At 46.0% G+C, this 71,667-nt stretch overlaps 3 protein-coding genes, 1 long non-coding RNA gene and 1 other non-coding gene across 6 annotated transcripts; 4 read left to right on the forward strand and 1 right to left on the reverse strand.

Annotated features, from left to right (window-relative positions):
* Positions 1–3,214: 3,214 nt before the first annotated feature.
* LOC116981639 (E3 ubiquitin-protein ligase TRIM17-like) lies at positions 3,215–37,461 on the forward strand. The gene is made up of 11 exons (XM_033034725.1): positions 3,215–3,234; positions 6,951–7,117; positions 7,257–7,318; positions 9,998–10,231; positions 31,347–31,769; positions 32,457–32,552; positions 33,377–33,604; positions 34,613–34,635; positions 34,722–34,836; positions 36,868–36,912; positions 37,054–37,461. The coding sequence occupies exons 1-11, from the start codon at positions 3,215–3,217 to the stop codon at positions 37,378–37,380; spliced, it is 1,740 nt and encodes a 579-aa protein (XP_032890616.1). The 3' UTR covers positions 37,381–37,461.
* On the forward strand, positions 10,117–21,609 carry LOC116980952. Its single transcript, XR_004414119.1, has 3 exons — positions 10,117–10,231; positions 20,939–20,961; positions 21,059–21,609. It is a non-coding gene; the product is annotated as an uncharacterized LOC116980952 (long non-coding RNA).
* On the forward strand, positions 31,343–33,605 carry LOC116980951 (zinc-binding protein A33-like). Its single transcript, XM_033033525.1, has 3 exons — positions 31,343–31,769; positions 32,457–32,552; positions 33,371–33,605. Exons 1-3 carry the CDS (start codon positions 31,359–31,361, stop codon positions 33,374–33,376), a joined length of 513 nt encoding a protein of 170 aa, XP_032889416.1. The 5' UTR covers positions 31,343–31,358; the 3' UTR covers positions 33,377–33,605.
* Positions 37,462–54,159: 16,698 nt separating the features above from the next.
* Positions 54,160–54,323, reverse strand: LOC116981676. Its single transcript, XR_004414279.1, has one exon. It is a non-coding gene; the product is annotated as a U1 spliceosomal RNA (small nuclear RNA).
* A 31-nt stretch (positions 54,324–54,354) lies between these two features.
* LOC116980953 (52 kDa repressor of the inhibitor of the protein kinase-like) lies at positions 54,355–55,783 on the forward strand. 2 transcript variants are annotated; one of them, XM_033033526.1, is made up of 2 exons: positions 54,355–54,645; positions 55,347–55,783. In XM_033033526.1, exons 1-2 carry the CDS (start codon positions 54,380–54,382, stop codon positions 55,621–55,623), a joined length of 543 nt encoding a protein of 180 aa, XP_032889417.1. In that variant the 5' UTR covers positions 54,355–54,379; the 3' UTR covers positions 55,624–55,783. The 2 variants fall into 2 exon arrangements, with proteins under 2 accessions (XP_032889417.1, XP_032889419.1); XM_033033528.1 differs by having other exon boundaries at positions 55,554–55,771.
* The last annotated feature ends 15,884 nt before the right edge of the window (positions 55,784–71,667 follow it).

A 71,667-nucleotide genomic window follows, 5' to 3' on the forward strand; every position in this document is an offset into this window, starting at 1 on the left:
CTCATCAGTCGGGGACTACGCACAAAACAAATGGACTCTGCTTCAGGTATTTTGATAGTACCCGACTGGCCTACGCAGCCATGGTTCCCAATACTCCATGACATGGTTGTTGAAACTCCGATAGTATTCCCCAGTGACCCAGAGTTATTAACACACAGTGTCGGGCACAAGCCACCCGTGCCATGAAAAAATCAAACTCCTGGGTTGCAGATTCTGCACAAACCACTTCTGGGACTGGGATTATCAGAACAAACCGTCGACACCATGTCAGCATCCCTCCGAACATCCACTAAAAAACAGCACTTGTCCAGCATCAAAAAATGGGAGAAGTACTGCTTGGATGCAGGGACCACCTACTCAACTGCTACAGTTACCAACGTACTGGAATTCCTGGCGAACCTTCACCACGATGAAGGACTCGGCTACAGAGCCATCAACACAGCTAGAAGTGCCCTGCCTGTCTATTTAAAGCCAGCTCCAGGACAACAGGCCATGGGGTCCCACCCGCTGGTGGTCAAATTAATGAAGGGTATTTACAACTCTAACCCCCTAGACCAAGACATATATGGGATGTCAGTGTGGTCCTGACATACCTCAGGGGATGGCCACCAGCCAGATCCCTCAACCTGGAACAATCTATGCTCAAAACACTCATGTTGATGGCACTTGTATCTGCACAGAGGGTCCAGTCACTACACCTATTGCGACTGGACAGCATGCTCACAGCTCCAGACCAGATCTCTGTCGTTATCCAGGGACTGATCAAACAGAGCAGACCAGGAACACCTAATTCAGTCGTGGGATTCCGGGCTTACCCGCCAGAACCACGGTTATGTGCCATGACCCACCTACTATCCTACATAGACACAACCAAAAATATTCGAGGGAGATGAAAAGCCTTGTGGGTCAGTCATAAAAAACCTTATGGTCGGGTGACAAGCCAAACCATTGCGAGATGGCTCAAGCAGGTGCTAAAAGCTGCTGGGATAAACACTAACATGTACAAATCTCATTCCACCAGAGCAGCATCCACATCGACGGCTAAAAGAATGGACGTGCCTATAGACCACATCCTGGCTACAGCAGGATGGTCGGGGGAAAGACCGTTCAGAAATTTTATAATAAGCCGTTGGCAAAACCTGTTTTATTTGCAGAAAAGATTTTACAGACTGCAAATATTTAATTTAAGCCCAGGGGAGCAATTTAATTTCTTTGTTGTTATTGTTAAAAAATACCATTGTGTTTTTCTACAAACAGATTCATTGGTTGATTACGATAACACACTTCCTCCCTCAAGGACTTTGGCAGTGCGTGAAGTAATACCTGTTACACGGTTTGAAATCACAGAGCTTTGAAGTCTTCACGTAGTCACTCACGTGACTCCAAAGTAAAATAGTAAGATTAAACGAGAACTTACCAGTTTGAAGTTTGATCTGTATTTTATGAGAAGTTACGATGAGGGATTACGTGCCCTCCGCTCCCACCCTCAATAATATGGGTCAAACTGATAAACTGATGTCTCTTTTTCTTTACTATGTTTACTTCAATAACTGTGTCTATCTGTGATTCCACACCGCTGCTTTGAAGTATGCCGCGCATGCGTGCTGAGCGGGTTCTTCACGTAATCCCTCATCGCAACTCCTCATAAAATACAGATCAAACTTCAAACTGGTAAGTTCTCATTTAATCTTACAATTTTGAAGCATTCATGCATGGTGGAGGTATAATGTAGTCATAGAGTGATACAGTGTGAAAACAGGCCCTTCGACGCAACTTGCCCACACCCACCAACATGTCCCAGCTATGCTACCTGCTTTTGGTCCATACCTCCAAACCTGTCCGATCCATGTATCAGTCTAACTTTTTCTTAAATGTTGGAATGGTCCCTGCCTCAACTACCTCCTCTGGCAGCTTGTTCCATATACCCATCACCCTTTGTGTGGATAAAGTTACCTCTTAAAAAGTTACCTCTTAAAAATACTTCATACAAAAAACATTGAAATCATACACAATACAATTTATTTGTCACTTGAACCTCATACTACTACAGTGCACTAAAACATGATTTTAATACAGCAAATTTCAAAACGTTCCTACCCTTCTTCCACACCCTCTCCCCACTCGGTTGCTCCACTCCCTCACCGGGTACCCCCAAGGCCAGTGATCAGTGATCGCACAGCCTCCCCCCTTTCAGAAACGCTCCAATCCAATTTAAAGCATATATATTGCATTCAAGTGTAAGTTATAAGACTCGCTACAGTATGCACCATATTGCACAATTTCAAGCTGAAAACTGCAAATGTTCCGTACCAATGGGAGGGGGGCACCCCGGTCGCGATGCTCCCTCGGGCTTGGTCTCTCGCATAATTCTCACTCCCAACTCTCACGCAATGTTGGCAGTCCTGCTTTCATACCTGTTAAAAACCGCCAAAATGTTGCATTTATGCGCTGAAAAAAAATGTGGAAGTCGGGGCAAGTGAGAGACACGTACCCAACTTTAGAATTCCAAAAGTGAAGCGAAATGAAGGTAAAGAGAAGCGAGAGCTGAAGGGTCAATAGCAGCTAAAGTGCATGGTAAACGGACGTCACCAGGAATACAGTATGCGGTAGATGAGGTGACCGTGAACCTCCGCCTCATTTGGAAGGACGGCTGTGATCCCTGATGGAGAAGGTACTATGTTCAGTTCAGTTATTCAGTTTAGTTTATTGTCACGTGTACCGATCTACAGTGAAAAGCTCGTGTTGCGTGCTATCCAGTCAGCAGAAAATCAAGCCATTTCCAGTGTACAGGTATATGATGAGGGAAGAATGTTCAGGGCAAGGCAAAGCCAGCAAAGTCCGATCAAACTGTCCGGTTGTGGAAGGAGAATTCAGATGCCTGATAACAGCTGGGAAGAAATTGTCCCTGAATCTGGAGGCGTGCTTCTTACTAATGGAATGTACAGTTGTATCAAATCCTGTATTTCATTCCCTCACGGACCCCAGCAAATGTGCCAACCGCATTCGTCACCACCCTGCCCATCCCTGGTGCAATTTTCATGGAGCTGTGTGTCTGCATTCCAATATCTCTCTAGTCTGCTAAAAACAACACAGGGCGTGACTTTTTAATATGTATAATGTGCCCTGGCCTGTCTTAACAACTTGCATCACTTTTATCAGAGTCTTTAAACCGCCCATGACCCAGTTCATGAAAATCTTGTTCCATCCCAGATGAATGTATTTACTCTCCGAAACGTCACCATAGAAACGTAGAAACATTTTAACATAGAAAATAGTTGCAGGAGTAGGTCATTCGGTCCTTCGAGCAAACATCGCCATTAATTTGATCATGGCTGACCATCGAAAATTAGCACCCTGTTCCTGCTTTACAGACTAGGCATGTGTGCTGGGATTGGAGGGATTCACATCGGGGAGACATTACTGGGAGGTGGAGATGGCGGGGAATCAATGGTGGAGTCTGGGAGTCGCCGCAGAGTCTGTGGGGAGGACGACCTGACCCCGGAGACTGGAGTCTGGAGCATCGGGCGGTGGGATGACGAGTTTGATGCATTCACCTCCCATCCATCCCGTCTCCCCGCCTGTCCCATCCCCGGGAGGGTGGGAGTTTATCTCAGTTACATGTCCGGGACAGTTTCATTTTACGAAGCGGACACCAAGTCCCATCTCTACACCTTCACTGGGAATAAATTCACAGAGAAACTATCTTTTCTTCGGGACTTGTGATAAAAACTGGCTGAGAATCCGCTCCGGGTGTGTAAAAGGGCCGGGTCCCGGGACCGGCGTCAGGAGCGGGGCTCAGTGGCTGTGGGGCAGAAACCCGGTGGACAACAGGTCGGCGCTGAACGGTTCCCATTTAATCCCCAAATTCCGCGTCGTGAAACCCCAGTGAGCGCAGAAATAAAACCAGGGGGAATGTAAACGTGGGAAGAGTGAAATAAACAGCAACTGAAATCAGAGCTGTCTGTCGATCCGTTCATGTTAACCGCGTCAGGCAACGGAACAGAAATTACTTTTGTGAAAATATAAAGATTGAAACAATCTCCCTTCCCGCGGGTTCAGCAGCAGCCGTGGGCAGCGGGTCCTGAGCTCCGGGCTCCCCTGGGTCCTAAAGTCCACTGTCTCGTTTTGAAGGGTGCAAGCGCCGTCTGGCAAAATAAAAACCCGGTAAAAGTGACCATGTGGTGATGCAGAAAAAGAAGGGCGGATGATTTGGAAATTACTAAAGGAGGGGTAAGCTGAATGCCGAGAATACGAGGCAGAATGTTTGTTAATTACGTGAAAATATTGAATCTATCGTTGAGTCTTGAAGCCGTGGGGAGCCGTGCGAAGATGTAAGAAGGCAGGCTCGTTTTTATCATTTAAAAATAAATTGGATAGTTATATGGACGGGAAAGGAATGGAGGGTTATGGTCTGAATGCAGGTATATGGGACTATTGGAGAATACGTGTTCGGCACGGACTAGAAGGGTCGAGATGGCCTGTTTCCGTGCTGTAATTGTTATATGGTTATATGGTAACAGATTTTTATGTTCGTGAACCTCACTGACCAGCAGCGCAATGCACAATATTGATCGAGTACCAAAGGAACTAAAGCAATCCTGAAACTGATTGAATTAGGTTTAAACTAGCATCTGCAGTTCCTTCCTACACATCTTCACTGTTCATTCACATAAAGCCCAGCGGTATGACTATTGATTTGTGTAATTCCAAGTTACCCTTGATTTCCCTCTCTCTCCATCCCTCCTCCACCATAGACGTCTTTCTAGCTTCACTGTTTGTATCCCTTCATTATCACTTCTTCCACGGCCAACAATGGACCATTGTGGGCTCCACCTTTCTTGACACATCGGTGCCGGCTGTGATTTGTTCTGTATGTCTAGTTTCCCACTCAACTGACTTTCATTCTGAAGAAGTCTCAGTCTAATTCCACTTGTGGGCCCAGTCCAGAACAAGGGAGACCTGATCATATGTTGGAGCCTTAAGCACAGTACCTGAGTACTTAGGTACATAGTTACAGCGTGTTACCGAGTACTAATAAAGTTTAATCTAATTTAATCTAATCTAAATAACATTGATTACAAGGGGTGAAGCCAGCGAGTTTTGTCAAACAAAAGAATGTGGAAATCAGAACCGCTTTCACTGGAAGGTGAAACCCTTTCCACCCTGTGTGTGAGGTGTACATTCTAGATCTGGTTTTCTGCCACCTCGCAACGCAATGCTCTGTCCAAATCCCCCAGTTTTATGACAGAAAATATTACATTGAGCCGTTCTCAATCCATTGTTTCAATTTGTTCCCGGCCTGACAGGGATTCGTTGGATACTCAATTCGTTTTAGGTTTAGTTTTAGAAATACAGTATGGAAACAGACCCCGAGTCCGCGCTGACCAGCGATCCCCGCACATTAACACTATCCTAAACACACACAAGGGACAATTTACACTTAAACCATGCCAAGGAACGTACAAAACTGTACGTCTTTGGAGTGTGGGAGAAAACAGAAGATCTCGGAGAAATCCCATGCAGGTCACGGGGAGAACGTTCAAACTCCGTACAGACAGCACTCATAGTCGGGATCGAACCCGTCTCTCCTGCGCTGTACGGCAGCAACTCTACCGCTGCGCCATGGTGCCGCCCAAATTATTTGTGTTACCGTCATAATCCGGCACGTTTAATATCTAATCAGATCCCCACCCTTGAGTAATTCGCTGGAAGTAACCTGATCTCCCGGTTGCTAAACACTTAAATTCCCATTCCCACACTGACGTTTCTCTCTTCGGCCTCCTCCATTGTCAGAGTGTGGGTAAATGCAAATTGGAGGAACGGCATCTCATATTTCACTAGAGTAGCTTGCAGCCCAGTGCTGTAAATATTGAAGAAGGGGCTCGACCTGAAATGTCACCCATTCCTTCTCTCCAGAGATGCTGCCTGGCCCGCTGAGTTCCTCCAGCATTTTGTGCCTGTCTTCGGTTTAAACCAGCATCTGCAGTTGCTTCCTACTCGGGGTATTTCATCCTCACGCTGAGCGTTCGTTTGCCGTGTGCTGCAGCGAGTCTAGTGCTGAACGGACGGAGGGGGCGCTGCACTGTATTTCAATCTTTTAAAAAAAAATTTAGTTAGTCTAAAGTTTGTGTTGGGGGAAACTTTAACTTTTCTATGTGGGGGAGGGGGACAGGGTAAGGGGGAAACTGTTTCCCAGTCTCTTCCTGGCGGGGACGCGACTATTTCTCCGAGTCGCGTCCTCGCCTACCAGCTGGATCGGAGCGGCCTTTCCTGCCGGGGGCCGGGAACCGGACCAGGGCTGCTACAGCGGCGGCGCAGCGCTGGAGCCACCGGGGAGCGGGCGATGCCTACCTGGGTCACTGTTTGGAGCACCGGAGCGTTGGGCCGTTGCTCCAACTTCGTGGAGCTCTGGTGCGGAGAGCTTCCAATGCGGGCGGCGCTGAACAACATCGTGGAGTCCTGGGGCTCCTTGCAGAGGGTCTGCAGCAGCAGTCTCCACCCGGCGTGGCCTGTGGACTTTGGAAGCCGCCGACTCCGGTAGGAGGGGGCCGACTCTGGTGTCCACGCCGCTGAGGACGTCCCGCAGCCCCGACGTCGGACGTATTACCCCGGCGAGCGGTCCTGGACATCGGGCCGACGTAGCTGCAACTGCGGAGGGCTTGGGGAGGCCCTGACCACGAGGAACAGTGGAGGAAGAGACTGACTTTGGTGCCTTCCCACACAGTGGGAAACATTTGATTCTGCTGTGTGGGGATGTTTTATGTCAAATTCTATAGTGTGTTTTCTTTATACCCTTTCTGGCTTAATCCCTCCCTTCACCACCTCCAGTTTAAATTCCAGTTGGAATATTTTGGGCGACCCAAGAACCAAGAACACCCGCGATACTGCAGGAGTTCAGCGGAAGTGAAACTGCCACGAATCAGCATAGCATGAAAACAACAGCTTGAGAGTTTGAGGGAAGATCTAATTTGTCCCATCTGTTCAGACTTATTCACCAATCCGGTGTCACCAGACTGTGGCCACAACTTTTGCCGCTCCTGTATCACGCAGTTATGGGAACATGAAGATAGAAACTCCTGTCCGGAATGTAGAGAGGAGTTTGTGGACCGCAGCCTTGGCGAATCTGGCTGAGAAAGCTCGAACACTGAACCTGAATCTCAAAGAGAAGGAAAGTAAACTTCACAGCGAGAAACATCAGGAGGAACTGAAGCTGTTTTGTGAAACGGACAAGAAACTGATGTGTGTGGTTTGTGCAGCTGGACGGGAACACAAGTCTCACAGCTTCATGCCGGTAGATGAAGCTGTTGAAATCTACAAGGTAAAAAAAATCGGATTGTGATCCCTTCCCAATTTCATGACATTGCGTGTATCTGATTCTATTTTATTTTCACAACTCCAATCTAAGGCTGAGATCAAATCTTCCTTAGGATCTCTCACTCAAAATAAATTGGCCTTGGGCCAAATGGAACAGCAACAGAAGCAGAAGATTTGTGGAGTTCTGGTAAGTTCTCCTCCTTCCAAAGCCGAAATCTTGAGCAGCCTTATTATCCGTGTTGCAATGTAATAATATATAACAAACCATATAACAATTACAGCACGGAAACAGGCCATCTCGGCCCTACAAGTCCGTGCCGAACATCTTTTTTCCCTTAGTCCCACCTGCCTGCACTCATACCATAACCCTCCATTCCCTTCTCATCCATATGCCTATCCAATTTACTTTTAAATGATACCAACGAACCTGCCTCCACCACTTCCACTGGAAGCTCATTCCACACCGCTACCACTCTGAGTAAAGAAGTTCCCCCTCATGTTACCCCTAAACTTCTGTCCCTTAATTCTGAAGTAATGTCCTCTTGTTTGAATCTTCCCTATTCTCAAAGGGAAAAGCTGATCCACATCACCTCTGTCTATCCCTCTCATCATTTTAAAGACCTCTATCAAGTCCCCCCTTAACCTTCTGCGCTCCAGAGAATAAAGACCTAACTTATTCAACCTTTCTCTGTAACTTAGTTGTTGAAACCCAGGCAACATTCTAGTAAATCTCCTCTGTACTCTCTCTATTTTGTTGACATCCTTCCTATAATTAGGCGACCAAAATTGTACACCATACTCCAGATTTGGTCTCACCAATGCCTTGTACAATTTTAACATTACATCCCAGCTTCTATACTCAATGCTCTGATTTATAAAGGCTAGCATACCAAAAGCTTTCTTTACCACCCTATCTATATGAGATTCCACCTTCAAGGAACTATGCACGGTTATTCCCAGATCCCTCTGTTCAACTACATTCTTTAATTCCCTACCATTTACCATGTACGTGCTATTTTGATTTGTTCTGCCAAGGTGCAGCTCCTCACATTTATCAGCATTAAACTCCATCTGCCATCTTTCAGCCCATTCTTCCAAATGGCCTAAATCACTCTGTAGACTTTGGAAATCCTCTTCATTATCCACAACACCCCCTATCTTGGTATCATCTGCATACTTACTAATCCAATTTACCACACCTTCATCCAGATCATTGATGTACATGACAAACAACAAAGGACCCAACACCGATCCCTGAGGCACCCCACTAGTCACCTGCCTCCAACCCGACAAAGAACCATCCACCATTACCCTCTGGCTTCTCCCATTCAGCCACTGTTGAATCCATCTTGCTACTCCTGCATTTATACCCAACAGTTGAACCTTCTTAACCAACTTTCCATGAGGAACCTTGTCAAAGGCCTTACTAAAGTCCATATAGACAACATCCACTGCTTTACCCTCGTCAATTTCCCTAGTAACCTCTTCAAAAATTTCAAGAAGATTAGTAAAACATGACCTTCCAGGCACAAATCCATGCTGACTGTTCCTAATCAGACCCTGTTTATCCAGATGCTTATATATATAATCTCTAAGTATCTTTTCCATTAATTTGCCCACCACTGAAGTCAAACTAACAGGCCTATATTTGCTAGATTTACTCTTTGAACCCTTTTTAAACAATGGAACAACATGCGCAGTACGCCAATCCTCGGGGACTATTCCCGTTTCTAATGACATTTGAAATATTTCTGTCATAGCCCCGGCTATTTCTACACTAACTTCCCTCAATGTCCTAGGGAATATCCTGTCAGGACCTGGAGACTTATCCCCTTTTATATTTTTCAAAAGTGTCAGTACTTCTTTTACTTTGAAACTCATAGTATCCATAGCTACTCTACTAGTTTCCCTTACCTCACATAATTCAATATCCTTCTCCTTGGTGAATACCGAAGAAAATAAATTGTTCAATATCTCCCCCATCTCTTTTGGCTCTGCAGATAGCTGTCCACTCTGTCTCTCCAATGGACCAATTTTATCCCTCGTTTTCCTTTTACTATTAATATAGCTGTAGAAACCCTTTGGATTTACTTTCACCTTACTTGCCAAAGCAACCTCATGTCTTCTTTTAGCTTTTCTAATTTCTTTCTTAAGATTCTTTTTACATTCCTTATACTGCTCAAGCACCTCATTTACTTCATGCTGCCTATAATTATTGTAGATCTCCCTCTTTTTCCGAACAAGATGTCCAATTTCCCTTGAAAACCAGGGCTCTTTCCAATTTTTACTTTCCTTTCAACCGAACAGGAACATAAAGATTCTGTACTCTTAAAATTTCCCCTTTAAATGTCCTCCATTTCTCTTCTACATCCTTCCCATAAAACAAAATGTCCCAGTTCACTCCTTTTAAATCATTTTGCATCTCATCAAAGTTAGCCTTTCTCCAATCAAAAATTTCAACCCTAGGTCCAGTTCTGACCCTCTCCATAATTATATTGAAACTAATGGTATTGTGATCACTGGACCCGAAGTGCTCCCCAACGCATACCTCCGCCACCTGTCCCGTCTCATTTCCTAACAGGAGGTCCAACACTGCCCCTCCTCTAGTAGGTACCTCTATGTATTGCTACAAAAAACTATCCTGCACACATTTTACAAACAATATCTGTCTTTCCTTTGCCAGGAACAGTCACAGTTTCTGCAGTCCCACATCACGTCCCTTTTTGCTGAACTGCACCAGACTCTCGTCGATAAAGAACAACGCCTACTTAAATATCTCAGCGACGAGAAGACGATGATTCTAAATACAATGGAGAAAAATCTTCAAGAGATTCAAATGCATTTGAATCTTATGCAGCAGGAACTCCCAATTTTACAGAAACAACTGGATCAAGTAAATGGTGTGACATTACTCCAGGTGAGAGGTTACATATCACTTTAGTTCAATGATAATGCACAGTCACAGCCCGTTTACTAAAACGTTCTGTGTTCTTTCCACTGAAGGTCCTCTAAGATAAATTAAGAACCATTGCATAATTATGGCTTTGAGTTTTGGTCTTGTCACAAACAGATATGATTTCCTGATAAGCGTCTTAAGAAATGTCTTGCCAATATAAGATTCACATTCAAATCATGCATTTCATTTAATACGGTAAATGTAGCAATGTTACAAAATTTTGAGATTTTAAAAATCAAGTCTGTAATTTATCCCATCAGATAAAGCATAAAAATAAGTTTAATTTGACACCTAATTCACTTTCATATCTCAAGTATTTAAAAAGTTATGGCCATTTTCATACTCGGAAATTAGCATCTTGTTCCCTATTGATTTTCTATGGACATAACAAAAAAGCTGTGATCGTGAACAGTCAAAAGCCCATAACTTTCTTAAAAATTAAGAGAACTGAATGAAATTTTCAGTTATCATAGATTGAAGCATTCTGAAACAAATATAAAATAATCTTACTTGGATGACCTGAAATTAAAGCATATAATTAGTTAGTTACCTAATTGTAGCTAATTTCAGACTTCAATTACTAGATCTAAACATCTATCCATTTCTTAATAAATGATTAACATTTTTAAATAGCCTAAATGTCCAAATAATATTCACAAATAATTCACAATAAAACATGATTTTTAAATCTCATTTACATTAATTTATAGACCAAATGGAAGGAATTTAGTGCTCAATTGCTGTAAATAAATGCCCATTTAAATCAGCTTTCCAGTGGGTCCCCGTGGAACGCGCTGGTTTGGAACGTTCACATTGCGGTAGATTTGTGCCCCAAATGCCGAGAAAAATCCTGCGGGATATAATGGGCCCAAAATGAGCTGCTCGCAATATTAAACTATGTATAAAGGGATCTTTAGAAGCCCTTTTTAATGTAAAGATATACAGCCTAACTTCAGTTGTTTGCTTTATGAGACCCTGCGGTTGCTGGCGGTCGCGGGTTTAGAGATTGATTTTTAAACTACTATAACTATTATACGTGGCCTTTAAAACTAATAATAGCTTTTGCGACGGGGTCTTCCAGCGATTTTTCGTTAATAATTAACTAGGCTGAACATCTTCGATTTGAACAGCCTAGAGAAAATCGCGTTTTAAACCCGCCTCCGTCTAAACGGCGCCAAAATCGCGCACACCCGCAGCGACAGATTTTCAACGACGCTTCAGGTAGGCTTTGCAACATACCTAGTAAATGAGTTCAGTATTTGCAGTATTCCCCTTTATTTGCATCCTTTCAGTTATACCACAGTGTTCTTCTATTTTGCACGTTCTCCAATGGTTCTACATATAACCATATAATAATTACAGCACGGAAACAAGCCATCTCGGCCCTTCTAGTCCGTGCCGAACACTTATTCTCCCCTAGTCCCATCTAACTTCACTCAGACCATAACCCTCCATTCCTTTCCCGTTCATATACCTATCCAATTTATTTTTAAATGATAAAATCGAACCTGCCTCCACCACTTCCACTGGAAGCTCATTCCACACAGCTGCCACTCTCTGAGTAAAGAAGTTCCCCATCATGTTGCCCCTAAATTTCTGTCCCTTAATTCTGAAGTCATGTCCTCTTGTTTGAATCTTCCCTACTCTCAATGGGAAAAGCTTATCCACGTCAACTCTGTCTATCCCTCTTATAATTTTAAAGACCTCTATCAAGTCCCCCTTTAACCTTCTGCACTCCAAAGAATAAAGACCTAATTTGTTCAACCTTTCTCTGTAACTTAGTTGCTGAAACCCAGGCAACATTCTAGTAAATCTCCACTATATAACCATATAACCATATAACAATTACAGCACGGAAACAGGCCATCTCGACCCTTCTAGTCCGTGCCGAACACGTATTCTCCCCTAGTCCCATATACCTGCGCTCAGACCATAACCCTCCATTCCTTTCCCGTCCATATAACCATCCAATCCACTTTTAAATGATAACTAGACCAAGTGCAGACCCGTTGGGTCTGTTTCCCCAACGGCGTTTGCAGGTTGGGGGGGGGAGGGGGGGCTGTGGCATCACACTAACCTTAACCACCCCCCAAACACACAGGTGGGGGGAGGGGGGTTGAGAAGAGGGGAGGGAGGGGAGAGGAGGAGGAGGAAATGGGACAGATTTGGGAGAGAAAGGATCGCGGGGTAGGGGGTGAGAGAGGGGGATGGGGAGAGAGATGTGGGGGATGGGGGGGGAGAGGGAGGGAGGGGGAGAGTGGTGGGGGTAGAGAGGGGAAAGAGTGGGGAGGGAAACGAGGGGGAAGGGGGGAGAGAAGTGGAAGAGTGGGGAGGGAGGAGGAGAGGGGTAGGGGGAGTGATGGAAGAGGGACAGAGGGATAGGGGGGAGGGGGCAGGGGGAGAGAGGGAAGGGGGTGGGGGAGAGAGGGAAGGGGGTGGGGGAGGGAGGGAGAGGGGTGAGGAGAGGGAGAGGGGTGAGGAGAGGGAGAGGGGTGAGGAGAGAATGGGAAGAGAAGTGGAAGAGTGGAGAGGGAGGGGTAGAGGGGTAGTGGGAGTGGTGGAAGAGGGACGGGGGAGTGGTGGAAGAGGAACAGAGGTGTAGGAGGAAGGGGTGGGGGAGAGAGGAGAAGAGAGAGGGGTGGGGGAGGGAGAGGGGTGGGGTAAGGGGAGAGAAGTGGAAGAGTGGGGAGGGAGGGGTAGGGGGAGTGGTGGAAGAGGGACAGAGGGGTAGGGGTATGGGGCGGGGGGAGAGAGGGAAGGGGGTGGGGTAGAGAGGGAAGGGGGTGGGGGGAGAGGGATGGGTGGGAGAGGGAGAGAGGTGAGGAGAGGGAAACATAGAAACATAGAAATTAAGTGCAGGAGTAGGCCATTCGGCCCTTCGAGCCTGCACCACCATTCAATATGATCATGGCTGATCATCGAACTCACTATCCTGTACCTGCCTTCTCTCCATACCCCCTGATCCCTTTAGCCACAAGGGCCACATCTAACTCCCTCTTAAATATAGCCAATGAACTGGCCTCAACTACCTTCTGTGCCAGTGAATTCCAGGGATTCACCACTCTCTGTGTGAAAAATGTTTTTCTCATCTCGGTCCTAAAAGATTTACCCCTTATCCTTAAACTGTGACCCCTTGTCCTGCACTTCCCCAACATCTGGAACAATCTTCCTGCATCTAGCCTGTCCAACCTCTTAAGAATTTTGTAAGTTTCTATAAGATCCCCCCTCAATCTTCTAAAATCTAGCAAGTACAAGCCGAGTCTATCCAGTTTTATTCATATGAAAGTCCTGACATCCCAGAAATCAGTCTGGTGAACCTTCTCTGTACTCCCTCTATGGCAAGAATGTCTTTGAGCATTGGGCATTGTGACATCACACGATGGAACGTTCACCAGGGGCTGGGGCTGGGGCTGCTGCTATCGGTGAGAAGGCAGCTTTTTTTTTAATATTGGGGGGGGAGGAGAAGGATTTGATTAAAAATGTGTACATAAACATGACGAAATGTAATCAGGTGCGGATACTTTGAAAGAAAAGTGAAATCTCTACCGAAATGAAAAAGATCTCGGCGATTCTGCGTCTGGATTCGGCGTGGCAGGGAATCAAAGGAAGAAAGGCAGCCGTCCATGTAAATGGATCCATTCCGATTGGACATCTGCAAGCATTGGGCATTTTGACATCACACAATGGAACGAATCAAAAGGCAGAAAGGCAGCCGGACGGACGGCGGCAGCCACACAGTTTTAATATATAACTAGACCAAATGCAGACCCGTTGGGTCTGTTTCCCCAACGGCGTTTGTGGGGGGGGGGGGGGCGGGCTGCGGTATCACACTCACATTAACCACCCCCCCAAACACACAGGTGGGGGAGGGGGGGTGGGAAGAGGGGAGGGAGGGGAGAGGAGGAGGAGGTAACGGAACAGATTTGGGAGGGAAAGGAGAGCGGGATAGGGTTTGAGAGAGGGTGATGGGGAGAGAGATGTGGGGGAGGGGGAGGGGGGTGGGGGAGAGAGGGGAAAGAGTGGGGAGGGAAAGGGGGAGAGATGGAAGAGTGGGGAGGGAGGAGGAGGGGTACGGGGAGTGATGGAAGAGGGACAGAGCGGTAGGAGGAAGGGGGCAGGTGGAGAGAGGGAAGGAGGTGGGGTAAGGGAAGGGGGGTGGGGGAGAGAGGGATGGGTGGGAGAGGGAGAGGGGTGACGAGAGGGAAATATAGAAACATAGAAATTAAGTGCAGGAGTAGGCCATTTGGCCCTTTCAGCCTGCACTACCATTCAATATGATCATGGCTGATCATCCAACTCAGTATCCTGTACCTGCCTTCTCTCCATACCCCCTGATCCATTTAGCCACAAGGGCCACATCTAACTCCCTCTTAAATATAGCCAATGAACTGGCCTCAACTACCTTCTGTGGCAGAGAATTCCAGAGATTCACCACTCTCTGTGTGAAAAATGTTTTTCTCATCTCTGCCCTAAAGGATTTCCCCCTTATCTTTAAACTGTGACCCCTTGTTCTGGACGTCCCCAACATCTGGAACAATCTTCCTGCATCTAGCCTGTCCAACCCCTTAAGAATTTTGTAAGTTTCTATAAGATCCCCCCTCAATCTTCTAAAATCTAGCGTGTACAAGCCGAGTCTATCCAGTCTTTCTTCATATGAAAGTCCTGACATCCCAGGAATCAGTCTGGTGAACCTTTTCTGTACTCCCTCTATGGCAAGAATGTCTTTGAGCATTGGGCATTGTGACATCACACGATGGAACATTCACCAGAGGCTGGGGTTGCTTCTATGGGCGAGCAGGCAGTTTATTTTTAAATATTGGGTGGGGGGGAAGAAGGATTTGATTAAAAATGTGTACATAAACATGACGAAATGTAATCAGGAGTGGATACTTTGAAAGAAAAGTGAAATCTCTACCGAAATGGAAAAGATCTCGGTGATTCTGCGTCTGGTTTCGGCGTGGCAAGGAATCAATGGAAGAAAGTCGGCCGGCAGCCGGACTCCGGACACCGGACGTCAGCAGGCACACAGTTTTAATATATAATAGATAGATAACGAACCTGCCTCCACCACCTTCAGTGGAAGCTCATTCCACACAGCCACCACTCTCTGAGTAAAGAAGTTCCCCCTCATGTTACCCCTAAACTTCAGTCCCTTAATTCTCAAGTCATGTCCCCTTGTTTGCATTTTCCCTACTCTCAGTGGGAAAAGCTTATCCACGTCAACTCTGTCTATCCCTCTCATCATTTTAAAGACCTCTATCATGTCCCCCCTTAACCTTCTGCGCTCCAAAGAATAAAGCCCTAACTTGTTCAACCTTTCTCTGTAACTTAGTTGCTGAAACCAAGGCAACATTCTAGTAAATCTCCTCTGTACTCTCTCTAATTTGTTGACATCCTTCCTATAATTAGGCGACCAAAATTGTACACCATACTCCAGAATTGGCCTCACCAATGCCTTGTACAATTTTAACATTCCATCCCAACTTCTATACTCAATGCACTGATTTATAAAGGCAAGCACACCAAAAGCTTTCTTTACCACCCTATCTACATGAGATTCCACTTTCAGCGAACTGTGCACAGTTATTCCCAGATCCCTCTGTTCACCTGCATTCTTCAATTCCCTACCATTTACCATGTACGTCCATGTATTACCATGTACGTTAAACTCCATCTGCCATCTTTCAGCCCACTCTTCCAACTGGCATATATCTCTCTGTAGACTTTGAAAATCTACTTCATTATCCACAACACCACCTATCTTGGTATCATCTGCATATTTGCTAATCCAATTTACCACACCATCATCCAGATCATTTATGTACATGACAAACAACAGTGGACCCAACACAGATCCTTGTGGCACCCCACTAGTCATCGGCCTCCAACCTGACAAACAGCCATCCACCATTACTCTCTGGCATCTCCCATTAAGCCACTGTTGAATCCATCTTGCTACTCCACCATTAATGCCCAACAATTGAACCTTCTTAACCAACCTAGACAACATCCACTGCTTTACCCTCATCAATTTCCCGAGTAACCTCTTCAAAACATTCAAGAAGATTAGTCAAACATGACCTTCCAGGCACAAATCCATGTTGACGGTTCCTAATCAGACCCTGTTTATCCAGATGCTTAAATATATTATCTCTAAGTATCCTTTCCATTAATTTGCCCACCACTGACGTCAAACTTACAGGTGTATAATTGCTAGGTTTACTCTTAGACCCCTTTTTAAACAATTGAACAACATGCGCAGTACGCCAATCCTCCGGCACTATTCCCATTTCTAATGACAATTGAAATATTTCTGTCATAGCCCCTGCTATTTCTACACTAACTTCCCTCAATGTCCTAGGGAATATCCTGTCAGGGCCTGGAGACTTATCCAAGTTTATATTTTTCAAAAGTGTCAGTACTTCTTCTTCTTTGAATCTCATAGTTTCCATAGCTACTCTACTTGTTTCCCTTACCTCACATAATTCAATATCCTTCTCCTTGGTGAATACCGAAGAAAATAAATTGTTCAATTGCCCCATCTCTTTTGGCTCTGCAGATAGCTGTCCACTCTGACTCTCTAATGGACCAATTTTATCCCTCGTTATCCTTTTGCTATTAATATAGCTGTAGAAACCCTTTGGATTTACTTTCACCTTACTTGCCAAAGCAACCTCATATCTTCTTTTAGCTTTTCTAATTTCATTCTTAAGTTTCTTTTTACATTCTTGATACTCCTCAAGCACCTCATTTACTCCATGCTGCCTATAATTATTGTAGATCTCTCTCTTTTTCCGAACCAAGTGTCCAATTTCCCTTGAAAACCAGGGCTCTTTCCAATTTTTACTATTTGCTTTCAACCGAACAGGGACATAAAGATTCTGTACTCTTAAAATGTCATCTTTAAATGTCCTCCATTTCCCCTCCACATCTTTCCCATAAAACAAAATGTCCCAATTCACTCCTTTTAAATTATTTCGCATCTCCTCAAAGTTAGCCTTTCTCCAATCAAAAATCTCAACCCTAGGTCCAGTTCTGACCCTCTCTATAATTATATTGAAACTAATGGTATTGTGATCACTGGATCCGAACTGTTCTCCAACACATACCTCCGCCACCTGACCTATCTCATTTCCTAACAGGAGGTCCAGTAGGCACCTCTATGTATTGCTGCAAAAAAACCTATCCTGCACACATTTTACAAACTCCAAACCATCCAACCCATTTACAGAATGTGTTTCCCAGTCTATGTGTGGAAAATTGAAATCTCCCACAATCACTACCTTGTGCTTACTACTAATATAACCATATAACATATAACCATATAACAATTACAGCACGGAAACAGGCCATCTCGGCCCTACAAGTCCGTGCCGAACAATTATTTTCCCTTAATCCCACCTGCCTGCACTCATAACATAACCCTCCATTCCCTTCTCATCCATATGCCAATCCAATTTATTTTTAAATGATACCTACGAACCTGCCTCCACCACTTCCACTGGAAGCTCATTCCACACCGCTACCACTCTCTGAGTAAAGAAGTTCCCCCTCATGTTACCCCTAAACGTCTGTCCCTTAATTCTGAAGTCATGTCCTCTTGTTTGAATCTTCACTATTCTCAAAGGGAAAAGCTTGTCCACATCAACTCTGCCTATCCCTCTCATCATTTTAAAGACCTCTATCAAGTCCCCCCTTAACCTTCTGCGCTCCAGAGAATAAAGACCTAACTTATTCAACCTTTCTCTGTAACTTAGTTGTTGAAACCCAGGCAACATTCTAATAAATCTCCTCTGTACTCTCTCTATTTTGTTGACATCCTTCCTATAATTGGGCGACCAAAATTGTACACCATACTCCAGATTTGGTCTCACCAATGCCTTGTACAATTTTACATTACATCCCAGCTTCTATACTCAATGCTCTGATTTATAAAGGCTAGCATACCAAAAGCTTTCTTTACCACCCTGTCTATATGAGATTCCACCTTCAAGGAACTATGCACGGTTATTCCCAGATCCCTCTGTTCAACTGCATTCTTCAATTCCCTACCATTTACCATGTACGTCCTATTTTGATTTGTCCTGCCAAGGTGTAGCACCTCACATTTATCAGCATTAAACTCCATCTGCCATCTTTCAGCCCATTCTTCCAAATGGCCTAAATCACTCTGTAGACTTTGGAAATCCTCTTCATTATCCACAACACCCCCTATCTTGGTATCATCTGCATACTTACTAATCCAATTTACAATATCTGCGATCTCCTTACATATTTGCTCTTCCAATTCTCGTTTCCCATTAGGCGGTCTATAATACACCCCTACGTGTTGCTACACCTTTCCCATTTCTCAGTTCCACCCAAATAGCCTCCCTAGACGAGCCCTTTAATCTATCCTGCCAAAGCACTCCTGTAATATCTTCCCTGACAAGCAATGAAACACCTCCACCTCTTTCCCCTCCAATTCTATCACACCTGAAGCAACGAAATCCTGGAATATTTAGTTTCCAATCACAGCCCTCCTGCAACCATGTTTCACTGATCGCCACAACATCATACTTCCAGGTGTCAATCCAGGCTCAAAGCTCATCCACCTTTCTTACAATGCTCCTAACATTAAAATATACACATTTAAGAAACCCACCCCCTCGTATTATCTGCGTATTATCTTTTTCTTCTTTCTCCCCTACATTTTGTGTCCGAGTGCTACCCTTCTCTGCCACCTGCCTCACACACTGACTACTTGCTTTCCATATTTGAGTCCCTCCCCCCAACCGTTCTAATTTAAAGTCTCCGCAGTGACCTTTGCAAATCTCCCCGCCAGGTTATTGGTCCCCCTCGGGTTCAAGTGCGACCCATCCTTTTTGTACAGGTCACACCTTCCACAAAAGGGGTCCCAATGATCCAGAAACTTGAATCCCTGCCCTCTGCACCAGTCTTTCAGCCACGCATTTATTCTCCACCTCGCTCCATTCCTACTCTCACTGTCGCGTGGCACAGGCAGTATTCCCGAGATTGTTACCTTTGCGGTCCTTCTCTTTAACTCTCCTCCTAACTCCCTAAATTCTCCTTTCAGGACCTCTTCTCTTTTTCTACCTATGTCATTGGTACCTATATGTAGCACAACCTCGGGCTCCTCTCCCTCCCATTTCAGGATATCTTGGACACGTTTAGACACATCCCAGACCCTGGCACCAGGGAATCAAACTACCATCCGGGTCTCCCGACTGCGTCCACAGAATCGTCTGTCTGACCCTCTAACTATAGAGTCCCCTATTACTAATGCCCTCCTCTTCTTTTCCTTACCTTTCTGAGCAACAGGACCAGTCACTGTACCGGAGGCCCAGCCGATGTTGCTACCCCCAGGTAGGCTGTCCCCCCCAACAGTACTCAAACAGGAGTACTTATTGTCAAAAGTCTGAAGATGGGTTTCGGCCCGAAACGTTGCCTATTTCCTTCGCTCCATAGATGCTGCTGCACCCGCTGAGTTTCTCCAGCTTTTTTGTGTACTTATTGTCAAGTTGTACAGCCACCGGGGTACTCTCTAGTCCCTGCCTGTGCCCCTTGTCCCTCCTAACCGTGACCCACTTGTCTGCCTCCTGTGGTCTTGGAGTGATCACCTCTCTGTAACTCCTCTCAATGACTTCCTCGCTCTCCCTGACCAGATGGAGGTCATCGAGCTGCTGCTCCAGGTTCCTAATATGGTCCCTTAGGAGCCCCATCTCGACGCACCTGGCGCAGATGTGGACATCTGGAAGGCTATCAGATTCCTTGACCTCTCACATCTGACATCCAGAACAGTAAACTGCCCTGGCACTCATACTCCCCTCTTACCTAGGATACAATACAATACAAAGTACAATACAATACAATACAATACAAACTGCTGGAAGAAATCAGCAGGGATCTGACTCCCAATCAGCTGCTCCCTCTTGTCTGCTTCCACCAATCAGCGGCTTCCTCAAGCCCACTTGTTTTGAAATGCGAATGGTACGTTGCAGATTTCGGTTCTGCTCCTCCCTCTGCAACCGCTCCAACGGCTCTCGGGCCTCTGTAAGAAGCAAGCCCCGCGCTCGAGTTTAAATCCTACCGCTCGGGTGTAGCTCCTCCCTCTGCGACCGCTCCGATGACTCTCGGGCCTCTGAACATCTCGGACATCTTTACTGAACTTTCTTCTTGCTATCAGTGTGTCCACCGCCCTAATAGTTGGGGATTTCCGGCAGACTGTCAAACGATTTGGAGAGGACAATTACGGTGGCGCAGCGGTAGAGTTCCTGCCTTACAACGAATGCAGCACAGGAGACCCGGGTTCGATCCCAACTATGGGTGCTGTCTTTACGGAGTTTGTACGTTCTCCCCATGACCTGCGTGCGTTTTCTCCGAGATATTCGGTTTCCTCCCACACTACAACGACGTACAGATTTGTAGGTTAATTGGCTTGATAAATGTAAACATTGTCTCTAGTCGGTGTATGATAGTGTTAAAGTGTGCGGGGCTCGCTGGTAGGCGCGGACTCGGTGGGCCGAAGGGCCTGTTTCCGCGCGGTATCTCTAAACTAAACCTAACTAAAAGGTGGGAGGATGGTGGGTTAAGTGGTGGGGAGGGGGGATTCTGCTGTTGGAATGTGGAAGGTTGTCTCAATCAACTGAGATGTTGTATTTATTTCAGGCAGAAGCTGGTCACAAGCGAAGGTAGGATGTATTCTTTATTGAAACCCTGCACGATTTTGTGGAATAATTCACAAAGGTGTTGACGTTAATATTAAAACTAACTATCTAATATTCGCAGGGTTGGATGTGGGGAACATACATTGTCGGTAGCAGAAGGAGCTCTGCCGGTTGAAAAATTCCATCACCCGTTTTTGTTGAACATACCTTTGAGAAAAATGTTTGGCATCATTAAGCGAGGTAACATTGACACAAATTCATCCATTGCTACATACATATTAGATTTCTGTGTGCACCAATGAAATGCAAAGAAGACAAAACATAATGGAGATACGTGGAATTAGTTTAGATTAGTTTATTATTTTCACGTGTGCAGGGAAAAGCTTTTTTTTGGTAGATTAAATTAAATATTTATCCTAGTCCCAAAACAAACCTGCATGGAAACTGACTGTCAAATCGTCAGCGGGCGACGTCAGGTCCATGAACACAAGAACACAACACAACCTAAACTCACTTCATGAGGGAACCACACATCCTGTACATATTCACACTTCATAAATATTCGGTCACATGAATTCAAATCCCTGGGCAGCAGTGAAGCAACTTCAACCCATTCAATTAATTCACTGGGTATCCAAAGTTCATAAGGTTGTAGTGGATAGGAGCAGAATTAGGCCATTTGGCCCATCAGGTCTACTCCACCATTCAATCATGGCTGATCTATCTCTCCCTCCTAACCCCATTCTTCTGCCTTTTCCCCATAACCCCTGACATCCGTCCTAATCAAGGAGATCTATCTCTGCCTTAAAAAATGTCCATTGACTTGGCCTCTAGTGCCTTCTGTGGTAAAAATGTCTACAGATTTAACACCCTCTAACCAAAGAAATTCCTCCTCATCTACTTCCTAAAGAAACGCCCTTTAATTCTGAGGCTTCTGAGACTCTCCCACAAATGGAAACATCCTTTCGACATCCACTCTATCCACGCCTTTCACTATTCGATAAGTTTCAATGATGTCCCCCCCTTATCCCCCTAAACTCCAGCGAGTACAGGCCCAGTGCCTTCAAATATTCATGCCATTGGGTTGACTGTTATAACCATAACAATGCACTGATGTTACCAGTAATGTAAATCTGCGCCCTACACCCACTCAATGATACTTTCTATGTCACATGTGCAACTGCAGAGTGAAATTATTTTTGCATATTTACACATGCAGCCCCCCGCCATGTTTTAGCGCCATTTCCAAAGTCTGGTCCGCAAGCAGGCACTTTCTACCGGAGCAGTTCCCAATCCAGGCAAATCCCAGGCTCCTGCAGTGCCTTCCTGTGTCACCTTCAACCAGTTTGGCCCGTGAACTGACATCCCTCTCCTTGCCCCGCCATCTTTTGGGTCCCAGGGCGCTTCCTGCAGCCAACCTTGAAGGCGTTGGATGCATTACTCCAAGTCTCCTTCCTGCCGGCCCTTGCTCCTCGCGTCCGAAGTCTCCACCGACTCAGTCCTCCCCCTCCTCTTTATCCTTTGCTCTCCCTCCCCGGGCCAGCATGGAGCATCAGGCCTATAGTCTCGTTGCTGGCTGACTGATCTGCCCTTTGTGACCCTCACAGTAATTGTGAAATGGCAACAGGGAGGCAGTGCATTAAGACTTGGTAGGCCATGATTAGTGTAGCAATGTTACAAAATTTTGAGATTTTAAAAATCAAGTCTGCAATTTATCCCATCAGATAAAGCATAAAAATAAGTTTAATTTGACACCTAATTCACTTTCATATCTCAAGTATTTAAAAAGTTATGGCCATTTTCATACTGGGAAATGAGCATCTTGTTCCCTATTGATTTTCTATGGACATAACAAAAAAGCTGTGATCGTGAACAGTCAAAAGCCCATAACTTTCTTAAAAATTAAGAGAACTGAATGAAATTTTCAGTTATCATAGATTGAAGCATTCTGAAACAAATATAAAATAATCTTACTTGGATGACCTGAAATTAAAGCATATAATTAGTTAGTTACCTAATTGTAGCTAATTTCAGACTTCAATTACTAGATCTAAACATCTATCCATTTCTTAATAAATGATTAACATTTTTAAATAGCCTAAATGTCCAAATAATATTCACAAATAATTCACAATAAAACATGATTTTAAAATCTCATTTACATTAATTTATAGGCCAAATGGAAGGAATTTAGTGTTTAATTGCTGTAAATAAATGCCCATTTAAATCAGCTTTCCAGTGGGTTCCTGTGGAACGCGCTGGTTTAGAACGTTCACATTGCGGTAGATTTGTGCCCCCAAATGCCGAGAAAAATACTGCGGGATATAATGGGCCCAAATTGAGCTACTCGCAATATTAAACTTTGTATAAAGGGATCTTTAGAAGCCCTTTTTAATGTAAAAATATACAGCATACCTTCTGCTATTTGCTTTATGAGACCCTGCGGTTGCTGGCGGTCGCGGGTTTAGAGATTGATTTTTAAACTACTATAACTATTATTCAAGGCCTTTAAACCTAATAATAGCTTTTGCGACGGGGTCTTCCAGCGATTTTTCGTTAATAATTAACTAGGCTGAACATTTTCGATTGGAACAGCTTAGAGAAAATCGCGTTTTAAACCCGCCCCCTCTAAACGGCGCCAAAATCGCGCACACCCGCAGCGACAGATTTTCAACGACGCTTCAGGTAGGCTTTGCAACATACCTAATTAGTGTGTAGAAAGGAACTGCTGATGCTGGTTTATAGCGAAGGTTTACACAAAGTGCTGGAGTAACTCAGCGGGAAGGGGCAGCACTGAGTCCGAAGAAGGGTCCCGACCTGAAATCTCACTCATCCTTTTGTTCCAGAGATGCTGCCTAATCCACTTTGTACTTATCATCATACACTAATTAATATTGACTACGCACCAAATTCAGTAAATATCAATATTCATAAAATGCCCAGCCCTGTCTGCCTTGCAAATTTCCCTCACAGATGTGGTCAAGGAGGATTTTGGGTAAAGCTGCCATGAGTATACTCTGGAGTTGAGAAGGATGAGAGGGTTCTTATTGAAACATATAAGATTATTAAGGGTTTGGGCACGCTAGCGGAAGGAAACATGTTCCAGATGTTGGGGCAGTCCAGAACCAGGGGCCACAGTTTAAGAATAAGTGGTAAGCCATTTAGAACGGAGATAAGGAAAAAAAATTTCACCCAGAGAGTTGTGAGTCTGTCGGTGGATGCCGGTTCTCTGGAAACTTTCAAGAAATAGCTAGATAGGACTCTTGAAGGTAGCGGAGTTAGGGGATATGGGGAGAAGGCAAGAACGGGGTACTGATTGTGGATGATCAGCTATGATCACATTGAATGGCGGTGCAGGCTCGAAGGGCCGAATGGCCTCCTCCTGCACCTATTATCTATTGTCTATTGTGATGGCCATCTGGCTATTTCCTCCACACACGCTGCCTGACACGCTGAGTTCCTCAAATACTATGTTTTATGCTGAAGATTACAACACTACCATGTCACGGATCCCCGGGACATAACACTTATACACCATTTATAGAAACTAAAAGCTGGAATAACTCAGCGGGAGAGGCAGTATCTCTGGAGAGAAGGATTGGGTGACGTTTTGGGTCGAAACCCTTCTTCAGTCTGAGAAATGCTGTCTGTCCCACTGAGTTACTCCAACTTTTTGTGTCTATCTTCGGTTTAAACCAGCATCTGCGGTTCCTTCCTACACATACCATTTATTATCTACACCCAGTTTCCAACAACCGTGTTTAACAAACATTGGTGTAATTTCTCATGTTTGCTTAGCAAATATTTGTTGGGCATAGAATTACATCTCGCTGCACTGTTAACCCACTAACCTGCTACTTACATTCCACTTATTGCACAGAGACGCAGAGCAACCCCACAAATCTCTACGTACATGTGATAATCATCTGCCCAGTTAGCATTACTCTAAGTTATAAAACACAAAGACAAATCCTTTAACCACCAAATGATTAATTGTAAAGCCACAAGAAACTTGGAAATAGAACTGGTTAAAAGAATGGCATGCAAATGTAATTGAATTTGGGGAAGTGAATGCAATAATGTTTAACTGTATCTCCACCACCTCGATCAACTCGGACTTGGAGTTAACTACTTCTTTTTTTCACAAATACTGCCTGGCCCGCAGAGGTTTTTGTACCATTGTTTGCTTTTCTTTCAGGTTTGTGACATCCGCAGTATTTCTTCGATTTTCATAGGCACGTACAATAAACAATTATCGCAAAAGCATTGAAGAGAATATGAAGTGTGGGCAGATTCAGATTGTGACGGGGACATTTTCCTGGAGTCTTCTTGGGATATTAATCGAAATGACCCCGAGAAATAAAACGGATGCAATTATATTCATATTGTTTTGCTAGTTTTCATCATACAATGATTCGGAAGCCACAATTGACAGTAGATTAAGGCATATAACGCACCGTATAGGATATTCATGGTCAGTATTTTTATGATGTATGTAATTCTGTTACGATTTATAATCGATACGAAAATATGACAGAACTTTCATGAAGCCCAATGTAGTTAACATTTTCATGCATATATGTACACAAACTATTGTCATAAATGATGGAGTTGCTTAAAATACTGTGTGAGTGGAAGCAAATAATAAATGATGCCACAATGCAACTAAACTGGTTACTCACGTGTGATTCAATAATATAAAAATAAGTAGGTTAGTTTAGATAGATAGATAGATGTTTATTGGCCAAGTATTCACATACAAGGAATTTGCCTTGGTGCTCCGCCCACAAGTAACAACATGACATACAGTGCCAGTTACGAATGACTCAGAAAACACTAAACATTAATAATAATAAAACATTAATGATAAAACACCATTGATCAAGCATGCGAACCAACAAAATACCAGATAAAAGGGAGGCTACAGATTTTTGGCTGTTGACTAGTGGATAAAAACTGTTTTTATGTCTGACTGGCAGCTTTGACAATCCGGAGTCGCCTTCCAAAGGAAAGTGATTCAAAGAGTTTGTGGCCAGGGTGAGAGGGGTCAGAGATGATCTTGCCCGCTCGCTTCCTGGCCGTTGCAGTGTACAGTTCATCAATGGAGGAAAGGTTGCAGCCAATAACCTTCTCTGCTGATCGGACGATTCGCTGCAGCCTCCAGGTATCGTGCTTGGTGGCTGAACCAAACCAGACCATGATGGAGAAGGCGAGAATAAGAAAACAAAGCAGGTCCCACAAGACATCTTCTCCGTTCAATACAGCCACCCAGGATTTAAAGTTACTCCCATATTATTTATGTTTAAGAAAGAACTGCAGATGCTGGAAAAATCAAAGGTAGACAAAAATGCTGGAGAAACTCAGCGGGTGAGGCAGCATCTCTGGAGCAAAGGAATAGGTGACGTTTCGGGCCGAGACGCATCTTCACCTAAACGTCACCAATTCCTTCGCTCCATAAATGCTGCCTCACCCGCTGAGTTTCTCCAGAATTTTTGTCTACCTTCGATTTTTCCAACATCTGCAGTTGACGAACTTGCGCCGCGTAACTGCGCATGTCTTTGGATTACTTACTGTCACCATCTCCGGGTTGAAAGCAGCGCAGCAATGAAGTGCAATGGAGATCTCCAAAACGCAGTGCTGGAGGAACTCAGTCGGCTGGACAGCATCTGTGGAAGGAAAAGAACAGGGAGAGCTGAGGGAGAACTTCGCACAAAAATAAAGTACAATTCGAGGATTAAATGGGAGCTCTTCAATCTGGTTCCCAAACGTCACTGATACGTCGGTCCTCGGAACATAAACTAGGGAGCAGAAGTGCAAGTAGACTAAAGCCTCTCGTCTCTCATCACAGATGCTGCCTGACCTGCTGAGCATTTGCTGCTACTTCAGATTTTCAGCAGGGTTTTTTCATCGAAACTCAAAAAAAAGGGGAGAGTTTCTCCGTGAATTTATTCCCGCTGAAAGTGTGGCGGTGAAAATTGGTGCCCGCGCCGTAAAAAGAAACCGTCCCGGGCTCGTAGCTGAGGTAGACTCCCACATTCCCGGGGATTGGAACGGCGGGAAGGGGGAATGGTTGGGAGGCGTTTACATTGAAACTGTCGCCAGCTCTTTGGATGGTCCAGAATCCATTCACTGGCGTCAGGTCGACCCGGCTCTTCCTCTCCATGGACTCTGCGGCGACTCCCGGACCCCAACCCCCACCTCCCAATAGTGTCTCCCCAACCTGAATCCCACCCATCCCAGTACACACGGCCAGACAGTAAAACTCTTCCAGGTGTCCGGGAGTTTCCTTTGTCTCCTGGTCCATCTTTTTGGACTCTGAAGATCTTTCCTGGTCCGAGAACACTAACGCAATTATCAAAAAAGCTCATCAGCGCCTCTACTTCCTGAGAAGATTACGGAGAGTCGGTTTGTCAAGGAAGACTCTCTCTAACTTCTACAGGTGCACAATAGAGAGCATTCTGACCGATTGCATCGTGGCTTGGTTCGGCAATTTGAACGCCCTGGAGAGGAAAAGACTACAAAAAGTAGTAAACATTGCGCAGTCCATCATCGACTCTGACCTTCCTTCCATCGAGGGGATTTATCGCAGTCGCTGGCAGTATCATCAAAGACCCACACCATCCTGGCCACACACTCATCTCCCTGCTACCTTCAGGTAGAAGGTACAGGAGCCTGAAGACTGCAACAACCAGGTTCAGGAATAGCTACTTCCCCACAGCCAACAGGCTATTAAACCTGGCTCGGACAAAACTCTAATTATTAATAACCACTTTCTGTTATTTGCACTTTATCAGTATATTTATTCATGTGTGTATATATTTATATCATGGTATGTGGACACATTTATCTGTTTTGTAGTAAATGCCTACTATTTTCTGTGTGCTTAAGCAAAGCAAGAATTTAATTGTCCTATACAGGGACACATGACAATAAACTCACTTGAACTTGAACTTGAACTTGTGTCTAACTACGTGTTCCCAATTCATTGTTATCCAGGCTTATTTATTGTTTAAGGTGACTCTCTTTCTGCCCCATGAGAAACAGGTTGATGTTACAAGGATAGCCACAAAAACCTGGAGTGACTCAGCGGGTCAGACAGCATCTCTGGAGAAAAGGAACATGTGACATTTTGGGTCAAGGCCCTTCTTCAGACTGTTACAAGGATGCTTGGCTAAGGGACACGTTGAAATTTAGTGAGGAGAATGCAAAGGCTTTGTTGAGAAGGGCTGCATTCGAGTTTCCGCCTCAATGCGTTCTATGTAACAGCTCAACAAACATATTAATGCAGAGAATTGTCGACGCAGCCAAGACCATCACACAAACCACTCTCCCTTCCATTGGCTCACTTACACCTCATGCTGCCTCGGCAAGGCCACCAACATAATCAAGGACGAGTATCACCCCGGTCACTCCATCTTCTCCCCTCTCATCAGTCAAGAGGTACAGAAATGTGAAAACGCACACATCCAGATTCAGCGACAGTTTCTTTCCGGTTGGTATCAGGCAACTGAACCATCATATCAACAACTAGAGAGCGGCCCTGACCTGCCATCTACCTCATTGGAGACACGCTGACTATATTCAATCGGACGTTACTGGAGTTTATCTTGAACTAAACATTACCCCCTTGATCATGGACGGTTCGATTGTGATCATGAACTGTGTTTCCCCTGACTGGTTATCATGCAGCTAAAGCCTTTCACTGTACCTCGGTTCACGGGGCAATAAACTAAACTGAATAAACTACATATGAAGGGTGTATTATCCAAAGATGCCCCTGAATGGAATTGGTGCTTTATATATAGAATGTACAGAATACCTGATGATAGAAGTGAGAGTGCAGGAGTGAGATCGGCCGACTGACCAAATGGTGCCAGCACAACAATCTGGCTCTAAACATCAGGAAGACCAAGGAACTGATTGTGGACTTTAGTAGGGGAAGGATGAGGACCCACAATCATGTTTATATCAACGGAACGATGGTGGAAAGGTTCAATAACTTCAAATTCCTGGGCGTGCATATATCAGAAGATCTTTCCTGGACCCAGCACACCGATGCAGTTGGAAAGAAGGCACATCAGCGACTCTACCTCTTGAGAAGTATACAGAGATTCGGCATGTCGAAGAAGATAAGCTTCTCCAGGTGTACGGTATAGAGCATTCTGACTGGTTGCATCGTGGCCTGGTTCGGCAACTTGAACCTTCAAGAACCAAAAAGACTACAAAAAGATGTGACCACTGCCCAGTCCATCACTGGCTTTGACCTCCCCACTGTCGAAGGGATCTATCATAGTCGCTGCCTGAAAAAGGCAGCCAACGTCATCAAGGACCCACACCATCCTGGCCACACACGCATCTCACCATTGCCTTCAGGAAGAAGCCTGAGCTTGAAAACTGTAACGTCCAGGTTCAGGAAGAGCTACTTCCCCACAGCCATCAGGCTATTAAACACAACAACGAATAAGCTCTGAACTCTGAACTGCAAAATACTATATTACTAATTGTCATTTGCACTATATTTGTTATTTATTGAACTTTTCCCCCCGTTATGTACAATGTTTACATATTCACATATTCTGTTGTGCTGCAGCAAGTAAGAATGTCATTGTCCCGTCCGGGACATATGACAACAAAACACTCTCGACTCTTGACTTGATATCACGAATGTGCTCAACTATAGTTTAGTGTAGACACAGTGTAGAAACAGACCCTTCGGACCAGGCCGAACAGCGATCACCCTATACTAGTTCTATCCTGCACACTCGGGATAATGTACACAAGACAATTAACCTACAAACCTTGACGTCTTTAGCACGTGGGAGGAAACAGGAGCACCCGATCGCAGGGAGAACGAACAAACTCGGTACAGACAGCGTTGGTGGTGAGGATTGAATCCGGGTCTCTGGCGCTAAAAGCAACAACTCTACCGCTGCGAGTTGATCGCAATGTGAATGAATAGACTGTGCGACCCATACGAATGTAAACAAAGCCGCGCACTCTTTTGTATTTCTTCTGTACATTTCAATAAACCAACTTTAAATGTATACATTTTTTAAACATTCAGTGCGTCAGGGATTATGCAAGGAGACTTGAAGGAGATTGGGGTCGAGAGGGCAAGATAGATCAGCCATGATTGAACTTGATGGGCCGAATGGCCAAATTGTGCTCCAGGAATTTATGAACGAGTATGAATTCGCTGAGCTCAGCGCTGTATCGCAGCGCACCCAGTGCGCGTAGCGTAGCTGCACCGTGAAGCAAAGATTATAGAACGGTATGTATGTATGTATGTATGTATGTATGTATGTATGTATGTATGCATGCATGCATGTATGTATGTATGTATGTATGTATGTATGTATATATATGTATGTGTGTATATATATATGTGTGTGTATGTATGTGTGTATATATGTATGTGTGTATATGTGTATGTATATGTGTATATATGTATGTGTGTATATATATATGTGTGTATATATGTATGTGTGCATATATATGTGTATGTATGTGTGTATATATGTATGTGTGTATATGTATGTGTGTATATATGTGTGTATATATGTATGTGTGTATATATATGTGCGTATGTATGTGTGTATATATGTATGTGTGTATATATATGTTTATGTATGTGTGTATATATGTATGTGTGTATATATATGTGTGTTTGTCTGTGTGTATCTCTGTATGTGTGTATATGTTGTTGTATCTTGTATGTGTGTCTCTAATCGCCTGTGATGTGTGTCTATAGCTATATCTGTGTGTTGTCTGTTCTGTATGTATGTCTGTCTGTGTGTTCTATATTTTTTTACTTTTTCTTTTTTCCCTCTCTCTATCTCTATATCTGTCTGTCTGTGTGTATATATATGTGTATATAATTATATATATAATTGCCTTTATGGTTTATGTACATCATCTGACATATAAGACAAAGAAAGTAATAGCGATGCTTTAAATCAAAGTTGCATTTGATCCATGAGAATGAACTTTGTTTATCTCTAACTTGCCTCTCACACACAAACACACATTGGTATATATATATATATAAGTTAAATGTAATTTTGTGCACAGTGTGTGTTAAAGCAATACAATGGAAGCTGCACAATACAATGCAAGGGAAACTACACAAATGTGGCGGCTGGGGAGGAAAGATGGGAGGGAAATGGGGGAACAGGGAGGAAACATTTACAATAAAATGAACTAAAATATGTGAGATGGTAGATGCGCTGTATCACTGTTCCCTACAACACTGATGACACCAAGGATGATGGAGCGGATTATACAGCGGGAGGATTACATACTGGAAGTCGCGTTTTGCATAAACAAATGGCGGCCGTGACGTTCCGTTACGTACTACACGTCAGCCCATTGGATTATCTTGCTCCTCTCGTATCTTTGCCGTGAACCAGAAAGTTGCCGAAATGGCTTCCAAGGCACAGAGTGAGAATTGGACAGAGGAGACAATTTGCTCCATCTGCCTTGAATTCTTCACCAATCCAGTTTCACTGGAATGCGGGCACAATTTCTGTCGCCACTGCATCACTCGGTGCTGCGAAACGAATAGTGTGAATTACTGCCCGGAGTGCAGGCGCGAATTTCCCGGTATCCCTTCCACCATCAACTGGGCCCTGGCGAGTCTGGCCGAGAAAGCACAAAAGTTAAAGCAGAGCCAGAAGGAGAAGAAAAGTAAACTCCTCTGCGAGGAACACGAGGAAGAGCTGAAGCTTTTTTGTGACACAGACAAGAAACTGATCTGCCTGATTTGTCGAGATGCGCGGGAACACAAGTCTCACAATTGTATACCGATTAAGGAAGCTGTCGAAATCTACAGGGTAAAGGCTTCAGGGCTCTGAGCGACAGGGAGAGGATGAGCAGGCTGGGACTCTATTCCCTGGAGCGCAGGAGCATGAGGGGTGATCTTCTGGAAGTGTACAAAACCATTAGATGAATAGATCGGGTAGACGCACAAATTATCTTCAAATTAGGGGGGTCGAGAACAGGACAGAGGATTGACGTGAAGGGGGAATCATTTTATAGGAATCTGAGGGATAGCTTTTTCACAAAAATTGGCGGTTGGTGCATGGAACGAGCTGTCAGAGGAGGCAGTTCAGGCAGGGAATATCGCGACGTTTAAGAAGTAATTGGACAGGTACATCGATAGATACATAGATACATATATACATAGACAACAGGTGCAGGAGTAGGCCATTCGACCCTTCGATCCAGCACAGCCATTCAATGTGATCATGGCAGATCACCCGCAATCAGTACCCCGTTCCTGCCTTCTCCCCATATCCCTTGATTCCGCTAGCCCTAAGAGACCTATCTAGCTCTCTTTTGAATGTTCTAACTCTGTTGAATGGTGGATAGGACAGACGTGGATGGATATGGGCCAAACGCACGTAGGTGGGACTAGTGTAGATGGAATATGTTGGTTGTTGTGGGCATGTTGGGCCAAAGGGCCGGTTTCCACACTGTATGACACTATGGCTCATGAGAACTTTTTCTCCCAATCCCAGGATCAGATGAAATCCTCCTTCATCTCTCTCTCCAAGAAGATATCAGAATTCCAGGAAATGGAACTGCAGCAGAAACAGACGATTAGTAAGATTAAGGTAAAACAAACCACTTTCTGTTGATTTCCTGGGCTCGCGATTAGCTTTGCTTCAATCGTCACACTGAATGAATTAAATAATTAATTAATAAGTTTATGAATGGGTTTATTGGCCAAGTATTCACATACAAGGAATTTGCCTTGGTGCTCCGCCCACAAGTGACAACATGACATACAGTGACAGTTAGGAATGACACAGAAAACATTAAACATTAATAATAAAACATTATGGATTAAACATATGAATTAAATAAAATAGCAGAGCAGAAGGAGGCTACAGATTTTGGGTTATTGAGTAGAGCTACTACTCGTGGAAAAAAAAAGCTGTTTTCATGTCTGGCTGCGGTGGCTTTGAAAGTCCGGAGTCGCCTTCCATAGGGAAATGATTCAAAGAGTTTGTGGCCAGGGTGAGAGGGGTCAAAGATGATCTTACCCACTCGCTTCCTGGCCCTTGCAGTGTACAGTTCGTCAATGGGGGGAAGGTTGCAGCCAATACCCTTCTCAGCTGAATATTAATATTTAAATATAGGAATCTGAAAACCATAACATCCAGGTTCAGGAGTAGCTTATTCCCCACAACCATCAGGCTATTTATTAAACGCTACAACTTTCAAATCGGACTAGGGACATTATTTTTGTCTCTGCACTATTATTTGTGTATATATATATATTTCACTTTTTGGTGTTTATTATAGTGTTATAGTGTTTACAGAGCATTATGTTTACATATCTGTTGTGGTGCTGCAAGTAGGAATTTGGTCGTTCAGTATCAGGATAGATGACAATAAAAATCTAGTCTCCTAATTCTTCATTTAAAAGAAATAGTCGCGCTACCTACAGACTCGCGTGGCTTCAGAATTCGCTGAGGTGCACAAGGTTCTTACTGAGAAAGAACACAGCTTAATCAAAGGCCTCAAGGAAGAAGAGGTGAAATTCGTGAGCATAATGGAAAGAAATCTTAAATACATTCAAGATAAGTTGATATCCATTCAAGGGAAGCTGGCAAATCTGGGAAAACAGATGAAACAGAAAGATGGAGCTATCTTCCTGAAGGTGAGTGTCCAAATGTATTTTAAATGTTGTCTCAACTCAACTAGCTCCTCTATCAACTCATTGGTACAGCAGGCAGTGTAGAAAGCGAATTGCATGTTGGCCTTCATAACAAGAGGAGTTTAGTATAGGAGCAAATAGGTCCTTCGGCAGTTGTACAGGGCCCTAGTGAGACCACACCTGGAGTATTGTGTGCAGTTTTGGTCTCCAAATTTGAGGAAGGACATTCTTGCTATTGAGGGAGTGCAGCGTAGGTTCACAAGGTTAATTCCCGGGATGGCGGGACTATCATATGCTGAGGGAATGGAGCGGCTGGGCTTGTATACTCTGGAATCTAGAAGGATGAGAGGGTATATGAACCAGACGTAGGGAGGTGGGACTAGCGAAGCATGGAACATGTTGGCTGGTGTGGGCAAGTTGGGCCGGAGGGCCTGTTTCCAAGATGTGGATCATATTGCAGTCCAGGTAGAGCTTCATGGTATGAGCGCCGTCTCTTATGGTGAGCAAAATAAGCGCTATCGCTCAAATCGAAATTACCTTTTTTTTTTAATTAAAGAGGCTCATAAAAAAATTAAGGTTTATTGTTCGAATTCAATCAGCTCTGATTTTTGTTTTTTGTTGTCGCTTCCTTCCAGGGATGCTGCCTGTCCCGCTGAGTTACATCAGCATTTTCTGTTTATCTTGAGTAACACTTGCTGTGAATTGGACGTCCCCTTTTACGTCACCAAGCACAGTCTCTGCCTCCTAAACATAGAATATAGAACAGTACACAAGATAGACACAAAAATCTGGAGTAACTCAGCGGGCCAGGCAGCATCTCCGGGGAGAAGGAGCAGGTGACGTTTTGGGTCGAGACCCTCCTTCAGACCCGAACCGTCACCCATTCCTTCTCTCCAGAGATGCTGCCTGTCCCACTGAGTTACTGCAGCTTTTTTTGTGTCTATCTTCTGTTCAAATCAGCTTCATCAATTGCTTCCTACTTAATGCATCTTTATGGTTTATTCATTTCAGGAGGAAACCTCTCGGAAGAGCAGGTAGGACAATTTCTTCTCTGAAACTTTGCACCAATTGGACACGTGTTTACGATGATCAATTTATAACAGACTTTACTTTTTTGCAGCCTTAACGAAATAGATCAGAAAGTGTCGGTGACTGGAGGCAGCCTCTCGATGGGACATTTCAACTGCACTTACCGTTTGCAGTGTGGAGAGAATATATTGACACTGTTAAATCTGGTAAGTATTTCGTCACAATTTGATTTCTAAAGGTCAAGGTGGTATTTTACTAACTTAGAGCGGCACTGGATAGATTTACTGCCTCAAAGTGCCAGAGACCATGGGTTCGATCCTATCCTCGTCTGGTCTGATACCTGTGTGTTCAGATCTGGGCACCGTTTTTGAGGGGAAATGTTGTCAAGCTGGAAAGGGCACATAGAAGATTTAGACAATAGACATTAGACGATAGGTGCAGGCATAGGCCATTCAGTCTTTCAAACCAGCACAGCCATTCAATATGATCGTGGCTGATCATCCACAATCTGCGGAGAATGGGGTAGAAAGGGAAAGATAGATAGAAACATAGAAAATGGGTGTAGGAGTAGGCAATTCGGCCCTTCGAGCCTGCTTGGCCATTCAATATGATCATGGCTGATCATCCAACTCAGTATCCTGTACCTGCCTTCTCTCCATACCCCCTGATCCCTTTAGCCACAAGGGCCACATCTAACTCCCTCTTAAATATAGCCAATGAACTGGCCTCAACTACCTTCTGTGGCAGACAATTCCTGAGATTCACCACTCTCTGGGTGAAAAATGTTTTTCTCATCTTGGTCCTAAAAGATTTCCCCCTTATCCTTAAACTGTAACCGCTTGTTCTGGACTTCCCCAACATCGGGAACAATCTTCCTGCATCTAGCCTGTCCAACCCCTTAAGAATTTTGTAAGTTTCTATAAGAATCCCCCTCAATCTTCTAAATTCTAGCGAGTACAAGCCGAGTCTATCCAGTCTTTCTTCATATGAAAGCCCTGACATCCCAGGAATCAGTCTGGTGAACCTTCTCTGTACTCCCTCTATGGCAAGAATGTCTTTCCTCAGATTAGGAGACCAAAACTGTACGCAATACTCCAGATGTGGTCTCACCAAGACCCTGTAAAACTGCAGTAGAACCTCAATGCTCTTATACTCAAATCCTTTTGCTATGAATGCTAACACACCATTTGCTTTCTTCACTGCCTGCTGCACCTACATGCCTACTTTCAATGACTGGTGTACTATGACACCCAGGTCTCGTTGCATCTCCCCTTTTCCTAATCGGCCACCATTCAGATAATAATCTACTTTCCTGTTCTTGCCACCAAAGTGGATAACCTCACATTTATCCACATTATACTGCATCAGCCATGCATTTTCCCACTCACTCAGCCTATCCAAGTCACCTTGCAGCCTCCTAGCATCCTCCTCACAGCTAACACTGCCCCCCAGCTTCGTGTCATCCGCAAACTTGGAGATGTTGCATTCAATTCCCTTGTCCAAATCATTAATATATATTGTAAATAGCTGGGGTCCCAGAATTAAGCCTTGCGGTACCCCACTAGTCACTGCCTGCCATTGTGAAAAGGACCCGTTTACTCCTACTCTTTGCTTCCTGTCTGCCAGCCAGTTCTCTATCCACATCAATACTGAACCCCCAATACCGTGTGCTTTAAGTTTGTAATCTAATCTCTTATGTAGGACCTTGTCGAAAGCCTTCTGAATGCCTTTAGCCATGAACGAATGGCGGAGTAGCCTTGATGGGCAGAATGGCCTATTCCTGCTCCTAGAACTTGTATGAACTGTTATGGAGTACCTTGGGGAGATCTTTAAGAAGGACCACCAGCCATTCTTGTGTAATTCTCTGGATGCTTTCAAGAGAGAGTTAGATAGAGCTCTTAAAGGTAGCCAGAGTCAGGGGACATGGTGAGAAGGCCACAGGGTACTGAATGTGGATGATCAGCCATGATCACATTGAATGGCGGTGCTGGCTCGAAGGGCCGAATACCCTATTCTGGCACCTATTGTCTATTGTCTATTATCATTTGCAGATCTATTCGTTAACAGCAGAAGGAGGTCCTTGGGACCAATGGTCAAGAATTCCAGCCCCAGTCCCTCACCGTAGTGACCCACCAGGATCTCTCCATTAGAGTGATCATATTAACCTACAAATCCTCACATACCACAGACCCTCTAATTATCTGCTTCTGCCCCCAGACTCTGTGACCCTGGATTAGGATAGCGCGCATCCGGAGCTCGAGGTGTCCGGCCGCCTGATGAATGTGAGATTGACCGGGGTCAGGAGAAGCCTACGCAACAACAGGAAGAGGTTTATGGAATGTCTCTGCACGCTGGGATCGGAGGAATTCACATCGGGGAGACGTTACTGGGAGGTGGAGGTGGCGGGGAGTCGGCGCTGAAGTCTGGGAGTCGCCGCAGAGTCTGTGGAGAGGAAGAGACGGGTCGACCTGAAACCAGAGGAAGGATTCTGGACCATCGAGAGATATCGTGAGGATGTTTCCGCAAGCAATTCTTCCCAGATCCCTCTCTCAGCCGGTCCCGTCCCCGGGAGGGTGGGCGTTTACCTCAGTTACGAATCGGGGACGGTCTCATTTTATGATGCGGACACCAAGTCCCACCTCCACACGTTCACCGGGAATAAATTCGTGGGGAAAATGTATCCCTTCTTTGGTGCTTGGGATGAAAATCAATGGCTGAAGATATGCTTCATTCCCTGCTCGAATCAGTAAAAGGGTTGGGTCCCGGGACCGGCGTCATGAGCGGGGCTGATGGGCTGTGGGGCAGAAACCGTGTGGAAAACAGGTTGGCGCTGAACCATATAACCATATAACCATAACAGCACGGAAACAGGCCATCTCGGCCCTACAAGTCCGTGCCGAACAACTTTTTTCCCTTAGTCCCACCTGCCTGCACTCATACCATAACCCTCCATTCCCTTCTCATCCATATGCCTATCCAATTTATTTTTAAATGATACCAACGAACCTGCCGCCACCACTTCCACTGGAAGCTCATTCCACACCGCTACCACTCTCTGAGTAAAGAAGTTCCCTCTCATGTTACCCCTAAACTTCTGTCCCTTAATTCTGAAGTCATGTCCTCTTGTTTGAATCTTCCCTATTCTCAAAGGGAAAAGCTTGATCACATCAACTCTGTCTATCCCTCTCATCATTTTAATGACCTCTATCAAGTCCCCCCTTAACCTTCTGCGCTCCAGAGAATAAAGACCTAACTTATTCAACCTATCTCTGTAACTTAGTTGTTGAAACCCAGGCAACATTCTAGTAAATCTCCTCTGTACTCTCTCTATTTTGTTGACCTCCTTCCTATAATTGGGCGACCAAAATTGTACACCATACTCCAGATTTGGTCTCACCAATGCCTTGTACAATTTTAACATTACATCCCAGCTTCTATACTCAATGCTCTGATTTATAAAGGCTAGCATACCAAAAGCTTTCTTTACCACCCTATCTATATGAGATTCCACCTTCAAGGAACTATGCACGGTTATTCCCAGATCCCTCTGTTCAACTGTATTCTTCAATTCCCTACCATTTATCATGTACGTCCTATTTTGATTTGTCCTGCCAAGGTGTAACACCTCACATTTATCAGCATTAAACTCCATCTGCCATCTTTCAGCCCATTTTTCCAAATGGCCTAAATCACTCTGTAGACTTTGGAAATCCTCTTCATTATCCACAACACCCCCTATCTTGGTATCATCTGCATACTTACTAATACAATTTACCACCCCTTCATCCAGATCATTGATGTACATGACAAACAACAAAGGACGCAACACAGATCCCTGAGGCACCCCACTAGTCACCTGCCTCCAACCCGACAAACAGCCATCCACCATTACCCTCTGGCTTCTCCCATTCAGCCACTGCTGAATCCATCTTGCTATTCCTGCATTTATACCCAACAGTTTAACCTTCTTAACCAACCTTCCATGAGGAACCTTGTCAAAGGCCTTACTAAAGTCCATATAGACAACATCCACTGCTTTACCCTCGTCGATTTCCCTAGTAACCTCTTCAAAACATTTAAGAAGATTAGTCAAACATGACCTTCCAGGCACAAATCCATGTTGACTGTTCCTAATCAGACCCTGTTTATCCAGTTGCTTATATATATTATCTCTAAGTATCTTTTCCATTAATTTGCCCACCACTGAAGTCAAACTAACAGGTCTATAATTGCTAGGTTTACTCTTAGAACCCTTTTTAAACATTGGAACAACATGCGCAGTACGCCAATCCTCGGGGACTATTCCCGTTTCTAATGACATTTGAAATATTTCTGTCATAGCCCCGGCTATTTCTACACTAACTTCCCTCAATGTCCTAGGGAATATCCTGTCAGGACCTGGAGACTTATCCACTTTTATATTTTTCAAAAGTGTCAGTACTTCTTTTACTTTGAAACTCATAGTATCCATAACTACTCTACTCGTTTCCCTTACCTCATATAATTCAATATCCTTCTCCTTGGTGAATACCGAAGAAAAGAAATTGTTCAATATCTCCCCCATCTCTTTTGGCTCTGCAGATAGCTGCCCACTCTGTTTCTCCAATGGACCAATTTTATCCCTCGTTATCCTTTTGCTATTAATATAGCTGTAGAAACCCTTTGGATTTACTTTCACCTTACTTGCCAAAGCAACCTCATATCTTCTTTTAGCTTTTCTAATTTCTTTCTTAAGATTCGTTTTACATTCCTTATACTCCACAAGCACCTCATTTACTTCATGCTGCCTATAATTATTGTAGATCTCCCTCTTTTTCTGAACAAGATGTCCAATTTCCCTTGAAAACCAGGGCTCTTTCCAATTTTTACTGTTTCCTTTCAACCGAACAGGAACATAAAGATTCTGTACTCTTAAAATTTCCCCTTTAAATGTCCACCATTTCTCTTCTACATCTTTCCCATAAAACAAAATGTCCCAGTCCACTCCTTTTAAATCATCTCGCACCTCATCAAAGTTAGCCTTTCTCCAATCAAAAATCTCCACCCTAGGTCCAGTTCTGACCTTCTCCATAATTATGTTGAAACTAATGGTATTGTGATCACTGGACCCGAAGTGCTCCCCAACGCATACCTCCGCCACCTGTCCCGTCTCATTTCCTAACAGGAGGTCCAGCACTGCCCCTCCTCTAGTAGGTACCTCTATGTATTGCTGCAAAAAACTATCCTGCACACATTTTACAAACTCCAAACCATCCAGCCCATTTACAGAATGTGTTTCCCAGTCTTTGTGTGGAAAGTTGAAATCTCCCACAATCACTACCTTGTGCTTACTACTAATATCCGCTATCTCCTTACATATTTGCTCTTCCAATTCTCGTTCCCCATTTGGCGGTCTATAATACACCCCTATAAGTGTTGCTACACCTTTCCCACTTCTCAGTTCCACCCAAATAGCCTCCCTAGATGAGCCCTCCAATCTATCCTGCCAAAGCACTGCTGTAATATCTTCCCTGACTAGCAATGCAACACCTCCACCTCTTGCCCCTCCAATTCTATCACACCTGAAGCAACGAAATCCTGGAATATTTAGTTTCCAATCACAGCCCTCCTGCAACCATGTTTCACTGATTGCCACAACATCATACTTCCATGTGTCTATCCAGACTCTAAGGTCATCCACCTTTCTTACAATGCTCCTAGCATTAAAATATACACATTTAAGAAATCCCCCGTCGCTTCTTCTCTGTTTATTTCCTTTTTTTTCTTTCTCCTCTTGTGTTCGAGTGCTTCCCTTTTCTGCTTCCTGCCTCCCATTCTGTCTACTAGCTTTCTCTATTTGAGTCCCTCGCCCCAACCATTCTAGTTTAAAGTCTCCCCAGTGACCTTTGCAAATTTCCCCGCCAGGATATTGGTCCCCCTCGGGTTCAAGTGCAACCCATCCTTTCTGTACAGGTCCCACCTTCCCCAAAAGAAGTCCCAATGATCCAGAAACTTGAATCCCTGCACTCTGCACCAGTCTTTCAGCCACTCATTTATCCTCCACCTCGCTCCATTCCTACTCTCACTGTCGCGTGGTACAGGCAGTAATCCTGAGATTGTTACCTTTTTGGTCCTTTTCCTTAACTCTCCTCCCAACTCTCTAAATCCTCCCTTCAGGACCTCTTCACTTTTTTTACCTATGTCATTTGTACCAATATGTACCACGACCTCAGGCTCCTCTCCCTCTGATTTCAGGATATCTTGGATGCGTTGAGACACGTCCGAGACCTTGGCACCATGACCTCCCACATCTGACATCCAGAACAGTACACTGCTCTGACTGTCATTCTCTCGCCTTACCCTGGATCCGATACCAGTATAATACAATAGAAACTGCTGGGAGAAATCAGGAGGTATCTGACACAAACAGCTGCTCCCTCTTGCCCTTTAAACTGCACCTTTATTATATAAACAAAAAGCACTGTACCTTTAGCCCACTGTACCTTTACTAATGCACTGTACCTTTAGCCCACTGTACCCTTGGCTCACTGTACCTTTACTAAAGCACTGTACCTTTAGCCCACTGTACCCTTGGCTCACTGTACCTTTACTAAAGCACTGTACCTTTAGCCCACTGTACCCTTGGCTCACTGTACCTTTACTAAAGCACTGTACCTTTAACCAGAAAGCATAAATGCTAACCTGAGGTTGCACCCAATCAGCTGCTTCCTCTAGTCTGCTTCCGCCAATCAGCGGCTTCCACCAGAAACCCTCCCTATGGAGTGTGGAACGTTACGGGTTTTGGTAAAAGCCCTGACCCTCCTCCACTGTCTCCAACGGTCCCGGGCCTCTGTGAAAACAAGCCCCGCGCCCGATTTAAGTACTCACTGCCCTGACCCTCCTCCACTGTCTCCAACGGTCCCGGGCCTCTGTCTTTTGCATTTAATCCCCAAATTTTGCGTCGGAATAGACTAGTATAAATATCAATGTGGGTTTGTGTCTTTGCGCATTTGTTCATTGGATCATCATTAGTAAAGGAATGGCGTGTGTGAGATTAGTCACAACATTCTGGAGTAACTCAGTGGGGACAGGCAGCATCTCTGGAGAGAATGAATGGGTGACATTTCGGGTCAAGACCCTTCTTCAGACTAGTGTCAGGGGAGAAGGAAACGGGAGGTAAGGTGTGAGATTAGTGATGGCCAATTGCACCGATGCTCAAACGGTCACCCACTCCCAGCCTATTCAGAGGTGCTTTGTCGTGGGGGGGGGGGGGGGGGGGGGGGTGAGAGAGAACGAGCAGGAGAGAAAGGGACACAACCCTCCAAAATAAACTTTATTCAGAATGGAAATATAGTCAAGAGTGTTTTATTGTCACATGTCCCAGGTAGAACAATGACATTCTTACTTGCAGCAGCACTACAGAATATGTAAAACACAGTACACTCTAAACAACATACTAAATGGGGAAAAAGTTCATTGTGGGCACACACATGTACACTGTAAAACAAATAAGCAATAATAGTGCAATAATAACAATAATTTTGCAGTTGAGTAACCCGCATTTGGGGATATCGCAGACGTCAGCACACCCGAAGTGCAATGGGATAGCCTCGTCCTGGGAGAACCTTTTTTATTGATAAATATATAGAATTCATGAACCGTGCGAAAAATTAATCCGACATTTTCGGAGGCTATACAAATTGTTCAATACAGTTTATACATATTTTAAATTTCACGAAAATGTCCCCCACCCATGCCACTCATGTGGCCCCCTAGCGTGAGATACCTTCCCTTAATTTGAGGGGCGTCTCCACCATACCGTGCCCCCCATGTCCAGCAGCGGATGGACCCTAGACTGTGGCCCTTCCCCACCGAGCCTTGGCGTTGGCTGCACCAAGCTTCAGTGCGTCCCTCAGCTCGTACTCCTGCAGTCTGCAGCGGGCCAGTCGGCAACATTCCCTGACGGACATCTCGCTCTGCTGGGTGGTGAACAACGCTCGGGCAGACCAAAGAGCGTCTTTCACCGAGTTGATGACCCACCAGCAGCACTCGATGTCAGCCTCTGAATGTGTCCCTGGGAACAGTCCGTAAATCACAGAGTCCTCTGTGACGGAGCTGTTCGGGATAAATCGTTCCAGGGACCCTTTCATACTTCTCCAGACTCTTTATGCAAATCCACACTCTGCAAAGAGGTGGGCAACCGTCTCCTCTCCATAGCAACCGTCCCGGGGGCAGCGTGCGCTGGTAGTGAGGTTCCGATGGTGCAGGAAAGATCTAACTGGGAGGGCTCCCCTCACCGCCAGCCAAGCCAGGTTTGGTGCTTGTTGGTCAGTTCTGGCGATGAGGCATTTTGCCAGACAAGCTGGGCAGTCTGCTCTGGGAACCACGCCACCGGATCCATCGAGTCCTTTCCCTGCAGTGCCTGCAGGACATTCCGTGCTGACCACTGCCTGATGGACTTGTGGTCAAAGGTGTTGGTCCGGAAGAACCTTTCCACAGACGACAGATGGGGCGGCAATGTCCAGCTGACTGGCACATTGCGTGGCATCTGCGCCAGGCCCAACCTTCGCAACACCGGGGACAGGTAGAACCTCAGCAGGTAGTGACACTTGGTGCCCACGTGCCTTGGCTCTACACTCCGCCTGATGCAGCCACACACTAACGTGGCCATCAGGATGAGGGCGACGTTGGGCACGCTTTTACCCCCGTTGTCTGCCGACTTGTACATTGTGGCCCGTCGCACCCGGTCAATCCTCGACCCCCAGATGAACTGGAAGACGCCCCGGGTGATCCCTGTGGCGTAGGAGGGAGGGACAGGCCACAATTGTGCCAAGTACAGCAGCCCCGAGAGCACCTCACACCTGAATTTTTTCCGTTATGGAGAGGGAGCGTTGCCTCCACAGCTCCACCTTCCTCCCCACCTTGACTATCCGCTCCAGCCAATTCTTGTTATTCGCCTCAGCCCCTCCGAACCAGATCCCCAGCACCTTCAAGAAGTCAGGCTTGATGGTGAAGGGGACGGAAGATCGGTCGGGCCAGTTGCCAAAGAGCATGGCCTCGCTCTTCCTGCGGTTCACCCTGGCTCCCGTGGCCGACTCAAACTGGTCGCAGATGCTGATCAATCTGCGGACCGACCATGGATCCGAGCAGAAGACGGCGACATTGTCCATGTACAGGGAAGTTTTTACTTGAATGCCCCCACTGCCTGGCAATGTCACTCCTCTTATGCTCGCATCCTTCCTGATGGACTCGGCAAAAGGTTCAATACAGCAGACAAACAAGACAGGAGAGAGAGGGCAACCCTGCCTGACTCCAGACCTTACAGGGAAACTGTCTGATTCCCACCCATTGATTTGGACTGCACTACGGATATTGGTGTAGAGCAGTTTGATCCAATTTCGGATTCCCTCCCCAAAACCCATTTTGGAGAGCACGTCCCTCATGTACGCGTGCGATATCCTGTCGAAGGCCTTCTCCTGGTCCAAGCTGACTAGGCAGGCATCCACCCGTCTGTCCTGCATGTAGGCGATGGTATCTCTCAGCAGCGCTAGGCTGTCTGAGATTTTCCTGCCAGGTACAGCACAGGTTTGGTCTGAGTGGATCACCTGTCCCAGAGCAGACTTGACCCGGTTGGCGATGGCCTTAGACAGGATCTTGTAATCTACATTCAACAATGTTATGGGTCTCCAATTCTTTATATCCTTCATCTCCCCCTTCTGCTTGTAGATTAGGGTGATGCTGCCCTTCCTCATGGAGTCTGATATGCTGCCAGCTAGAAGCATGTCGTTGTACACTTCCAGCAGGTCCGGGCCAACCCAGTCCTACAGAGCCGAATACAACTCGGCAGGTAAGCCATCGCTTCCGGGAGTTTCACTCGAATCAAAGGAGCGGATGGAGCCAGTCAGCTCCTCTAGGGTCAGTGGTTGGTCCAGACTCTCCCACTTGCTGTCCTCCAAGACCTCCGTGATAAGAGGACAGGAAGTTCTGGGAGGCGGTGCTGTCTGTGGCCTTTCTGTCATACAATTCCGTGTAAAAGGATTTGCAGACCCTCAGCATGTCTGTCTGCGAGGATGCTACCGAGCTGTCCTCCCTAAGGCTGTTGATCACAGAGCTCCCTCTGTGAACCTTATGGAAGAAGAAACGTGAGCACGTCTCATCCTGCTCCACATGGCGGACCCTGGATCGGAAGATGATCTTGGAGGATTCAGAGGTAAAGAGCCGAGCTTGCCAGTCCTTCACCTCTCTAAGTTCCTCCCTCACATCCACCCCCCCCCCCCCCCTCAACTGCAGAAGGAGCAGTTGTTGCAAATCTGTCTGGAGTTGGCACAATTCCCTCTTGCTCTCTGAACCCCTTTAACTATGAAGAACCTCTTAATGTTCTCCTTGGTTGCTTACCGGAAGTGGCGGCGCTGGGAACGGCTGCAGCTCGCCTGCAGTCCGTTTGTCTTTACTTTTTTGTGTTGTATTTTTCGTTGTGTGTAGTTACGTTTTTGGTTTTTAAGCTGTGTTTATGTGGGGGTGGGGGGTGGGGGGTTGAAACGGGGCTTGCTGTCTCTCCCTTCGGGGGAATACGACTTTTTGTCGTATCCCCCTTCTCTGCCTCCGTCTGCGCTGTGGCCTAATGGCGTAGCTGGCGGTCTCGAGACTCCGGAGGCAGAGCCTGTCAGGACTCGTCCTGGGCTCGCTCCCGTGAGGGCGGCCTGACGAGGGGCTGAGACTCTCTCATGAGGGGCTGTGACGCTCCCATCGGAGTGGTCCAGCCCGAGGTGGAACGGCACTCCCGTCGGAGTGGCCCAGTTCGAGGGAGGAGCGGCACTCACGTGAGGGCGATCCGGCTCGGGGCTGGAACGGTGCTCCGGCGGCTGGGACGGCGTTCTGGCGGCGGTGACCTGAGTCCTGGGTTGAGCCGCGGGCCAGCGGCTGCGTCCGCTGGACTGGAGGGCGGCAGCTTCGACCACCCCGGGCCGCGGTGTTTGTGCCGGCCCGTTCGCGGGGTTCGGTGAGACGCGGGACTGACTTACCATCGCCCGGTGGGGAATCGCCTCAGCGCAGAGGGAGAAGAGGAGGGAAGAGACAGTGACCCTAAGATTTTTGCCTCCACCACAGTGAGGAGGTACTTGGAGGATACACTGTGGTGGATGTTAATTTGTGTTTATTGTTGTTTTTTTATTGTATGTATGACTGCAGGCACGAAATTTCGTTCAGACCATAAGGTCTGAATGACAATAAAGGTATTCAATTCAATCAATTCAATTCCCGCCAGAGTGTCGGGGAGTCAAAGAGGGGCCTCACCGTTCTCCAACGTGCGTAGTCCCTCTTTAGCTCCTCAACGTTCTCTGGGGTCAACAGCTTCATATTTAACTTCCACATCCCTCTGCCTGCCTTCCGGTCCTCCTGTAGGTGACGGGAAGCCTGAAGGAGGCAGTGGTCAGAGAAGAACACCGGCGTGAGGTCGGTGTGTCTCACCATGACGGCCTTCGTGGTGAAGACGAAGTCTATCTGGGACCGGGCTGAACCGTCCGATCTCGACCAGGTGAACCGCGGCTGGGACCCGCCTGCAGGGTCGCTGAAGGCGTTGTGCAGCTTTGCGTCTTTTACCATTTCCATCAGGAACTTGGACGTGCTGTCCAGTCTGTTGTCGGCACTGCCGGATCGTCCAGCCGCATCAATGATGCAGTTGAAGTCACCGGCCAGAACGAGCTGCCGGGACGTGGCCAACAGCACTGGGAGCTGCTGGAGAATGGCCAGCCACTCGCTCCGCACGGGTGGGGCATACACATTAATCCGCCGGAGCGGAGAACCACGGTACATAACATCCACCACGAGGAGACGCCTCCCAACCACCTCCCGGACCTCAGTAATGTTGAAGTTCCCTCCCGACAGTCATTGCCCCCCGACCACACCGACAGTCCGTGGGGCCACCATCGCGACCACCTCCGATAGCAGCGGAGGTGTGGCAACCTGCACTCCTGGAGAAAAGTCACATCTGCCTTGACCTTGGCCAGGTAATAATAATAATAATAATAATACATTTTATTTATGGGCGCCTTTCAAGAGTCTCAAGGACACCTTACAAAAATTTAGCTGGTGGAGGAAAAACATGTAAGGGGAATGAAATAAATAGTAGAGACATGACTAGTACACAAAGTAAAGACAGAATATAATTCAAAACACAATATGAGACAATTAATGCACAGATGAAAAGGGACGGGGACGTGGGGCTAAGGATAGGCAGAGGTGAAGAGATGGGTCTTGAGGCGGGACTTGAAGATGGTGAGGGACACGGAATTGCGGATCAGTTGGGGGAGGGAGTTCCAGAGCCTGGGAGCTGCCCTGGAGAAGGCTCTGTCCCCAAAACTGCGGAGGTTGGACTTGTGGATGGAGAGGAGACCGGCTGATGTGGATCTGAGGGACCGTGAGGGTTGGTAGGGGGAGAGGAGGTCAGTGAGATATGGGGGGGCCAGATGGTGGAGGGCCTTGTAGGTGAGGATCAGGATTTTGTAGGTAATCCGGTGGGAGATGGGAAGCCAGTGAAGTTGTTTGAGGGCTGGAGTGATGTGATGCCAGGATTTGGTGTGGGTGATGAGTCGGGCGGCTGCGTTCTGGACCAGTTGGAGTCGGTTGATGTAGGTGGAGCTGATGCCAAGGAGAAGTGAGTTGCAATAGTCCAGTCGGGAGGAGATGAAGGCATGGATGAGTCTTTCAGCAGCGGGAGGTGTGAGAGAGGGTCTGAGTTTGGCGATGTTGCGGAGATGAAAGAAGGAGGTTTTAATGACATGGCGGATGTGAGGCTCAAGGGAGAGGGTGGAATCAAAGATCACGCCAAGGTTGCGGGCCTGGGGAGATGGGGAGACAGTGGTGCCGTCGATGGTGAGAGGGGTTATTGATTTTGCTGAGTGTGGCTTTGGAGCCTATGAGGAGGAATTCTGTCTTATCGCTTTTGAGGTACTGTAAGGTATTAACACATCGTGCAGTGCTCTTCACACTGCGCATGTTTATAGATGCCAGTTTGAGCTCCATTGTCTTTAGAGTCACTGACCATTTTCGTGTTCCCTCATGCCCACCGCTTCGGTGAATTGCCTCACCTTTCCTGGGCTCTGGTATCCTGCATCCTCAATGGGGTGGGTTTCCTGTGGCGTAACCCAAGGTGTCGTGGGGGGGGGGCTGCTCGTTCCACCCCCTTCTGGGTGCGCCGCTTCCCCCGTCTCTCGTGGCTGGGGTACGGCGACAGATTCACTGCTCCTGGAAACTCGGAGCTGAGGCCCATTGGCCGCTGCACTGCTCCCGGTTGCCCGGAGCTGGGGCCCAACGGCCACTGCACTGCTCCCGATCCCCTGGGGCTGGAGCCCCTCGGCTGCTGCACTGCTCCCGATGTCCTGGGGCTGGAGCACCTCGACCGTTGCATTGCTCCCGATGTCCTGGGGCTGGAGCCCCTTGGCTGCTGTACTGCTCCCGATGTCTGGGGCTGGAGCCCCTCGACCGCTGCATTGCTCCCGATGTCCTGGGGCTGGAGCCCCTCGGCTGCTGTACTGCTCCCGATGTCTGGGGCTGGAGCCCCTCGACCGCTGCATTGCTCCCGATGTCCTGGGGCTGGAGCCCCTTGGCTGCTGTACTGCTCCCGATGTCTGGGGCTGGAGCCCCTCAACCGCTGCTCTGCGCTCGGTCTCCTGGTGCTGGGGGACAATCGGCGTGGACCTTCTCCTTTCCTCCCCGGTTTTGTTCCTGTGCCTCCGTCGTTGGGACTTCCCGTTCGCCTCATCCTCTGATGAAGAGAGGTTGCTGCCTTCTGTCACGGAGAGAGATCTTTTTTGGGGGTTAATTTTGGACTTGCCAACCCCTTCTGGCCTTTGCTCCTTGTGCTGAACCCTCTGGTGTTTTCCTTACATACCGTCGTCCATCGACTCTCCCTCCTGGGTTTGGTGCTGGAGGTCTCCTGGCACTTGGGGGCTCGAGGTGGTCGAGGTGGTTGGGCTGTCCTCATCCCTGTTCCCTCTTTCTGCTGGGGACTTGGCAGTGGTAGGGGGTGTCTCACCCACCCTGGGGGTGCTGGAAGCCGCCCCTCTTGTCGCCCGTGCGTAAGTGCAGGGTCTTTTTGGGCAGGCTCTGTAACGGTGGCCTGCCTCCCCACACAGGTTGCAGTTCTTGCTGGCCTGACAGTCCTTTGTCTCGTGGCCCTCCGTCTTGCAGTTTTTGCAGACCACTGCGGTGCATTGGGCCACCACATGCCCAGGCTTGTTGCATCTTCTACACAGTCTGGGCTGCCCCACGTAACTCATGTATCCTCCAATCGCAAACACCGAGGGAGGGTGGAGGAATGCTCCGTCCTTGTCCACCCTCAGCTTTACCTTGACTTGCCATTTGCTCGTCCAAATCCCATGCAGGTCCTTCACGTCCACGCAGTTCCCTGCTCCTTCGACGTAGCGAGCAAGGAAGGTGAGGACATCCACTACGGGCACATGTGGGTTGCACATGTGCACCGTGATCATCCTTTCCTTCTGGTTGGGGAGGGTGAAGAGTGGCTGCACTTTCAGCAACGACAGCGGAGCTTCATTCCCCTTCTCCCGGAAGTCTTCCATAAACTTTTCCCATCCCGTCGGATGCTTGAAGGTAACATCAAAGCAAAGATTATAGAGGAGCAAGATAAACCACTCGACGAAGAAGCTGTAGTACGGTCATGGGCTCATGGGTAATTTGTGGCGTGCCATTTTGGGAATCATAGATATTAGGGTTTTTTTTTAATGGGCATCTGTCATGGCGCCCACATCTACACGTGTAGCGAGCCGTTCTGCTATAGTGCTCGAATCGCCAATGTAAGCGATTCAAGCACTTTATAGCAGTCTTTCTTCGGGTTCCCCACTAAAGACGAAAGGTAAGAAAAAATATAACTTTCTGTCTTGAGGCCGATCTCTTCCTGTAGCTCAGATCGCGGAGTCGGGGATCGCCAGAAGAATTGCTCTGATCGCTGGCCCCGCGGACTTTAACACTCTGAAGCCGCGGTGTGTGGAGCTTCTAGTCGCGGGGGCAGCGTGCACTTTCCCTCCCGGAGTCTGGGATTCCTCGCCGGAGAAAGGCTCTGACTGCCGGCCCGCAGCCTATAACATCATGAAGCCCCGGCCTCTGGTAGGAGGCGGCCATTTCAGGACCTCCAAGCAGCGGAGATCCCGAATCAGCTTGTGTTTAAGCCGGTTTGAAATAGTGTTTAAAATACAGGATAAATTGTGTTAAATATACACAATGTACACGGATTAATTGTGTTTAAGCCGGTTTGAAATAATGTCTAAAATACACGATAAATGCTATAAAATATACACAATGTTGGTATATCCCTTTTATCTTTGTTTTACTTTTAGTATATCTTCTGTTTTCTTTTTCTCTTTTTCTTTTTCTATGGCTTACTTCTTAATTCTTTTTCGAATTTTTCGTGTGTAAGGGTCTCTTTTGATCACTCTTTCACACACTATCCTATTTCACTCTCTTTACTTTTCTGCTTTTTAAAGTTTAAAATATGAAGTGGTACAGGAAATGTATTATGTTATTTTTGGCATATTATTGTAATATACACTACTAATAAATAAAATTATTTTAAAAATATATATATATACACAATGTACACGGATCAATGGTGTTTAAAATACATGATAAATACAGTTATAGGGAACAACGACATGCCATGAGGAGTTATTAGAAAGTCTTCTTTTATAGATCTAGACTTAGCACAATAATAAAGGTAGACAAAAATACTGGAGCATTTTTTTCTACCTTCGATATTCCAGCATCTGCAGTTTCTTCTTAAACAATAATAAAGGTATCAATTTTTACACTGCTGTACATTTTTGGTTTTGTTCTTGTCGTAAGGCATGCATGGTATTATTGTAAGCTCTTCTACATTTAAGATAAATCAAGTCAAGTCAAGAGAGTTTATTGTCATGTGTCCCAGATAGGACAATGAAATTCTTGCTTTGCTTCAGCACAACAGAATATAGTAGGCATGAATGCAGAATATATTCAGTAGGCATAAATTGACATACTAGAGGAAAAATGCATCTTCAATATACATGTCTCTCCCCACCCCTGAAAACAATTGCAATTAAGTGACATATCATCCATTCTGCAGTTATGTAGTTATAATCAGATTTGTTCTTATAAGTTAATTCAATATGATATTTTACTGTAATTTCAGATGTTGACAGTGGGTCCAGGATACTCGTTGATAAGATCTCCTATAGGGAATTACGGAGTACTTGTCAAAGAAATGCCGTCTTTGTTCTGAACACCCTGTATATCTCACACATAAAACAATAAATTATGTAAATCTTACCATAAATGACAGGAAATAAAAAGTGTTATCCTTGGGACGACAGATGGCACAATGGGCTAAGTGTTCGGCTGGCAACCGGAAGGTAGCTGGTTCGAATCCCGCTGGGAGTGCATACTGTCATTGTGTCCTTGGGCAAGACACTTCACCCACCTTTGCCTGTGTGTGTCCTTGGGCAAGACACTTCACCCATCTTTGCCTGTGTGTGTGAATGTAATTATGTGAAGCACTTTGGGGTCAATGCAAGTTGACTAAAAATGTGCTATATAAATAAAGAAATTTAATTTTTAATTTAAATTTAATTTTTATGAAATTTGTTGTAGAACGATTTAAAAATGAGTGGATTGATGCAATATACTGCTAACCCACAAATGTTTAGTTATGAGATATTCACATTTAATATCTCACTCAGAGCTCGGGTGGCTGCGAGCGGCTGCCTGGCCCGGACAGCGGAACTGCAGCTAGCCCCGGAGCTCGCAGGTGACCTGGGAACTGCAGCTAGTCCCGGAGGGTCCTGGCCCCTATGCAAAAAATGCTGCGGACCCCTGGACTAAACCAAACCCTCGATTCTGTCCCGCCATCCTTTTTTCAAAATTTAGCAACTCAAATGGTGGTGCGTCTTCATTGCCGGGAAATACGGTAACTCATTTCCCTCAAATATATGTAGATTTCCCTCAAATATACGTTAAATTAAAAACTAAACTATGGTAGCAATGCAGTTTTCATGTCTAATGCTCGCACTTCTCCATCAATGTAGTATACACTATATTTCTTTATACTAAAATAGAATGAACAAATATCTTGGCATGTGTTCATTTTTATTTATTCATAATATTAGGATTTCTGAGAGAGAGGTTGAATGAAAGAAAAAAAAGTTCAACAAAATTGGGAGATCACAAGAAATAAACTAGAGAAACATACATATGTGTGTGTTATATATTTATATACATATATATCACACATATATACGCATCATATATATATATATGTGTGTGTTTATATATATATATATATATATAAGAAACTAGAGAAATATGTATGTGTTATATAATTATATACATCAATATCACATTTATATATGTGTGTGTGTGTGTATCATATATAATATAAATATAGGCAAATATATTGGCTTATGTTCCTTATATCTTATAGCAAAATATAAAGGCAAATATAATTGCCTTTATGGCTTATGTACATCATGAGTTGCTTTAAATCAAAGTTGCTTCTAATGCATGAGGAACTTTGAAATCTATTATCTCTATCTTGCCACTTACACACAGAAACACACACATACCGTTCCCCCACAATACTGATTAAACAAAAGATCATAGAATTCATATGGTCCTTTCATTGCGCATTGTTGCTCATTTTATACGCAGTTTCCATTTTTAATAATTTTTTTAAAAAGGAGCACTTTATTTATTATAAACAAAGGTAATAGTCTAACAATGAAGGCTAAGAGAATAAGATAAACTGCAAAATCCAATGGACTGACGTGGATTAAACCAAAGATCTTAGAGCAGAGCAAGATAGGCCACTCCTGCGAAATACAATGGGCTGACGTGTAGTAACTACGGAGGGGATCCTGGGCATTTCCCCCCGCCCATTTTAGTGACCGGAGCCTACCTGACCCGACCCGACTCGCAGTGTAATCAATGTTGCGGGGCAACAGTTTGTGTGTGTGATGTAGGGTTAGATTCATAATTCTGTCAGTTCATACTTCTTGTCAAGAATAAAATTTGACTCTGGTAATTGTCTTTTTTAATGTTTTTTAAATCATTTCTTTTTAAATGGCTCACAAGCAGTGCTTGAGTTGATTTTGTAGTAACCGGAACCGACCGGACCCGACCCGACTCGCAGGGTAATTGACATTGCGGGGGAAGTTTTTGTGTGTGATATAGGGTTAGATTCATAATTCTGTTAATTCATAATTCTGTTAATTCTTGTTAAAGAATAAAATGTTTATAAACACACATACATGAATGTGATATAAATGTATATAATCATATAACACACACAATTATATTTCTTCTGATCCAATGATGAACTTTATTTCAGACTAGACAAGGGACATTAAATAAGAAACATTGTAAACCTCCCCGCAACTTCACACACACTAGGCCTTATCCCACCCCTCAACTCTCCCCCCCCCCCCCCCCTGCACTCCCTCGCCTGCCCCCACACTACAATGTCTCCCCCCCCTCCTATGCCCCTCTCCCCGGGCCCCACACTCCCTCTCCCCGGGCCACACACTCCCTCTCCCCGCTGCGGAAACAAAGATCCGATATTTGGCCGGAAGCAAGATGGCGGAACAAGATGGCGGGGACTGGTCGCTAAAATGGGTCCTATAATCACCCATGAATCTGCCCATGAGCATACTACACATTTGCGTGAGAGTAACCCATCTTGCTCCGCTCTAATATCTTTGGATTAAACTGTGGATTAAATGACGTTCCGTGCCGTTCCGATCCGTACTACACGTCAGCCCATTGGGTTTCGTAGGAGTGGTCTATCTTGCTCCTCGATAATCTTTGCATTAAAGTATCCGTTACCCGGGAAGTCCTGGAGGCAGTTGATGTCCTTGGCCTCAAACTTGCAGGTCTCCAGCAAGATCTTCATGAAAGGGGAGGTACACAAAAAAGCTGGAGAAACTCAGCGGGTGCAGCAGCATCTATGGAGCGAAGTAAATAGGCAACGTTTCGGGCCGAAACCCTTCTTCAGACTGATCGGGGTGGGGGGGGCGGGGACAAGAAAGGAAAAAGGAGGAGGAGCCCGAAGGCTGGGGGATGGGAGGAGACAGCAGGGGGACTGAGGAAGGGGAGGAGATAGCAAGGACTAACAACATCGAATTCTCCCAATTTTTGTTAGTCCTTGCTATCTGCTCCCCTTCCTCAGTCCCCCTGCTGTCTCCTCCCATCCTCCAGCCTTCGGGCTCCTCCTACTTTTTCCTTTCTTGTCCCCGCCCCCCCCACCCCCAATCAGTCTGAAGAAGGGGTTCGGCCCAAAACGTTGCCTATTTCCTTCGCTCCATAGATGCTGCTGCACCCGCTGAGTTTCTCCAGCTTTTTTGTGTACCTTCGATTTTCCAGCATCTGCAGTTCCTTCTTAAACACTTCATGAAAGGGGGTTCCCTTCCAGTGTGTGGCAATATAACACAGTAATCCCACCGCAACATCAGTGATCTTCCAGCGTATACAAGGTTTGCATGTATTAATTCTATTTTTAATTTTCAAATCAGGGGAGAGCCCGAACGCAGTCCCCCACTACCACAAATGTTGCAGTTGAGTATCCCACATTTGGGGACATCGCAGGCGTCGGCACAACCGAAGTGCAATGGGATAGCCTCGTCCTGGGAGAACCTCCTGGGTGATCAAGGTTTCTCCCCTGCCAGGTAAGTACAAAGATCCTATAGCAGAGCAAGATGGGTTACTCTCACGCAAACGTGTAGTACGCTCATGGGCGGATTCATGGGTGATTTTATGACTCATTTTAGCAACCTGCCCCCGCCATCTTGGTCCGCCATCTTATTCCGCTATCTGCTTCCGGCCAAAGATCTGATTTTTGCTTCCGCCTCCGCTCCCGTATCTTCACTTTGGTCTTTGAATTTGACCATGCCGTCCACATCTACGAGTGTTGCCTACTGCTCGGCGCTAAATTGTTTCAATCGCCAATGTAAGCGACCCGACTTATCTTTCTTCAGGTTCCCCGTTAAAGAGGAAAGGTAAGAGAACTTCTATTACTTATGTTGCATATAGAAAATCTTATTTTGCCTGTACAATCTCACTGTAGTTAGATCATAGAGCTCAGATAGTCGAGTCTTCATGGCAGCAAACTTGTAAAAATCTTTCTACCTCTCTGTTATTTAAACTCTGTTGTACAATGAGAATTTTATTCGGTCTGCACAAACTTTCAATATAGATCAGACCTTAAAGCTGGGTGCTCCCCTTTGTCCCAGATGCAGTCGAGGCCTCATGGCAGCAAACTTGTAAAAATCTTTCTACCTCTATGTTATTTAATGCAGAATAAGCACATATTGACTCTGTTGTACACTGAGAATTTTAGTGCCCCCTGATCCCTTTAGCCACAGGGGCCACATCTAACTACCTCTTAAATCTAGCTAATGAGCTGGCCTCAACTACCTTCTGTTGCAGAGAATTCCACAGAATCACTACTGTGTGTAAAAAAAAATGTTCTCATCTCGGTCCTAAAAGATTCCCCCTTATCCTTAAACTGTGACCCCTTGTTCTGGACTTCCCCATCATTGGGACTAACCTTCCTACATCTAGCCTGTCCAACACCGTACGAATTTTCTTCTCAGGGGCAATTCCCCAATAGCACCCCTCAAGAGCTTTTTCTTTCTACCTCTGTTATTTAATGTAGAATAAGAACATATTGACTGCATGATATTTTCTGTAATTTCAGATGTCAACAGTGGGTGCAGAATACCCGCCGACATGATCTCCTACATCGAACTGCGGCGTATTTGTCACAGAACTGCCGTCTTTGTTCTGAGCATTTCGAACCTAGCCAGTTTAACAACAACCAGACCAAGAACAGGCTAGTTTGGGATGCAGTTCCAACGCTCTTTGACATCCGTAACCCTCCGAAACAACTGTATACTCAACGCAGGATACTTGAGAGGAATAATGAGAACCTTCCATCTTCACCGAAGCCTTCAAAGCAGCAAAGGGGCAAGTAATTTTTAAATAAACATTTAATTTCTCTCTTTTGCTAAATCTATCACAATGTAATATCCTAACTGATACAATTGTCAGTGGCACAATATGAAATGTCATGTATGGCACTAACATTTTCATGTGTGAGATCTTTCAGAATATTCCAGAGCTAACGCCGGAACGCCGTTTGCCAACCGTGTGACTCGGTGGCATGCGAACACCAGCCGTGGTGAGAGTGGAGCGGTCAAAGAGGGACCCTGACAGGCACCGGAGCAGCAGACAGCAGCACTTACTATTTCTTTAACATGAATTGGGTATCTCACATTGATTTTAAATGAGAATTACCAGTGGATGCAAATTTATTTACATGTATATGCTAAATCCATTTCATTTGTATACCTCTTTTAAGCCCGTACTAATTTTTTTTCCCCTCGGCAGTGTCACACAACATACAGGCCGACCATTGTTACTGCTTAGCTGCGGACCGGGTTCGTGAGGAAGAACTTCAATTCACACCAGATGCAACTCCCAGAGTGTCACACAACATACAGGCCGACCATTCTTACTGCTTAGCTACGGACCAGATTTGTGAGAATGTTATTCAATTCACACCAGTTGTAAATCACAGAAGAGCTCTGAAGAAGGAAAGACAGCGTACTTTCTGCCTCAAGTAAAGGGTGCAACAGATGAAGAAATCAGCGAGAAGGAGAGCTACAGAAAGCTTGATCAGTTTAGACTTTTTACAAGAGCCATTAAAGTCTTTTTTTGAATCACAATTGCGGAATGCGCCAGGGCGTAGAAGCGCAAGAGGAAGACGATGGGATTATGCAGACAAGATACTTGCCTTGTTCCTCTACCACAAGAGTCCCAGCACATATCAGCTGTACCAGAGCATATTCACACTTACATCAATTTCATCGCTGCGTGGATGGTTGTGTAATGTCAAAGTAAGACCAGGATTTCCCACTAAGATCTTCGCGCTTTGGAAGGACAGGGTAGCAGGCATGTCAGAGAGTGATAGAGTCTGTATAGTCTCCTTTGATGAAATGAGTCTACGTACAGGCCTCTCGTACAATATTACAGAAGATTCAGTTGAAGGTTTTGAGGACTTTGGATCACTAGGGAAGACGTCACGGCCTGCCAACCATGCTCTTGTTTTCATGGTTAGAGGCCTGTTTGGGAAATGGAAACAACCTGTGGGTTACTTTCTGTCGCGAGACTGCAAAAGGGCGGACAAACTGCAAGCATTACTCAATGAATGCTTGCATAAGGTTAAGGCAATTGGACTACAGCCTAAGGCCGTGGTTTGCGACCAAGGCCCAAGCAATGTTCGGTTGTACAACAACTTGGGTGTGACAGAAAAACATCCTTTCTTCTTCCACGGGGGAGCCAAGATCTTTTGCCTGCATGACCCGCCACACCTGCTAAAACACACGAGAACAAATTTGGAGAAGTATGTTTTTGAGGTAACAGGAGAGGATGGCCGAAAGAAACATATCAAGTGGGCACATATTCGCGCATTTTATGAAATAGATTCACAGTTTCCGGTTAGGAAAGGCCATAAACTGACCAGAGCCCACTTTGCTCTGAACAGCTTCTCCAAAATGAGAGTCAACAAAGCAGCGCAGGTGCTCAGTCATTCAGTGTCAGCAGGCATGTTAACCTATTCATCTATGGGACGGTTGCCTGGGGGTGCTGCTTATACTGCGGATTTCATTGCAATGATAGATGGACTGTTTGATGCATTTAACGGCAGGTGTCTCAAGACAATTTAAAAAAATTGAGGAGGCCCATGTCTGCAAAATCGGCGCATTGGTCATTCTTTGAATCATGCCTGCCTGTACTGCAAAGCTTAAAAGTGCTTGGAGCAAAAAATGTATTGTTTGTCAAAGGATGGCGGCTTGCAATTTCTTGCATTACACAGCTGTGGCAGCACATAAAGGAAAATACATACGCTTGTTTCATGCTCACATCCAGGGTTAATCAGGATGTCGTTGAGAATTTATTCGCGACCATTCGGCGAAAGGGCGGATTCCGAGAAAACCCATCAGCAAAGGAATTTTGCTGTGCTTTAAGAATGGTCATGGTAGCTGAACTGATAAAGCCATCTCTAAGTGCAAACTGTAAACCTGACGATGCTAAGTTTCTCTTATCACTGCAAACACTGACAAAAGACAGAGTCAAGAAACCATCTCCATCTATTTCCCATCACAATAGGGCACAACAGAACACTGTAGTTTGCAGCACGTCACTTGATCTCCCGGAAGAGAACACACTGGCTTACATCGCAGGCCACATCTGCCGTAGATTCCTCACCCCACATGAACTGATCTCAAAATGTCACATATGCAGAGAGGTTCTGCTACGACCTGATACAACCTTAGTTGATCCTGCCCTCATATTCATCCACCATAAGGCATATGACACATCAACATCAGACTTCGGCTCCCTGATGGTGCCTTCAGAACAGTTTCTCGCATTCTGTCAGGTGTGCGAGAAAGTGTTCCGCACAGAATTCGACAATGCTAGCATGACCAGGAACAACATCTCCAATCTAATAAATACAGCGATACACAATACTAAGGAATACAAGGACATGAACTTATGCTGCCAGAGAGTCAAGGCGCGAATTGTAGCTATCTTTGTCAGTGTCTGCATACATTATGGACTCAAATTCAAGAATAGAGACCTACAGGACCTGACCATTAAAAGGAAGTGTAAGAAAGTTCTAAAAGTGACGCATAAGTAAAGTACATGATGTCAAATTATTTATTGATGAAATGTCAGAAATGAAGTGTTGACCATTGATTAGTATTATGAATTATTTAAAATTGAGTGGGTTGGTGCAATATACTACTAATGTACCGTTATGAGATATTCACATTAAAATCTCACCATGTATGACAGAATGAAAGGTGTTATCCTTGCTTGTTTATGGATCTTGCCTTTGAATTATTAAATTGAGTGGGTTAGTGCAATGTTGGTTCCATGTGCTGCTAATGTGTCGTTATCAGATATTCCGTGTTAAAAAGACAAATAAATCACAATAAAAGCGAAAAGATGCCTATGTTCCTTCCACAGCGTGCGGGGGAGCCTGACCCGGATCAGCACGGCCAAAACACCAGAGTCAAGCTGCGGGGAGGTTTACAATTTTTTACAATGTTTATTATTTAATGTCCCTTGTCTGGTCTGAAATAAAGTTCAACATTGGATATAAAAATCAGAATAAATATAATTTTGTGTGTTACATGATTATATACATCTATATCACATTCATGTATGTGTGTTCCTTCCAGCACAATCTAGTCAGTTGTATGCTCGCTGAATAAAACCATCCTTAAGTTATACATCATTTAGAAATCTTGCTTAAACAAATTTAATTTTGTGAGATTCTACAATTAGAAAGCCCCACCATTACAGACCGATCTCATTCCACTCTCTGGTTATTGGGAAGACCAGACCCCGTTTATTGTGGAGAAACAACTCCATAGAAAAAAGAAAATAAGCACAAAAACTTTAAGTAACATTTCAGGGCTAGAGCAAATGGAATCTTCATATTGCTATTATTTTCCCAAATACTGCAGATGTGAACAGTGTGATTACATGAATGTGATTAGTGATTGAATTACAGAGTGCAAGTGTAATACAAAATCAACACAGCATATGAGCCATTCAAAATAACTGATTTTAAAAACATTAAAAAAGAAAATGACCAGAGGCAAAATTTATAAACATTTTTTTCTTTAACAAGAATTAAGAGAATTATGAACTAACATAATTATGAATCTAAACCTATGTCACACACAAAAACTTCCCCGCAACGTTGATTACCCTGCGAGTCTGGTCGGGTCGGCTAGGTTCCGGTTTACACAAAATCTACTCAAACACAGCCTATGAACCATTTAAAAAGAAATTATTTAAAAAACACTATTACCAGCAAAGATCCTATAGCAGAATCAAGACTCTATAATCTTTGATTACCAGAGCCAAATTTTATTCTTGACAAGAATTAACAGAGGTGAGAACTAACAGAATTACACCTAACATCTTATAACTCTATATGATTATAACATGCTATAAGATTACATTGCGAGTCGGAGCAGGTTACTAAAATGGGCGGAGAAAAACGCCCATGATTCCCTCCGTAGCGTACTACACGTCAGCCTATTGTATTTCGCAGGAGTGGCCTATTTTTTTTAATTTTTTTTTTTTAAATTTCAAAATATACTTTATTCAATTGGTAAATATATACAATTTCTGAACCATTCAAAACAAAATTCATCCGACATTTTCGGAGACTATACAAACTTTTTCCAGTACAATTTTTTACATTTGTCAAATTTCACCAAACAGTCCCCCACCAGTGCCACTCTGTGGCCCCTGTTCAAGTAATAAATATATACAATGTGTACAAAGTGCGAAAATTTCCATCTGACATTTCAAGTTCCACAAAAAATGTCCCCCACCCGTGCCACTCATGTGGCCCTCTGGTGTGGGATACCTTCCCTTAATTTAATTTAATTTGAGGGGCGTCTCCACCATACTGTGCCCCCCATGTCCAGCAGCGGAAGGACCCTAGACTGTGGCCCTCCCCCACCGAGCCTTGGCGTTGGCTGCACCAAGCTTCAGCGAGTCCCTTAGCACGTACTCCTGCAGTCTGCAGTGGGCCAGTCAGGCAACATTCCCTGACGGACATCTCGCTCTGCTGGGTGGTGAGCAACGCTCGGGCAGACCAAAGAGCGTCTTTCACCGAGTTGATGACCCTCCAGCAGCACTCGATGTCAGTCTCTGAATGTGTCCCTGGGAACAGTCCGTAAATCACAGAGTCCTCTGTGACGGAGCTGTTCGGGATAAATCGTTCCAGGGTACCCTTTCATACCTCTCCAGACTCGTTTTGCAAATCCACACTCTGCAAAGAGGTGGGCAACCGTCTCCTCTCCATAGCAACCGTCCCGGGGGCAGCGTGCGCTGGTAGTGAGGTTCCGACGGTGCAGGAAGGATCTAACTGAGAGGGCTCCCCTCACCGCCAGCCAAGCCAGGTCTTGGTGCTTGTTGGTCAGTTCTGGCGATGAGGCATTTTGCCAGACAAGCTGGGCAGTCTGCTCTGGGAACCACGCCACCGGATCCATCGAGTCCTTTCCCTGCAGTGCCTGCAGGACATTCCGTGCTGACCACTGCCCGATGGACTTGTGGTCAAAGGTGTTGGTCCGGAAGAACCTGTCAACAGACGTCAGATGGGGCGGCAATGTCCAGCTGACTGGTACATTGCGTGGCATCTGCGCCAGGCCCATCCTTCGCAACACCGGGGACAGGTAGAACCTCAGCAGGTAGTGGCACTTAGTGCCCACGTGCCCTGGCTCTACACTCCGCCTGATGCAGCCACACACAAAGGTGGCCATCAGGATGAGGGCGACGTTGGGCACGCTTTTACCCCCGTTGTCTGCCGACTTGTACATGGTGACCCGTCGTACCCGGTCCATCCTCGACCCCCAGATGAACTGGAAGACGGCCCGGGTGATCCCCGTGGCGTAGGAGGGAGGGACAGGCCACACTTGTGCCAAGTACAGCAGACCCGAGAGCACCTCACACCTGATGACCAAATTTTTCCCGGTTATGGAGAGGGAGCGTTGCTTCCACAGCTCCAGCTTCCTCCCCACCTTGGCTATCCGCTCCAGCCAATTTTTGTTACTCGACTCAGCCCCCCCGAACCAGATCCCCAGCACCTTCAAGAAGTCAGGCTTGATGGTGAAGGGGATGGAAGATCGGTCGGGCCAGTTGCCAAAGAGCATGGCCTCGCTCTTCCTGCGGTTCACCCTGGCTCCCGTGGCCGACTCAAACTGGTCACAGATGCTGATCAATCTGCGGACCGACCTTGGATCCGAGCAGAAGACGGCGACATCGTCCATGTACAGGGAGGTCTTGACCTGAATGCCCCCACTGCCTGGCAATGTCACTCCTCTTATGCTCGCATCCTTCCTGATGGACTCGGCAAAAGGTTCAATACAGCAGACAAACAAGACATGAGAAAGAGGGCAACCCTGCCTGACTCCAGACCTTACAGGGAAACTGTCTGATTCCCACCCATTGATTTGGACTGCACTACGGATGTTGGTGTAGAGCGGTTTGATCAGGAGTGGCCTATCTTGCTCTGCTATAAGATCTTCGGGTAATTATGCTAGAATATCGTCGCTCTCTCACAGCCAACCTCTACCATTACTCTTTCAAGGCAGTACGAGACAAAATTTAAAAATCATATTGCGCTTGATTGCCGAAAACAGGAAAAACTACATATTTTCGCCTTTTATTTCTCGTTATATATGTGATTTTTTCACATTTGCCCGCTTTTTCTTGCTGCTCGCTTCATTTGCATTCCTTCCTTAAAAGGAAGCAACCTTTCCCGAATTGCTGCTGACTTGCAGTTACTGAGCATCGCCTCTGGGTGGCGCTGCTCCACCGCCGACGTTTCATTGACAGAAGTTGGATACAAAACGCTGGAGTAACTCACTCAGTTGTTCAGGCAACATCTCTGGAGAGAAGTAATAGGCGACGTTTCGTGTCGAGAACGGTCTTCACACTGAGAGTCAGGGGAAAGGGAAACAAGAGATATAGTCGGTACATAGAACAAATGAATGAAAGATTCGCAAAAGCGGGAGGAATCATATAACCATATAACCAATTACAGCACGGAAACAGGCCATCTCGACCCTTCTAGTCCGTGCCGAACACGTATTCTCCCCTAGTCCCATATACCTGCGCTCAGACCATAACCCTCCATTCCTTTCCCGTCCATATAACTATCCAATTTATTTTTAAATGATAAAAACGAAGCTGCCTCCACCATCTTCACTGGAAGCTCATTCCACACAGCCACCACTCTCTGAGTAAAGAAGTTCCCCCTCATGTTACCCCTAAACTTCTGTCCCTTAATTCTCAAGTCATGTCCCCTTGTTTGAAGCTTCCCTACTCTCAGTGGGAAAAGCTTATCCACGTCAACTCTGTCTATCCCTCTCATCATTTTAAAGACCTCTATCAATCACAGAGGGGGCGCAGCAAGAGAGGGTGTTGCCGACCTCTCGTCGGATAGAGGAGGATGTCGCTGCAAATCCAATCCATCGCTCCTGCCCGCTCCGTGCCTCGGCACCCCACCAGGACACACAGAACCAAGGCCCTCAACGCCACCAGTCACAAGGTCACAGACTGCAACAGGTCTCATCCTGGAATAAGAAGGAACTGCATCGTAGAAACAAAGAACTGCAGATAAAATGTGTTAGAAGGAGCTGCAGGTGTTGGTTTACACCGAAGATAGACACAAAATGCTGGAGTAACTCAGCGGGTCAGGCAGCTTCTCTGGTGAAATGGAATAGGTGACATTTCTGGTCGCGACCCTTCATCCGACTGAGAGTCGGGGAAGATGAAACTTGATGTATGGGAAGGTACAGAACAAGCAGAACCTGTATCGATGATTCAGGACAGGTGGAGCCCATGGTGGACTGGGGACACGGTGATATCCAAGGAATACAAACGGTGAAATTCGCAAGAGGGTTCGGGTGGAGACGGAGAGAGAGGGGATGCAAGTTTACTTTAAGTTAGAGAAATCAATGTTCATACCGTTAAGGTTGTAAGTTGTCCCGGCGAAATATGAGGTACCGTTTCTCCAATTTGCAGAGGTCATCCAAGATGTCTTGGCATCTTTATGGAACGGTGGTTCACCTCTTCTGTCATAGATAAGGACCCTCGCATGTATCTCCTCGGTATCCCAAAGCTCCGCTCTTACTCGTGCTCCCCCCAACCCCCCAGACAGCAGATGCTGGTTTATACCAAAGATAGACACAAAGTGCTGGAGTAACACCGTGGGTCTGGCGGCTTCTCAGAAGAAAAAGGGTGGCTGGCCTATCCGGCCGGGGCCTTTCTTCAAACTGAAAGTTGAGGGTGGGTGTGGACCAGCCACAAATGATGGTTCTTTGTCGGGTACGTTGAACAATCCTTGTTCGAGACGTACCAGGGCCCCATCCCCGACCTCTACCTCCGTTACATTGACGACTGCTTTGGTGCCACCTCCTGCACCTACACACAACTGACTGACTTCATCCACTTCACCACCAACTTCCATCCGGCACTCCAATACACCTGGACGATTTCCGACACTTCCCTACCATTCCTTGACCTCACCATCTCCATCGCAGGGGACAGACTCCTGACCGACATACATTACAAACCCACTGACTCACATGGCTATCTGGACTACACGTCTTCCCACCCTGCCCCCTGTAAAGACTCCATCCCCTACTCCCAATTCCTCCGCCTACGCCGCATCTGTTCCCAGGATGAGACATTTCATACCAGGGCATCAGAAATGTCCTCGTTCTTCAGGGAATGGGGATTCCCCTCCGCCACCATAGATGAGGCTCACACCAGGGTCTCATCCATACCCCGTAACACTGCTCTCTCTCCCCATCCCCGCACATGCAACAAGGGCAGAGTCCCTCTGGTCCTCACCTTTCACCCCACCAGCCGGCAAATACAACACATAATCCTCCGCCATTTCCGCCACCTGCAACGTGACCCCACCACTCGCCACATCTTCCCATCTCCCCCCATGTCTGCCTTCCGCAAAGACCGCTCCCTCCGCAACTCCCTCATCAATTCTTCCCTTCCCTCCCGCACCACCCCCTCCCCGGGCACTTTCCGTTGCAACCGCAAGAAATGCAACACCTGTCCCTTCACCTCCCCCCTCGACTCCATTCAAGGTCCCAAGCAGTCGTTCCAGGTGCGACAAAGGTTCACCTGTATTTCCTCCAACCTCATCTACTGCATCCGCTGCTCTAGATGTCAGCTGATTTACATCGGCGAGACCAAGCGTAGGTTGGGCGATCGTTTCGCCGAACACCTCCGCTCAGTCCGCAATAACCTACCTGACCTCCCGGTGGCTCAGCACTTCAACTCCCCCTCCCATTCCCAATCCGACCTCTCTGTCCTGGGTCTCCTCCATTGCCAGAGTGAGCAACAGCGGAAATTGGAGGAACAGCACCTCATATTCCGTCTGGGGACCTTGCGTCCTTATGGCATTAACATTGAATTCTCCCAATTTGGCTAGCCCTTGCTGTCTCCTCCCCTTCCTTAACCCTCTAGCTGTCTCCTCCCACCCTCCCATCCGCCCGCCCTCGGGCTCCTCCTCCTCCTCCTCCCCTTTTCCTTCTTTCTTTCCCCCCCCCACCCCCCATCAGTCTGAAGAAGGGTTTCGGCCCGAAACGTCGCCTATCTCCTTCGCTCCATAGATGCTGCTGCACCCGCTGAGTTTCCCCAGCAATTTTGTGTACCAGCCACAAATGATTGGCGGCTGAAGGTCCATTGTTGGATTGGGAGGTGTAAACTATAAACAAACAATGTGGAGAGCCGAGGAACTGGTCAAATGACAAGGAAGAGGGGAGGGAGAGGGGGAAGTGTAAGGGGAAGTTATTTAAAGTTAAAGAATTCAATGTTTAAAAACAAAAACAAAAAAACCTTATTCAAGTAAAAAAATATATCCAATACTGAAACCGTGCAAGGAATTCTTCCGACATTCTTGGAGGATATACCTACATTCAATACTGTTTACACAGATTTCATACCCTTCCCCTTCTTTCTCGTGTAACCAGTTCCACAGTTCTCCACATTGTTTGCCTCTTGAGATCACACCTTCCCGAGCCAACAATGGGACCTGTCACACAGGTTATTTAATTGATCCGGGTCTCCTGGTCTTTACTCACCCCCAGCTATTCACCGCCGATCTCGAAGAACTGAAGCATGAAATTTACCATAAACTTTATGCTAACTCCAAACTAATCCACGCCCACGAAACGAGACTAAACAAAGCAGAGGCACGAATCGAAGAGGCTGAGGCAATTAACATGGCTATGAAAAATGTGCTGATTAAATCTATGAAAAAACTGAAAGTCAAGCAAGAAAATCGGATTGATTTGGAAGGACAGTCTAGACGAAATAACATTCGCATCTACGGCGTACCTGAATAGAAAGAAGGCAAATCCATGTGTGAATTTGTGGAGCAACTTTTAAAAACTGAACTCACAATAACAACGGACACCAACGTATGGATCCAGCACACGCACAGAGCTTTGGCTCGCAAACTGGAACGTAACGCACCACCTAGGTCTATAGTGGTAAATGTCCTGGAGTTTAATACCAAAGAAATGGTATTGAAAAAGACCTGGGGAAAGAAGATAATGATTGACGGGCGACGTCTATCATTTGACCACGACTATGCAACGGAGGTTGTCCAGACGCGCAGGGTATATAAAGGAATAAAGAGGTCCCTGAAGGAGAGAGGTGTCCGCTTCCAGACCCCGCTGGACAAGATGTGTATTCACTGGGACTCAGGAACATGCACACATCATAGTGCACAAGATGCAGCACAGGAGTTGAGGAGGAGAGGCTACTCCGTGGAGACACCTGATTACAGCGCTGAGGAGCTGGCGAACCCAGAGATGCAGTGTTTTCTCCAGGCTATGACATGGCAGAGAGTTGGAAAGAGGAGCGAAGATGGGAGTGAGACAGCAAGAGAGTGACTATAGGAGACTGAGCAGACCCCATCCAACTAGCTTTTATTGTGTCACAACTTCTTTTGGACTAGAAAATAAGTTCTATCGGATGATGTTGGACGATACTAGGATGCGTGAAATGGAGTGTTTCACCTCTAGTGAGGAGCCCTCTGGGAGGAGGTTTTCACCTCTACCTGGGGCAAGAAATCATCCTTACTTGGAAGTCAACTGTTTTCTCTTTTTTTTAATTTTCTTTATTTGGCACATGTTGTCCAGATGTTCAGACCTGCACAGTTTCAAGTTGTCTGGAGATTTATGAATGCAAGACAGGATTAGGTAAATTAAATATCACGTAATACTATCAAATTGGTGTCACTCAATGTAAATGGGATGAATAATCCAGTTAAAAGGAGCAAGGTCCTGGCTAAACTGAAAAAAGAAAAGGCTCAGGTAGTATTTTTACAAGAAACCCACCTGCCTCAACAAGAACATGAGGTACTAAAACGCTTAGAAATGCATTTTATAGTTCCTACTAGACCAAGTGCTGACCCGGGTCTGTTCCCCCAACGTGCGGTTGTGGGGGGGGAGGCGGCATGCAGCGTCACACACTAACTATCCCCCGCGAGGAAAAAGAGGGGAGAGAGAGAGAGAGGGGGGGAGAGGAGAGGGGGGGAGGGGGGAGAGGAGAGGGGGGAGAGGAGAGGGGGGGGGGAGAGGAGGGGGGGGGGGGAGTGGAGAAGGGGGGGAGAGGAGACGGGGAAAAGGAGAGGGGGGAGAGGAGAGGGGGGAGAGGAGAGGGGGGAGAGGAGAGGGGGGGGGAGAGGAGAGGGGGAGAAGAGAGGGGGGTAGAGGAGGGGGGTAGAGGAGGGGGGAGAGGAGAGAGGGGGAGAGGAGCGGGGGGGAGAGGTGGGGGAGAGGGGGGAGAGGAGAGGGAGAGGGGGGGGGAGAGGAGAGGGGGGAGAGGAGAGGGGGGAGAGGAGAGGGGGAAAGAGAGGGGGAGATAGAGAGGGGGAGAGGAGGGGGAGAGGAGGAGAGGGGGAGAGGAGAGGAGGGGGAGAGGAGAGGGGGTAGGAGAGTGGGGAAGAGGAGAGGGGGGAAGAGGAGAGGGAGGAAGAGGAGAGGTGGGAAGAGGAGAGGGGGGAGAGGAGAGGGGGGAGAGGGGAGGGGGGGCGAGGAGGGGGAGAGGAGAGGGGGGGAGAGGAGAAGGGGGAGAGGTGGGGGGAGAGGAGAGGGGGGAGAGGAGAGAGGGGGCAGAGGAGAGGGGGGTCAGAGGAGTGGGGGATAGGAGAGGGGGGAGAGGAGAGGAGGGAGAGGGAGAGAAAGAGAGACTAATTGAGGCACACACTTCCTGGTTTTATAGTCCCTTCCCCTGCCTCCAGCGGGGCAGCAGAGAGAATGGGGAATTTTGTAAAAACATTAATATCTCTGTCATTTTTCATCGACAGGAAAAATCCTCGGCACACATATGGCGGAGGGGGGCTCTGAGCAAGGTGGGCGAAAATAACGGCCGTAGGTGGCGGCGTTCTCTCAGAAATCGCAGCACAGAAGGCCAAAACCGGTCAAGAACAGACTTTTAGTAATATACTAGACCAAGACCAACAGCACGCAGCGTCACACACACTAACTATCTCCCCCCCCCCCCGCACTCACGCGAATACCCCCTTGATATTATATTAATATTATTAATTTGCTCCTTTTACCCCATAACCACCCTATCTACTGACGCATAGCCCCCAACTTGCAGTCACATCTAGAGAGGGGGGGGGGGGGGGCGGTCGGGGGTAGAGAGTGAGGACAGAGAGAGAAGGGGCAGATGCAGAGAGAGACACAGAGACACAGAGAGAGGGGCAAGAGGGATAGGGGGTGGAGAGGAGGATAAGTGGGAGGTTGGGTGAGGGGGGGAAAGGTGGGGGAGGAGGGGGGAGAGAGAGAGGGTGAGAGTGAGGGGGAGAGAGAGGGGGTGCTGAGAGGGGGTGAGGTGGGGAGCAGGGAGGGGGGAGGGTGGAGGGAAGAGGGTAGGGGTTGTGGAGGGAAGGGGGTTTAGGGGAGGGAGGGAGGGTGGGGGAGGGGATGGAGGGGAGGAGGGGGAGAGAGAGGGGGGAGGAGGGGAGAGAGGGGGTGGGGGAGTGGGGGAGAGAAGGGGGGCGAGAGGGGGGGAGGGGGGGAGGGGGGAGAGAGGGGGGAGAGGGGGAAAGAGGGGGAGTGCTGAGAGGGGAGGGGGAGAGGTGGGGAGCAGGGAGGGGGAGGGAGGGTGGAGGGAAGGGGTAGGGGTGTGTGGAGGGGAGGGGGTTTAGGGGAGAAATGGTGGGGGAGGGGAGGGGGGGGGAGAAAAAGAAGGGAGAGAGAGAGGGGGGGGGAGGGGGGGAGGGGGGAGAGGTGGGGTGAGGTGGGGAGAGGAGAGGAGAGGAGGGAAGAGGGGGGAGAGGAGAGGGGGGGAGAGGAGAGGAGAGGGGGAGAGGGGGAGAGGAGAGGGGGGGAAGGAGAGGGAAGGGAGGGGGAGAGGAGGGGTGAGGTGGGGAGAGGAGGGGGTGAGGTGGGGAGAGGAGAGGAGAGGAGGGAAGAGGGGGGAGAGGAGAGGGGGGGAGAGGAGAGGAGAGGGGGGAGAGGAGAGGAGAGGGGGGGAGAGGAGGGGGGAGAGGAGGGGGGAGGAGAGGGGGGGAGAGGAGAGGGGGGAGGAGAGGGGGGGAGAGGAGAGGGGGGAGGAGAGGGGGGGGAGGAGAGGGGGGTAGAGGAGAGGGGGGGAGGGGAGAGGGGGGGAAAGGAGAGGGGGAGAGGAGAGAGCGGAGGAGGAGAAGGGGGAGAGGAAGGGGGGAGAGGGGGGGGGGAGAGCAGAGGACTGGGGGGGGGGGGGCAGATGAAAGGGGGAGAGAACCTAAAAAGCATTTTAGAACCAAAAAAGACACATTCTGCAACCAAAAAAGACACATTCTGCAACCAAAAAAGACACATTCTGCAACCAAAAAAGACACATTCTGCAAGCATTGTAGAACCAAAAGAGACACTTTTTGCAAACATTTTAGAACCAATAAACACTTTTTGCAAACATTTTAGAACCAATAGACACATTCTGCAAGCGTTTTAGAACCACGAAGGACTTACATTTAAGTAGACATGTGTTCAGTGTTATTCACAGCTCAGAGAAACGTGACCCACTGCCTTCCTCCAGCTTGCAGACACTGATTGAGGCACACCACTTCCTGGTTTTATAGTCCCTCCCCCCTGCCGCCAGCAGGGGCAGCAGAGAGAATGGGGAATTTTGTAAAATCATTAATATCTCTGTCATTTTTCATCGACGGGAAAAATCCTCGGCACACATACAGCGGAGGGGGGCCCTGAGCGAGGTGGCCAAAATGACGGCGTAGGTGGCGGTGTTCTCTCGGAAATCGCAGCACAGATGACACAGCAAGCACAGACTTTTAGTAATATAGAAGATATATAGATAGATAAAACTAGCCAAAAGAGGGGAGTGGCTATCCTTATCACAAATGCAGTCCAATTTAAATGCCATAAAGAAGTCAGGGACAAAGAGGGAAGATATGTATTAGTTAAAGGGAAGCTGGAAAACAAAGTAGTGGCACTGATCAATGTATATTCCCCCCCCCCCCCCCCCCCTTGATATTTGATATGTGGAGGGGACTTTAATGTGGTCATGAATCATAATTTGGATACAACAAGCCTAAAAAACCAAGATGCATCTGACCAAGTTTATTAACACATCAGTGCAGGAAATGGGCCTGATTGATGTTAGGAGAGAACTTCACCCTTTAGAAAGGGACTACACACACGATTCAGTACCTCACTCAGTCTACTCCAGGATTGACTACTTTTTAATGAATACGGGTGAAAGTCACAGGATCACAGAGTGTAAAATCGGGGTGGCAGATGTATCTGATCACAGTGCGATCAGCTTGACAGTACACCTGAATAGTAGAAAAAGAAATACTGTTTGGAGGCTCAATGTGGGTATTCTGAATAATAAGGCAAATGTGGTAATAAGACTATTCCAAATGACAAAACAGGAACATTTTGAGTTTGGTGACAAACCACATAAGCTTTTAGCTCGCCAATTGAAAAAACAAGAAAAGGAAAATACTATAACCAAAATTAAATCAGAGAAAGGAGAATTACTAATACTACCTAAAGATATTAATAATAGATTTGCCCAATTTTATCAAAACTTATATACATCTAAAATTAAAAGAGAAGATAGTAAAATAAAAAATTTTCTAGATAATTGTAATCTTCCAATACTGGACCTTTTGGAACAAGAGGAATTAGGAGCTCAAATTACAATCAAAGAAATAGGTGAAACAATAAAATCGCTGAAAAATGGTAAGACACCGGGACCAGATGGTTTTAATAATGAATTTTATAAAAAATTTCAGGAGATAACAACCCCTTATTTATTTAATTTATACTCCCATGCTTTTAAAGAAAACAAACTACCTGAAACACTAACAGAATCAACTATTACACTTATTCCAAAAAAAGATAAAGATTTAGAAGATCCGGGCTCGTACAGAGCTATATCACTTTTAAATACAGATCAGAAAATTTTAGCAAAGATTTTATCAAGAAGATTAAGCAAATATATTAGTAAATTGATAAACCCTGATCAAACGGGGTTTATACCTAAAAGACACTCATTTAATAATCTGAGACGTCTGTTTAATATAATGTACTCGCATAAAGTAGAGGAAGAAGATATATCAATTATTTCTTTGGATGCAGAGAAAGCATTTGATCAGGTAGAGTGGCAATACTTATATAAAGTACTACAAAAATTTAATATGGGAGAGAATTTTATAAGATGGGTAAAATTATTATATGATAAACCGATGGCAAGAATTTTAACTAATAACATGTTATCTCAAAAATTTCAACTATCAAGGGGTAATAGGCAGGGATGTGCACTATCACCCCTGCTATTTGCCCTTATGATAGAACCCCTGGCTGAAAGTATAAGAATTCATCCGAATATTCAGGGCTATAATACCAGAGACTCAAAGAATAAAATCTCATTATATGCAGACGATATACTTTTATATATTACAAAGTCACAAACGAGCATACCAAATTTATTAAACTTAATAGAGGAATTTGGGTCTTTTTCTGGATATAGAATAAACTGGAATAAAAGTGAAATCATGACATTAAAACCTCAAGAACCTACACACTTACTGAAGTTCCCCTTTAAAATCGCAACAGAAAAATTTAAATATTTGGGTATTCAGATTACTAGAAAATATAAAGCATTATTCAATGCTAATTTCATGCCTTTATTAAATAAACTTAATACGTTGATTAAATTTTGGAAAACACTTCCCTTATCATTATTAGGTAGAATAAATGCAATAAAAATGATCTTCCTACCACAATTATTATACCTATTTCAATCTATACCGGTATATATACCAAAATACTTTTTTTTAAAATTAGACTCTAATATTACTAATTATATTTGGGACTATAGATCACATAGAATCACAAAAAAACATTTATGTAAACCAAAAGAGGTCGGGGGACTTTCAC

The sequence above is a fragment of the Amblyraja radiata genome, chromosome 15, assembly GCF_010909765.2.
Source record: "Amblyraja radiata isolate CabotCenter1 chromosome 15, sAmbRad1.1.pri, whole genome shotgun sequence".
NCBI lineage: Eukaryota > Metazoa > Chordata > Chondrichthyes > Rajiformes > Rajidae > Amblyraja > Amblyraja radiata.

Excerpts from the sequence above, each read along its gene's own strand:
- LOC116981639 (XM_033034725.1), top strand. The coding sequence starts at position 3,215 with ATGTATTTACTCTCCGAAAC. Across the intron at positions 10,232-31,346 it reads ATGGTGTGACATTACTCCAG|AAAGTTGCCGAAATGGCTTC; the intron begins GTGAGAGGTTAC and ends GCCGTGAACCAG. Across the intron at positions 33,605-34,612 it reads ATGGAGCTATCTTCCTGAAG|GAGGAAACCTCTCGGAAGAG; the intron begins GTGAGTGTCCAA and ends TATTCATTTCAG.
- LOC116980951 (XM_033033525.1), top strand. The coding sequence starts at position 31,359 with ATGGCTTCCAAGGCACAGAGTGAGAATTGGACAGAGGAGACAATTTGC. Across the intron at positions 31,770-32,456 it reads AAGCTGTCGAAATCTACAGG|GATCAGATGAAATCCTCCTT; the intron begins GTAAAGGCTTCA and ends TCCCAATCCCAG.
- LOC116980953 (XM_033033526.1), top strand. The coding sequence starts at position 54,380 with ATGGGCGGATTCATGGGTGATTTTATGACTCATTTTAGCAACCTGCCC. Across the intron at positions 54,646-55,346 it reads TTCCCCGTTAAAGAGGAAAG|ATGTCAACAGTGGGTGCAGA; the intron begins GTAAGAGAACTT and ends CTGTAATTTCAG.